Below are 72,089 nucleotides of genomic sequence, written 5' to 3' on the forward strand. Positions count from 1 at the left end.
TCGATATAGGTGTATTCATAGACGGGTTAAAGACGACTTTGTTATTATAGTTAATACGTATCAATATGATTTCGTTTTCCTAATTAAAGACGTCGGTGAGGACGGATATGGAAAGAGGATCAAAACTCATGATTCAATTCCTATTTTACGACAATGATTGTGGTGCAAACAAACTAAATAGGTCGCGGGTTAGGGTTTGGATATGGGTTTGGATTATTGGGTTAGAGAAATTATAATATAATTTTGTAGATTAGTCCTTGAAGTTTAAAGGTGGAAACAATAAGTGATTGAAGTATATTTTAGGGCTAAAATTGTATATATATCAAAGTAGTTTTAATTATTAAATAAATATTAAAACAATAATAATAATAATAATAATAATAATAATAATAATAATAATAATAATAATAATAATAATAATAATTCGTTAAACGCAATACTTTATTGCTAAAATTTTCCCGAACATAAGAGCGGGTCGGATAAAAATAATAATAAAGAAAACCGAGTTGTTACATAATATATATTTTTTTTAAAAAATCGGATACTAATTTTTAGTATATCCTTATTTTATAAGATTTTCATATAAAATATTTGATGAAATTAATTTTTAATTTAATTGGATATTATAACTCATATAAGGGTTATCTGGCTTTGGTGAGACTCATACCCATAAATTCGAGTCAAATGCTGAGAAACCTCCATTTACAAATAAACAATCTGATAGCATGAGAGAATTTAGGGGGGGGGGGGTTGTTTATATATATTTAAGATTACAATGTTAACAAATCCGTATGTTAAAATACATCTAAGAAATCATAGAAAAAGAATTATTTGGCCTCTCTACTCTTTTTACATTCTCACAGAGCCGGCTCTATCATATAAGCAACTGAAGCAAGGGCTTGAGGCCTCCAATTTGAATAGGCCTCCACATTTTGAAAATATATATATGCAGGTTTGTTATGAAGAGTAGGAAGAGAGAGTCGAACAAGCTGGTTGATGTCACACCCCAACTTACGGCGGAAATGCCGGGGCGCGAACTGATTGCCACAGCTCTCAAGGTACTATTATGCAATATTAAATGTGACAATATCTATTAAATTTAATTAAATAATCAAGTACATCAAACTTATAAATAAACAAGTACAACAAACATCCGACTTTAAATTCCCGTGTCTTCTTCTCTAACATGCATCCTAAGTTGCTTTAAACAATCTTGATAATCACGTCACACGATAACATGCATATGTGTTAAAAAAAAATAGGTTTTGTCAACACAAGGTTGAGTGAGTAAATCACACCAGATTTGAGACACTATATAATAATAAGTAAAAGTGCAAACTGTTCCTGTGAGATATACAGATAAGCCATAGCACATAACAGTCAAACAATTATAAAGAAAACTAACCATAAAGAAAGCAACCATAAAGAAATCAACCATAAAGAAATCAACCATAAAGAAAGGGCTCAACCAATCCATATAAATGGACATTGGTTACCAAGAAAGGACTAAACCGTTGCCATAAAAATGGACACCGGTTGCCGAAATAAGCAAGTAGCATTCAAACAAAGCAAGTAAGCAAATAGCAAGTTAGGCAAACTGATAAACACACAAGGATAAACAGTTGCGGTTGAGTACTATATAATTTAAAAATATCTACGAACGCATACGTCCCCAAAACAGTAAAAAAAATAAGTAAAAGAGGGGAGTGAAATACTCACCTTAGTAAGTAAGCAAGAGTGAAAGTATGTTATAAGAATGAAGATGTAAGAGACGTCACACTTGCCGAGACTAGCAAAGACAATCCTAACAAGTGTAATAACGAGAAATACGACGTATTAGAGAATAGACTAATAAAGAAACGAGTTATGGACGAGTTTTAAGGGTATAAACTAATTTATGTAAAATTTATTATTAAAAAGATTTCTTATAAATTAGTTTTGTATAAAATATAATTGTTTATAATTATTTGTACATATTCTATTAAATATTTATAAAAAATGGTTTATAAAATAGCTAACCAAATAATCATTTATAATAATAACGTATATTTATTTTAATTTAAAATTTTAAATAACCAAAACCTTTTCACATGTTTATTATGAAAACATTTATAACTTTTTAATAACTTTTACATATAGATACATACATACATATATATATATATGATTATAACAAAGAATCGGAAACATGATCGGTTATTATGTCGGTTTTTACAAAATAGAAATAAATCGTAAGTGTTTAGTATTAAAAATATAATTTAAATTATTAAATAGGTTAATATAATAATTTAAATGAATTAAATACCAAAAATAGGTAAAAATAGGCTGGGAGGGATTCAAACCTGCGCCCCCAGCCTGACTGACCATCAACGAAGTATGCTCTAGCCACCTGGACTAGAAAGCATCTTTGTTTAAGCCTAGAAACGATTATAACAAACTGTTAATTAATCAGACAACCTTATAAACCCTAGAATCAAATCACGTAATACCTTAAGGATTGATTCAATTAATGTTAGGGCTAATAACGAGCGTCTAATGGCGATTAAAACGGTGTAAACCATTACCTCAAACAACGAACAGTAGCAGGTTAATTGGGAAGTGATAGTGCCGGCGATGTCAATTGATGAACGAACACACAAACTGATAATTTAAACCAATTAGATATAGGGTTAAGGACTGCGATAGCTAGGTGATACTAACTGCATAATTAATTGAATTGTAATCATCGTTTATATGTAAAACGCGTTAGGGTTAGGGTCGGCTAGGTATAAACGACTTGCAGATCTTGATTTGATTTAGTTAACACAATTGTGACGTCGGTTTGGCCGACTAAGGAAGTAATATCACATAGGTTGATTTAATTTCCAAATTTATGCCGAGAATTGAGGCTCAAGACTCTAAACGGATCATGGATAAGGATCTGGGTATGATAAACGGGTTTGAGGAAACGGGTTATAGGATAGTAACATATTATAAAATATTTTATATAAAAATTTGTATAAAGAATAATATATTTTAATAAAATAACCCGGACATCCAAACGGGTCGGGTATTTACATAAATTGTAAATATGAGAAAGTCCGAGTTGTTACACTTCTTGAACAAAGGTGTGTCCCTGTTTCGATCGCGGTACTTTCCTTATTGAACAAAGGTGTGTCCCTGTTTAGATCGAGGTGAGTAAGTTTCCGATCGAAGGTGTGTTCGGGTTCCGATCGTGAACAAGTTGCAACATGTTTTCCGGGTTAGTGACTGAACCGATTGAAGTCGAAGGAAACGAGGGTCGGCTGCTTAAGTTTGTTTAAAGTAGAAAAACCGATTGAATAAAGGTTTGTCCAGGTTCCAAGTGCGGCTTAGGAGACCAAGAAACCTATCGTAGGAAGCAAGGTTCGATCGAAGGTGTGTCCAGGTTTCGACCAATTTGCATCTTGTCTTTTGGGTTGCATTTAGTTTATATGTCAGCTTAGTTTTTGGTGTTCATCAGGTTAAAGGTTTCAGTGATGACGTGCCATTACCGTATGTCGGGATGGTAAATCTCCGTGTGTCGAGCAGTGATGTTGTTCCATGATCGTGTGTCGTTATGGTTAAGTCTCTGTGTGTCGGGTAGTTTAGTGGGTTGGATCAATGATCCATTAGTCCCGAGTGGTAGCCTTTTCGGGCTCTCTAAACGAGATAACATTATATGTTCGGGGTCCGGTTTCGGGACTAGATCATGGCTTACGTAGCTGCATCAAATTGAGGTGTTTGGAAGCTGCATGGGAGGTATTACTGGGCTGAAACCCGTGGTCAAACGGTACCAAATAGTAATCGTTTTGGGCTGCCAGTTAGAGCCATAAATGGGATATCACGTTCGGTAAGATCGGGGCTAAATCGGTGTGTGCAAACTATGTGTTCATAGGAGAGTGTCGAAGATGATCAAGGCATGCAACAAGGTTGTTATTTGGAGGAGAGTTGAATATGTCTAGATCCTGTGTGGATTATGGAGTAAAGTAACCAGTCGAGACGCCACTTCGTGTGAAGGCGTGTGACAAGTCCGAAAAATCAAGTTCAAAGAGATGAGTGTTGCGGGTTGTTAAGGACTTGAGAGGAACAAGTATGAATCTAGGAGGAGTGTTGGAATTCAACACTTGAGTTAAATCCGGAAGACACGACTTGTTGCATTGAATTGTGGGTTGTTTTAAGTCGAGGTACGTTCTTCGTGTGTGTCACGGTTAGAAGAAGTTGGTGTTGAGAGGGAGTGTTAAACGTGTCGAACACCAAACCAGATTGAAGGCTTCTAGAATCTTGGAGAATATTTAATATAATAATTAGTTTATTATTATAAGATAAGTTAGTCGTATTTTATTTAATCCTATTTGTTTTGGATTAAAATTATGTATTTGAGTTAGTGTAGGATTGGAACCGTGGGTTTACATATACCCTAGGTTCATTGTCTTAGTAAATTATTAAGTTTTTCTCGTTTGTTGTTTTCTTAGTAAAAGTTGTAGAGAGTTCTAAAAATCTTGTGTTCGTGTTCTTGATTCACCCGCTATAAGTTTAACATATAATACAAGTGCAAAAATCAAGATCATATGTAGAGGTTAACTAATTTGATTTTTACACATGTATTACACATGCATCATGCTATTAAAGTTTATTATTATCGATATTTGACGGAATAGAAAATCGGCTTGATTACAACAAACTCGTAAAAGAGCCACAGTTTTTTAATTTATTTTAGGCTACTAAAAAGGTTGAGCCGGTCCTGCATTCTCGTATACCCAATCAACCCGTCGGACTTCTTCCCACATTTGATTATTGTATACCTAGATGAGCCAAGCAAATATTTAAATAAATTAGGATTTGGGTAGTAAGGGTTAAAAACATATGCCAAATGTGTGCATCTTTGCCCAAAGCATTATTACTATACAATAATTTGAAAGTTTGGTGCCGCTAGACTTTTATTGGTCCAAGTGGCACCACACCGTTGGCTGCATCTATTTTTATGTTTTTTATTATTATTTAAGTTATGATATTGTAAAGAACGTTACAGAAATCAACCAAATCGCGACGACTTGTTGCTATAACGTCCACAACCGACAACACTCAGGTTTTATTGACTTTTTTTACGTAATCGAAACCAATTTAATTTACATCGACTTACCGCTGCAACGTCTGGGACTGACAACGTTTGTATTTACCAATGCCCAGATTTTACCAACTCAACGTCGCAACACAGGAGCCGTAACGCTCCGGTTTTACCAACCGAATAAGGTCATTTTAAATATTTTTTTATATGCTAATTTGATGAATTTATTATTTTTAGGTTTTAACGATTGGGTTTACCAAAGTTGTTTATACTGTAATTAACAAACGGCAACCGATACTAACCGAATTCTCGTAGACTCGCCATCATGGCGCTAGGGTTTTACCAACGCCCTGGTTTTATTGACCGAACAAACATCGTTATAAATATTTTTATTTTGTATATGTTAATTTGACAAGTTTATTTTTTTTGTTATACGAGTGTTGTCACTGTTTATGTGTTAATACACACATTATTTTTTTTAATATATTGTCGGTATCTTAACGAACCTAACCCATACCAACCAAATCCGTATTTCAAAACACGACAGGACGGGACAGGTATATAAACATATTTCAATTGCCCCGACGCGACGCGCCTGATAAAAACTAGTTATTTATAAATAGATTTTCCATGTCTAAGGTGGTATCTTTTACATCTATGCCACACAAACAAACAAACAAAAAAGGAAATAAAAAACCATGATATTAGCATGTGTACGAAATTCTATGAGAAATTCTCTCTGTAAAATCTTGAGACGTTTATGAGAAAAACACAATAAACATGTTTTTTTATGGTATTTGTCCCTTCAAATAACAATGTACTTTTATTAAGGGTACGTTTTTTATTATGTGACTTAACGCAAACTATAAATTCCGACGCCGAGTTGTTAGAAGCTTGATTGCTTGAGAACTAAAAAATACTGACACAATAGGAAAGATTTCTGGCTCCGGCACGTATAAAGCCCCTTGGCTTATAATGTCTGCATCCAATATTGGGTGATATGGTGTGAATAGAGTGACCACCGCACATAATCAAGACACATATCATGGTCTCAGTTAGTAGGATAGTTCAATATAACCTTATCGGATGTTTGAGTTCTAGTGGTTGTATAGTTGGTAATTTTAGTGTTATCGACATATATTTTAATTTATTGGATTACTTTGATGATCGAGAAAATAACGTTAGAGATTTAACAAGTTAGGAGACGCAAGAGTGCAGACTCGATTTAATTCTAATGTTATTCGGCCTTTCTATTGGGTTTAAGTAATTACTTTACTTGGGTTTAAGTGTAATCTTAAGTGGGCTTTCAATAATTTATTTGGGCTCATATGAGAGTTGGTTTTAAAAAGTATTAATCGATGATTTTTCATTCCATGGTTCAGTTCTCTCTCTCGATAGCATATATGATATATGTACAGAACAACAAGATATGGTTACCATCTTCTGTTCCTCTTCCATATACATAAACCTTAAAATCCAATTTCATCAAGAGTAACCTTTGTCTTGTTAGTTTAAATCATCGCGTGTAGCCCACAAATAAATTTATCTTAAAGTGATTCACAATTCCATACATTGATCTAAGTTTCTATTTCTTCATCAACATCAACAGTTACATACAAGTTCCAGGTTAGTTAATTATTTAGCTTTGGGCTATAGACCACAATAATATACAACTATAGTGGTGGATAGAGGTGCACAAATCGGGTTCAACTGGAAAACCCGAACCGGTCCGAAACCGGTTTTTTCACACCGGGTTGTAAAATGGCACCGGTTCCAATCAAGAACCGGTTCGGTTCCCGACCCGAACCGATGCCCAGATATGCTAACTTTTAAGAACCGGGTAGGGTATGAACCGGAACCGGTTTTTACGTAAAAACCGGTTCCACCGGTTTTTTTTGAAATTTAAATATCATAGCCGTTAGGAACCGGTTCCAACGGCTATATAGCCGTTTTTGACCGTTGGAACCGGTTTTTTAACTATAAATAGGTTATTTTTTTACTCTAAATAGCAAGGTTTGTTTGTGTACTTGTTAAACCACTTCCAAAACTATAAAACACACTCCAAACCACAATTAACCTTAAACCGACAACAAATGGCAACTAATGATGACGTTGTTATGGTGATCGAAACAACAAGATGCCCCGATGTTTGGGTTCATTATGATTTGTGTCTCATGACCGACTCACATGAGTTGGCACGTTGCAAATATTGCTCGAAGTTTCTTAAAGCAGAGTCCAACTCGACATTACGAAAACATACGAATAAGTATTGTCGAGAGAAAAGAAGTTTGGAAGCTAAAAAAACGGAAGTGGGAGAGTCGTCCGGCTCTACAACCCAAAAATAAGTATTCCCGGATTAAAACGACGGACTTTGTTTTTTATGTTTTAGTTGTTATGTTTAGTATCGTTTATGTTTTAATAATGTTTGTAATAGTTATTTTTTAAATAAATAAAATGTTCGTCGTTATTAAAAAAGTAACAAAAATTATTCATGAGTAACAAAAGTAATTATAATAAAACAAATCAAAACTAAATATTAGTTGAACAAGTTACAAATAATTTTACCAAAACAAATAATTACAACTCTTCTTCGTCTTCATTCTCGTCTTCACCCTCGTCTTCGTTATCGAAAGAAACCCCGTCCTCCGCCTCCTCATCATGAATATGACGCTCTATTGGTATTTCGTCTTCAAAGTTCGCATTGTGTTGTACACGATCCACCGCATCCAAATGGTCCTTTAGGAAAATGCAAACCTCTAGAGACTCGGGAGTTAGTTTTGTTCTTCGCATAGATAACACCCTCCCACTAAGAGAAAAAACCGATTCGGAAGCAACCGTTGAGGCTTGTACGGCAAGCAAATCACGAGCCATGGCGGATAGAATGGGAAATTCGTTTTGGTTACCTTTCCACCAAGCCAACAAATCAATATTGCGAATTTCGTCGACCGTTGCGCCCTCAACATAGTTTGCTCCACTATATCGACCAAGTTCGCTACTTGGTGTGTTTCCTCTTTGCCTCTTAGATGCCGATTCACGAATCCCATTCATCAAGTTTATAAGTGGGTCATTGCACGGCCTACTAGTTGTTGTTTTTTCACAAAAGACGATCTCGTGCTTGGACCATACATTTGAAAATAATGGTCATAAAGGTCTTGAAGGTTTTTGTTGAACTTGTCATTCGCTTCCGTCGACAACTTCGGGTCAATCTCGTGCATACCTAAGTTGTCGAATATTTCCTCAATCGTTGTTTCAACCCCATTAACATTCCAATAGGGGTTTAATGCGGCGGCACAAGTAAAGACCGGCGGTATGTTTTCAAAATATTTTATGAATTTTTCTTTCATCACCGCAACAATATTTTCGAAGAGTTTGTTCTTCTCCGCAAAGCTTTTAAAAACACAAGACATATAGTACAATTCTTGCAAAACCCAACAACTAGTAGGGTAATAGACTCCCGATAATTTTGTTGTTGACTTTTTGAACACGTCAAGATACTCCAACAAATAACCGACTTGGACCCAAACACTTTCCGGAAACATATCGGCCTCGCGTTCTTCAACAAGATTGTTATGAAAAACTTGTAAAGTTTGGCGTTGGGCAAAAGCACACTTTAACATATGACAAGTTGAGTTCCAACGGGTTGGAACGTCCCAATTCGGCCCCAAATACTTTCTTTCAACCGACTTGCAATAGTTCTTATATTCAAGATGTCTTCTTTTACCACTTTTGAAGACATCTTGTAACATAAGTCTAAAGTATTTTAAATCATCACAAATGTTTTCATTGTCAAGACCTATTTGAACAACCAAGTTGATGATATGTGCAACACATCGGACATGAAAAAAATCCCCGAAACAAGGTGGTGAATATTTAATGATAAATTTTTCAGCCGCCTTAGTATTGTTTGAAGCGTTATCAAACGAAATCGAAAATATTTTATTTCTCAAGTTGTAAGTCGTTATAACTTCATCAAGTAATTCAAATAATTTTTCGGCGGTATGTGGGAACGGGAAGTTTTCAAAAGCGATGGTGCGTTTCATCAATTGCCATGTCACCGGATCAACCCAATGAGCGGTGACACATATGTATGATTCGGGCAACCCGTGTGGTGCCGACCAAACATTGGTAGTTAAACTAACCATGGCTTCTAAAGAATGAAAAGACTCAATTAACTCTTTTTTAGCACACTCCCACAACCTGATACAATGACGTCTTAAGGTAGTACGACTTACATGTGTGTATCTCGGTCGTAGAGTTTCGCGAATCAACGACGTCAACTCCGGGTCATCAAAGTGGTTAAACGGCAAACCTCGTTGAATAACGAACTTTGCCATTCTATCTTGAACTTGAGTCGTGTTGTAACGAAATAGTGTACCATCTTTACCCAAGTCAATTTGATCGGTCGCGCCAATCCCTTTCAACGCCTTGCAATATGGCTTCTCGATGTGCTTTCTCAAAGTAGAGCTGGAATCGTGCTTTAATATTGAACCACATAGTTTGCAACGAGCCTTTTGATAACCTTCGTCATCCACAATCAAATCCTAATTCTTCCATATGTCTTGGTTGCGGTTATGGTTGACTACCGTAACAACCCTTGGGTCCTCCGTAACAGGAACAGGGGCAACAAAAACACTCTTCTTAGCCTTCTTGTTAGTTTTTTTGATGGGTGCCATAATAATACTTAGTTGGATGGTCGGGTAACGGAACGGGTTTGCTAAAAGAGTAGTATTTTAGTTTGTTTTTGAGTTTGGTGGTGAAATTAGTGGTGGAAAACAAGTTATATATAGGTTTGGGCATCAAAAACCGGTTCCAACGGCTATATTACCATTGGAACCGGTTCCAACGGATCTATTGTCTCTCGAAAACCGGTACCAAAGGCTATATTACCGTTGGAACCGGTTCCAACGGCTAATTGGTGGCTAAAAAACCGGTTCCAACGGCTATATTACCGTTGGAACCGGTTCCAACGGCTACTTTGACCTTTGTTTGACTCTTCAAAAAAAACCCGCCGGAACCGGTTTTTCCGGGTACGAACCGAACCGGTTACAATTAAGAACCGGGTAGGAACCGGGTTGGAACTGATACTAACATACAAATATGAGAACCGGGTACGATTTTCGGGTACAAAAATACCCAAACCGGGTATTGTACCAACCGGGTTGGAACTGGAACCGGTTCCGGTTCGGTTCCACCAGTTAGGTTCCGGAACCGGTTTTTTTGTGCACGTCTAGTGGTGGACTCACGGCCTAAGATGACCTTATAAAACAAACAAACTAAACCCAAGCCCATAATACAAACAAAAGACGGGCAACCTTAATTGCATTTTATATTATAACTGTAACACCCCGGCCCGGTTAGAACTGACGTGTTACTTGATACGGTAATTACTGACATTAAAAGCATTTTCATTAAAGTCTTAACCCTAATTGAAAACCGCACAACGGTTCAAAAACATACAAATTAAAAGTACTTGACCATAACGAAAATAAATTAAAGTTGTTTAACCCAAAGGAATTTTATTAAGTTTCTCGATTTCCAACTTCTAGCCTTTTACTTTTACTCTCTTATCACACATTTCCCTGATACCCTTGAGTACCTGAAACAAATACAAGAAACACAAAAAAAGAAACACGTCTGAGCCAAAAATTTCCCAGCAACGAAGAAAACAATAACAATAACAAAAAAACGATTAAGAACGATACGACAAAACGAATAATCAGGAAAGAAGCAAATACAATCTGTTAACAATTTCAATTTAACGATAACAATGACACTGTACGCTGAACAATCAGTTATGAATCGGTACAATAACAATCTATTATGGAAATACCCATGTGAGCCAGTATCAATAACAATCACAGTAACAATACAATATGTACATTAGCTGCAGACTAATGCACAAATAATTAAGTGAGATAGGAATGTGGGCACACACACCTAACCATCTCACTCTAGCAACAATTACCTAGGATCGATCCATAGCCTCTCAGTAATCAGTACGTGCTCTCATCGCACAATAAAATAGAGACGCTGTGGACTAATCGCTCTGCCACAGATAGAGCACGTCAAAGGTGCCTCGATTGACGCCCTATGTCCCCATAGGCGGATAAATGCTCGGGTATTGAGGTCAAATAAAAGGCAATAACAATGGTCAATATCAATATATTGTCTCAATAACAATCAATCAATGTACAATGGTCATTTAGGAACATGCGATAATGAGTGCAATAAAATATATAATATCGCATGCATGACAATTTCACTTATCAATTGAACAATAACAATATGCAATAAATAAAGAATGAAACTATTTAATAACGGTGACACGATACTATGAATCAACTCAATAATTATAACGCGATACTCAAGAATCCATATACTATGAGAACAAAGACACGGTATGACGCTACAAGTGTAAGACCACGAAGTCCGTACACTATAAGATTAATGAAAACCATATTTATACTATAATTTAAATACCACAGAATCCGTACCTTATAAGTGAATGACGATAACAGTAAGAAGACTTAAACTTGATTAAACGTCAAGAGATCCTACAATAATTTATCATAAGTGTATTATTCACTCATTCGGTATGCTTTATATTGAAACTCTTGTGATGCCCATTATTTAATAAAAGAGGTAGATGTGGCTAAATATTTACTGTTTCTTTATTATCATTAGTGTTAAGTTTAAAGAATATTTGGTATTAGTGCACTTTATATATTTTTCCATGAAACCAATTAACAATTAGTTTACCTATTGCTGGCTATGGTTGTGTCCGGCAACGGCAGTTGAGGTTGGCGGCGGTTTCTCCGGTTGGTCTTGAAGATGAACAGGGGGGTTTTGAACAATAGAGAAGATGCAATCTTTATTGTTTAGTACAATTGACTGGTTGTTAATTTGCATGGGATTTGAAATCCCGAAATTTCGGCTTGACGCGTCATATTTGCTCATAAATTTTGGAAGGAACAATTCTTTATTGATTCTTTCTTTTCATTACTTGAATTAGCTTTTTTATCATTTTCTTTGTCGGTTACACAAGGGTTTATTTATTTATTTATTTATTTATTTCCATATTTTGATTTCCTTTATGTTACAACAAGTTCCTATTATTTTATTGTGTTACGACATAACAATATTATGTATTAGTATTAGTGTAATGGTTATATTTTCACTATTTAGACTTCGAATTTAATATCACATGACTAACTTTATAAACATTGAAGGTCCGATATAACCATTAGTTACACTACTTTATCGTATTTATTATATTAGGGTTTTCATATTTTCGGATGTTACCATAACAATATCTAATAATAGTCTAATACCATTTGCTTTCATTGTTTTGTCATTCTTTGTTTGTGTTATATGAATATCTATTGTTGTTACCAGTTGAGGCTCGTGTTGTGTACAGTTTTTGGTGATTAAGTTTGGGTTTATGTGTAGTAAAAATTAAGGTCAATCCATGTTCGTTTTGTAACGGGTCATTTAGTAGTACTACACCTAAATGGGTCCGCTTGGGTTCTTAATTCACTTGATGCGTTTATATTTACATGATATGTCGACCTGTTAAAGTTAAACCATGAACGTACATTTGGATGTTAAATGAAGCCAAATTAATTCTCGTTGTCTTAGCATCATACGGGGATCAAACCGTTAAGGTATAGCTAATCATTTGACCTAGAATTTTTTGTTAAAACCGAATGAACCGAACCATTTATGCCTCTAACAATCACGAAGTAATAGTTGGTGAATGGTGGGTTGTGTGATACACGAGTAGGGCGCATTTTAGCAGAAAGAGTTGATATTGATTGTAGTGTGGCTAGTCACCAAAGCACTTACGTTGACCTCCACTTTATGCTGGAGACCAGAATGTTTGCATGGCGTAATTACCATAATACCCTTCTAGGTAGGATATTTTGGCTATACTATATTTATTACTAGTTGTAATGATTAGGAGAAAGACGAAAATGACCTCATGATGAATGTAAATTAATTAAGTAGGATGAGGATTAGAGAACGACCTATGAGTTTTGGATAGCGTGCTCTCTAGTCATCATAATATTATATTATGGAAGTTGTAATTAATTAATCACTAAGGTGAAGGTGAATGCCCGAGTAATGATCAATAGACATTTCTACCTTCAAAAAACTTGTTCATGTTATTTGAAATTGTTTCTTTATTATGTTTTAGGAAAGTTGTTTTTATTTTTATGTGTTGTTTTAAGATAGGTGAGCGATTATTGAACCGAAATTAATCGAAAAAACCATGAACGAATTAACCAAAAATCAGTTATCATGTTTATTAATTTTGTATCCTCAGAAAACCAAAACCAAAACTATCCAAAATATATAGGGAAGACCTCTAGCACTATTTACTTAATTAGACCGTTCAAGTAATAAACTACATTAAGTTTTCACATCTTACAAATAAATTACATTACATTTTCAAACATCACAAATTTTATGAATTGCTTGTACACCAGTACACGCTGATCTCCGCATTAGCATGTAGGATTTTGTATATGGGTTTAGGTTTTGTTTAAGAAGCATCGATGCCAAATGCAAAGATATGACTATATGAGGATTCCAATACCATATTTGCATTGTTTTAAATCCAGGAACACCATTTAAATAATTTAGTTACCACTGCATAAACTATAAACAAAGAGGGTATATGGTAGCTAAGATTAGTCTAAAGACGAAGGAATGCAATTGCATTTTGCATATATATGCAATGAAAGAAAGTTCCATTGATCAATATTATTGCTAATATGATTGAAGTTAGGTTGCAAATTTTGGTAGAACATCGTTGCTATTTATAGATATATTTATTGACGGTAAAATGGTCACCCGCCATTATAGACAAACTCTAAAAATTTGAGCATGAATCCTGTAAAAAATTTCTTTCTTTCTTTTATTAGCAATGGAATACTGACGCTTACGTCGCTAGTAAAGGTTCACCACCCCCTCAACCCCGAACAAAAATAAGGAAAAGAAAAGAAATTAGATTATATCCCGTATATTTTGGCAATTTATAAAAAAAAAGCGTCCATCAGTTACCAACTGATTGATGGAATACCAACAAACTGTTTAACAAACTACTTTCCAAGTTTTTAATTTTATTATTGGTATTATTACCGATGGGCCGTGTTTGTCGGGAACAAGCTATTCATTGTTTAGAAGTGTTAGCATGATTATCAAGTGGCTTTTTCTAAGGTGAAAACATAGATTGCTAAAACAATGACATATAGCAGAAATATATTTTTATAAACCCATTTGAAAGATTAAATGAAAACAGTAGCGGTGCACATGATACTCAAATATGGTTTGTGTGATTTCATTGAGCTATTCGTCATGGAAAACCTCCGCCCGTACTCAAATATGGTTTGTGTGATTTCTATAAGAAATGCTAAGAACACCTAAAACCATTGCCACATTATTATCACATTTTCCACCCAAAAACACCTATTCGCCCCACCACTTGCAAAAAGTCATGTTTTTTTGTTGTTCTTGTGAAAAAACATCAATTAAAAATGAAAGCCAAAAACTACACTCACAAAAGATAAAAATGATTGATGTGAACAAACACCTAAAAACATCCAAAAAAAATCTATTATTGTGGATGGTCTAAAGAAATACTCGAGTCAAGAGACTCTCATATGTGCGGGGTTTGGGGTTGTGGAACTAATTTGGGGCTAATGTACTCAACCTATCCATGCATTTCAATCAGAGTCTATTTTCATGATTCGAACATGAGACCTCTAGGGTCATATGGCTATAATTTTACCGTTGCTCTAGAGAAAGTTCACCTCTTTATATGTGATACTTTCATAGTTGATAAATGGTAATTCACATAACTTTACATGTCTTAAGGTGGTTGTTGGATCATGGCATACAGAGATCAGGGAGAGTATTAGAAATCAAGTATAAAATATGTTTTCATTACAAATATGATTTAAGACTATGAATTAGTTAACATTGCATTATTAACTAAATAAATTAAAGGGATATCGGCCACATCAACCAATTAACTGCTTTGCTCATGTCACTTCACTCTTGTACCTCCTCTAACACCCACATCACATTTCTCCTATAAAACATCATCAAAAATTCATTTCATTTTCATCACTACTTCAATCTCTTTCTCTCCCATAAAATATTCATATTATAACCCTTCAAAATGTTGCCAAGAAGTAGAACCATGCCATCAAGAATCCGTCATGGAGTTGTAAGCTCAACTTATTTACACACACATGCACATATATTCAAGTACGTTCTTTTTTATGCACAATTAATTAACATTTATTTACCTTGGTAGGTTGAAGAAAGACAAGATATTATGCACTATTCACAAGTTGATGCTCAAACTAACGCGGATAACCCAGCCCGAGCCATCAACATCGAGGCCACGTATTCAAAGAGCTTCGATGATGATGGTCGCTTAAAGCGTACCGGTAAATAATCTAGTATGCTATTTTACAACTAACCACTTATCATGTCTAATCATTTTTTGAAGGCTTATTGACTATGATCTTTTGTGAATTAAGGTACATTTTGGACAGCGTCGTCACATATAATCACTGCGGTGATCGGGTCAGGAGTCCTATCATTGGCATGGGCTGTTGGGCAGCTCGGCTGGGTCGCTGGACCGACTATTATGATTCTATTTGCTTTGGTCATTCTCTACACCTCTAATTTGCTAGCGGAATGTTATAGGAGCGGTGACCCTGTCACCGGACCAAGGTGCTATACTTACATGGAAGCCGTCAAGGCTCATCTAGGTATAAATCATGACACCTTAGGCAAATCACACATCAAATTGTTATGTCCATACCAGAGACATTGGGTCATAAAGAATGCCCTGTCCCAGTATCGCCAAGATGTTTTGGCGCAATAGTTGTGGATGAGCAGAGAAGTCCACAGTTAAACATTCTTGACTGAAAGCAATCTAGTATGGGTGACCTCTTGGGTAGTTTTCACTCAAACAACCAAAAACATAATTGTAAAACTCTTGTGGGCAAAATAGACAGTATCGGTGGCGCATAAGGATACAAATCACTATAACATTACAATAATATTACATCTCTCCCTTGAATTCAAAAAACATAAGCATCGAAACCTAACTAATCTATCATAGTTATGTTTCTTGTTTTCTTCTTTAGGGGGGCATAAGGTGAAAATATGTGGCATTATACAATACACAAACTTATTTGGTGTTGCAATTGGCTACACAATAGCAGCCTCAGTTAGCATGATGTAAGCCATTATTTACTTATCTTTATGACCATTATTCTTTTAAAAAGTGTTGATAATGTAACAAACCTAACTTGACATGATATAACTAAGCATCACTGTTATTATTTTCAGGGCTATAAAAAGATCAAACTGTTTTCACAAAAGCCATGGGAAGGACCCGTGTCACATGTCAAGTAACGGGTACATGATAACATTCGGGATCATTGAGATTCTTTTTTCCCAGATCCCGGATTTTGACCAAGTGTGGTGGCTCTCCATCGTTGCGGCTATCATGTCGTTCACTTACTCGTTCATCGGTCTTGCTCTTGGGATCGCAGAAACCGCAGGTGTGCATAGATAGATATAGAACCACACATACATGTCTTTTACTTTAACATCTTACACATCGGAACCAGACATTTTTCTTTATTACAACATAGTTATCCACTTTTATTGTGACTTTATTTTGTCCCCTCCAATATACACATACCACATAAAGTATCTTTTTAATAGATAAAAAGTTAGGCTATAACCATGATATTTTTCATGATCAATGATTGATTTCCAAAAAAAATGTAATTAAATGCACATATACGTATGAGACACGTATCAAAGACACTAAATTGCTCGGTGGATTTTCATTTATGTCTGAATATTATTTAATAAACAAACGACCATCAATTACAAATTTTATTTAATAAACACATTTTCCGTTCATTTATTATGTTCATAAACTTTCGTATATATTTGTTTGTTCGTTTGTATATTTGACCAATTTATTTCTTCCATTTAAACTCATTAGTCCACCACCTTATCAATATTTTTATATAAATATATGAGCCCATACTTTTAGTTTATTTTATAAATTTATCACCTTATCATTCGTATTAAAACTCAGAGCCGTTGTTGATTTAATAATAACACTAATATCATATTTACTCGTGTACGTCCGTTTACTCATGTTTTTTTTTGCTCGTTTCATGAATGTTCGTTTAGAATGTTAACAAACAAACATGAACATGCTCATTTTTCTTATCCAACGAGCACGAATAAGAATATGTTGTTCATTTAATTATTCATGTATGGTCGCTTGTTAACTTAAGATTAAATGAAAAAAACGAACATACCACGTATGTGTTCATTTGATTCGTTTACAAGCCTATTAGACAGTATGTTGGACCCGACAAGGACACGGACACGATAACAAAAATGTACCATAATTGTTTAGACTCATAAATACCTGTAATTAACTGCTACTACTATATCGCAATATAATTTGATACAAATTTTGTAGAAAATAAGGTTATCAAAGGGAGCTTAACAGGGATAGAGATAGGAACAATAACTCATGCTGGCACAGTTACTTCCACCCAAAAGTTATGGAGGAGCTTTCAAGCATTAGGAGCAATTGCTTTTGCATATTCATATTCCATCATACTTATTGAAATTCAGGTACTCAAACTATTTAACTAAACTTACAAAATACCATATTTTAAAAAAGTTAATTTTATAGTTCTAATATTTTTGAAATATATTAGGATACGATTAAAACACCTCCAGCTGAATATAAGACGATGAAAAAAGCGACTTACTTGAGCATATTTGTGACGACGGTGTTTTATTTGCTTTGCGGGTGTATGGGTTATGCTGCTTTTGGAGATGAGGCTCCAGGGAATCTACTTACCGGGTTCGGGTTTTATGACCCCTATTGGCTACTTGATATAGCCAATCTCGCTATTGTTGTGCATCTTGTTGGCGCTTATCAGGTTGTTATATATTTATGCCATAAATCATGAATGGTCATTTATTGTTCCAATAATTTACATATATTCATTGTTTGGGTTACAACCCAAGACTCTTACTAAGAATTAAAAGTCTTTACCAAGTGAACTAGCCACTCGTTACTTGACCTTCAAGTCATTATTGTCCTTTTCAATACCTATCTTTTTTCATACCTATTTAATGTTGCATCTCTTTTTCCTCCTTTTTACTAAAATGATTATTTTCTTGTAATTAAATTTAACTACAAACAAACAATTGTTAATCTTGTCAGTGATTTGCGACCGAAATCATAATGGTCACAACGACAACGACCTCACTCGTATCGGTCGTAAAGAAATGACAAAATTTATGATTGTTTATTTGGTTGTAAAATAGTCATAAAAGGTAATTTAAATTTGAAAATTAGTACCCGGTCTAAGGCCAAATTTTGCCAATTTGTGTATAACATATTGATCTTGAACATTTAAAATTTGTTAACTTCTACATTTTACTTTATGTTTGACTTGTGTTCGTACAATTTTTTTTCCTTTCTAAAAATGCCATTTTCTAAATCTTTATTTAGCGGTTGCACCTAATTTACAACTGAAAATAGTCATAGATCGGTTGCAAACCGGGCTGTTGCTCACTAGTTTGAGACCAAAAAATTGATCCCTAAAATCAGTCACAAGGTTTTGTGTGACCATTATTTTCTGTCATAAGTAGTCAGTTTTATAGTGGCAAAATGTTACAAGCCAAACAGAAGAACTCAACCCAAAAGACTAGTCTGATAGGTGAGGGAACACATTTGGCTTATAAACCCCACATCAGTTGCCCATACAACCGATGTGGGACAAGTCCCATACCTTGCAATGGTTTCAGTCCGTAACACAAAATAATTTTTTAAAATAAACAATATGTCTTTGTTGTTACCAATTAATGACTCGTGACTCATTTAGGTCTATTGCCAACCATTATTCGCATTCGTCGAGAAATGGAGTGCACAAAAATGGTCCAAGAGTGATTTCGTGACAGCCGAATACGACCTCCCAATCCCATTTTACGGGGTATTCCAGGTTAACTTCTTTCGTGTCGTGTGGAGGACCGTATTTGTGATCATTACCACAATAATATCCATGTTATTACCTTTCTTCAACGACGTGGTTGGGTTGCTTGGAGCCTTAGGGTTCTGGCCACTCACCGTTTACTTCCCTATTGAAATGTATATGTCACAAAAGAAGATAAAGAAATGGGGAAGCCAATGGATCGGGTTTCAGATACTAAGCTTCGGGTGCCTTTTGGTCTCGGTGGCTGCAGCGGTTGGATCGATTGCGGGCGTGGTTCTTGATCTAAAGACTTACAAGCCCTTCAAAACCAGTTATTGAACATCTTTGTTAAGCCATGGGTGTTTACTGTTTAGTATGATGCAGTTATATGTATTTGCTAAAAGTTGTGAAATAAATTTTGTATTCTGTTATATTGGAACATGTTATAAAAGTATAGACTACAAATTTGCAAAAAAATGTGTTTAGGAATATTCCAATCATACCTTGCTTTACTAGAGGTTGGTCCCAATAAGATTCCTATTTTATAAAAAGTTAAAGATTAAATCTCTTAATTAACATATTCAGTGATAACATATTCAAGTTGTGGACTAGTGGTTGACCTATAAGATCAGGATGAGGTCAGCAACAATCCATAATCCATACAGGTAAAAAATAAATGACAAAGACAACGTAAGACACCAACTGATAGACACAACCAAAACCCCTTTGGTATTATTGTAGGAACCATCAGAACTTGCTGATTATTATTAAAGCTGTTATAATAATTAGGATTTATTTTAAGATCAAACACGCGTCCACTAATTACTACACTTGTTTCATGCACCTACGTATCCGGGGTTCAAGGGAGCAACGACCCTTTGTGGGGGTTCGGGAGCAAAACCCCTTTACAGAATTGTCAATGGAAGTCACCAACGATAGGTACTTTGCATGATTAAACAACAGTCCCATGAAAACCAAATTATTATGAGAGACCAAATTTTGAAAACAAAGGGGTGTTAAAATTCTTATTGGAGACCATTCACCCTTGCTATTCAAAACAGAAAAAAAAAATTAAATATTCTTTTACCGTATGAAGAAACATTGTATGTGTATTCACTATTACACTATATTTGTTCTCTCATTTATGGTTTTCGACTAAGTCCTATGATAAAACTATATGAAGATGATTACCGCCTCTAAAATCCTAGACTAAGATAAGAGCTAGAATTAAATATAAGTTTAATTTGGATGGATATGGTAAAAGTGAGCAAACCTAAGGGACCAAAAAGACGGTTTACTTTATTTAATTAATATGGTATTTTTGTCATTTCATACTAACTTAACATACTAAAATTAACAGAGTTGGTGATACTGACAAGAAAATGAAACCACAACGATGAAAAAGACTAAAAAATACTTGTTGGACATAAATGAAAAAAGAGCAAACCATAGGGATGAAAATAGCAATTCTCTCCCAAGTTTTATCGTAACTGGCATTGAAGGAGAAGTGAAGATTTGGCGGCCGCGAGGTTTCAAGTTCGAATTCGATCTCAACTAGGTTTTACCACAGTGGATCTTTAGATATTGGGTTTTCATCGGATGGACTTGAGCTACCCAACGTTGTCTGGAATTGCTGACGTATGAGGTCACCTTTTGTCCTTGGGTTTTTCCGGATAGCCGGGCTTTATTTGTTGGTCGTTCAAAAAAAGAAAGGGTACTACGCCTTTCATGTACCCTAAGTATCTAAGACTCCAGTAATTCTGCATTGTCACCTCATAATTCCCTAAAATATCATATTTGGCGGTACGATTCCTTCATCTTGATCATGTTAAACTTGCATTTATCATATTAAATTATATTTTTGATTTTATATTGATATCGTTCTTGAGTTCCTCATTGCTATGTGGTAACTTATGAATCAAGCTTCTCATTGCAAATGGTTTGAATGCCATTTGATTTTCTAAAGGTAGTGGTATTGATAAGGACTTAGGGAGCAACTAGGGATGCAATTGTGCAATGAGGGTAAGAGGCCTTGGTGTTACCGAATATTCATATGTTGGGAATGTAAACATTTGTGGGTGTTAAGCCTTTGTTATGTAAACATTTGTTGTTGTTGACTTCGATGTTGACTCAACCTTGAACTACCTCCTTTTATGCTTGAACCGTCTTATTTCAAACTAGTATCGGCTTCTTGAGATTTTTCGCTTACACCAACCTTGAATTTTATTTGAATTTATAGATAAATATCGTATTTGAGTGTGTAGAATATTGACAGAAGTTTTTGAATTTTGATAAGACCATGAGTAGTCATAAAGCCCGTGCCCCAGGCATTATGCGTCACATGGCGCCCAGTAAGAGTTATGGCTTTTTACAAAAACAGGGTGTAGTCATAAAGCCCGTGTCCCAGGCATAATGCGCCACGTGACGCCCAATCACTATTAATTTTATTTGTTTTGTTAATAATAATTCATTTAAATAATTAAATATAAAATTAAAAAACCACATTAAAATTTAAAAAAAATACATTAAATTAAAAAAACATAAATAATAATAATAATAATACATGTTGTATTTTTCAAAAACTTTCGCCTGCCGAATAGCCTTTAGGAATTGGACTCTCGGATCGTCTTCGGATAACTCCTTTGTTAGAACATCGATGTCGTTGTCCAATTCATTCCTTTTAAGTGCTTCAACGGCATCCAAATTTACTTGAAGAAGTTGGGCTCAAAGTTCTTGTATACCTTTGAGTCGAATGTTCATTTCCTTAAAATGACTTTCTATTTCGGCTTTCGAACCCGTTGCCGACGACGATGCGGCCCCTTCCCCGTTTCCCTTTCCCTTGCTTCTTCTCCCCCCCCTTCGGTGGAGGCATCTCGGTAATATCTGCATAAGAATTCCCGGCTTCATTGTCGCTTCGTTTGAAGTTTTGAGCGTCGGAACAGGGCGTTTCTGGATCAACCGAAGACGATGTTTTAGACTTTTTTTACGCGGACCACCTTCGGCGTTGGCCTCCATAACCGGGGCTCATTTTGGGTGAAACCTCAAGTATACTTTCCAAATGCCAAAGTAATTGTAGCTCCCCTTGGCCTTATGTTGAAACTCTGTCAACGCCTTTTCCATGATTTCCGCGTCCGAGACAATGCTACTCCACGTTCGAACTATCCAAGAGTAAACCGTATGGAAACCAGTGCATTTTTTGTTTATGTTGTTCCATTTCGACGGTAAGGAATCTTTTTCTTGAAGCGAGTCCCCACTAACTTCTTGGAACAACTCTTTAATTTTGTTCTAAAATACGTCCGTTTTTTGATAGTTCGCTAAAATAAATAAAAACATTACAAGTTCAATGTTTGTTCTAAAAAATTTAAAAATATATTAATTTTTTAAAAACTTACCGCACAGGGGATCTTCCGATACATCGCACCAAGCACGAGCACATAGTACGCACTCGTCGATACTCCACGTTATGGTATTTTTTTAGCCCGAGCTTCGCCGACGGGCTTCTTTGTGTGTTTTCTCTGACGTCCGCGTTGGTTCGAACCGCCGACGGTCTCCGGTACGGGTTGTGGCTTCGGGTTTATTTGTGTCTCTGGCACGAACTCGTATTCGGATTGGGAACCCGAACCAGCAAAAATGTTCGTGGTTGGGTTTTGGAAACGGGGCGCCGTATTTGGTAAAGGGGCTCCGGAACCTAGATATGCCATGTACGCGGCCATTTGAACTTCGAACGGATACAAGGATTGTTGGACGAGGACGGTTGGCATCGGGGCGGTGGATGGGTTCGGTTATGGATTTTGGTTGCTTGCGTTGCCTTGACATGCAAATTGACCGAAACCGAGAACATTTGGTTGTTAAACGGAAACATTTTGGTAGTATTGTAGTATAAATAATTGTGTAAAAATATATTTGGTAGAGAAGTGGTAGAAAGGAATATGTAAAAAGAATGAGGTTTAGGTTTGTTTTTATAGTATAGTTTTAGTTATTATTTTAAAAAGGTTTTTTTTTTAAATCCAACGGCTCCCCCAACGGTAACCAACCCCCCCCCCCCCCAACGGATATATTTTTGAATTTCGAGCCAATTCAACGCGTTATACACAAAACGTTTAAAATTAAAAAAACCCCAAAACGTGGGGGGGGGGGGGGGGGGAGGGTTGTGCCCCTGGCGTTATCAACCAAAACGCCATCCATAAATGGCCACTACGGATGGTCTAAAGCAACTTAGAAAAAACTTTTTTAAATGGAACGACCATAATGCCGTTTGTCAACTGGTACTCCTTCACGGGTATACTATCTGATTTTTCAGTCCGTTTAAGTGATTTTTCAGTTCGTTTAAGCACGTAACAGCTCGTTTAAGCTATTTTCCAGTTCGTTTCAGCATCTAACAGCTCGTTTAAGCGATTTTTCAGTTCGTTTTGGTACCTAACAGCTCGTTAAGCGATTTTTCAGTTCGTTTCAGCACCTAACAGCTCGTTTAAAACGATTTTTCAGCTTGTTTCAGCACCTAACAGCTCGTTTAAGCGGTTTTTCAGTTGTTTCAGCATCTAACAGCTCGTTTAAACGATTTTTTCAGTCTGTTTCAGCACCTAATAGCTCGTTTAAGCGATTTTTCAGTTCGTTTCAGCACCTAACAGCTCGTTTAAGCGATTTTTCCGTTCGTTTCATCACCTAACAGCTCGCTTAAGCGATTTTCAGCTCGTTTAAGCACTTAACAGCTTGTTTCAGCATGTTTTTGTTCCGTTTTCGTCGACTTTTCATTTTCGGTTACTCTGCCAGTTTGTTTTTTTTTTAACGAGGACAACGGATGAAACGCTTTAATTTTTTTACTATTTTTGTTTTTGTTTTATATTTTAAGTTATGATTTTTTTATTATTTTTTTAAAAATTTATTTTATGGTTTTTATTAAGATCAAAACCCCTTAAAAATTAAAAAAAAAACAATAAAAAATAATTACGTCATCATTTTTAATATCAAGGTTTTCGTATACTTATGTATATTAGTCATGAACTTTTTTCTTATCAAGGTTTTCGTATACATTGTGTAACTTTTAAAATAATTACGTCATCATTTTTAATATCTCAACTTAATTTTGTAGGGACTGAATTGTTTAATCCCAGTTCACAAGTCGTATAATGTTTTATGTTTTTGTGTCAATATACCTGTATAGACGTCTCATTATGTGTTTGTTGTTTTAGGTTTCCACTAGGTTCGGCCGTTCGGGTACTTTTGTCATAACCATGTGCAATTTGAACTTGATTCTAAGCACTTTGCATGACCGGGGGTTTTCAAAAGTAATATCATGTCAAATATTTCATTCGAGTTCTAAGCACTTTTAAAATCATGATATACTTAACGTGTTAGTATGTCGCTGCAAACCATCAAACAGTCAAAATGCAAAGTTTCTTTAAAGATCTCTTAGACTGCAAAACTTGCACTTCTTTATTTATGCTACAAGTTAAAAGTAACAAATTCAACTTCTTTCAAACAGTTGGTTCAGACTTCAGAGCGCTCACGTGAAAGAACGATCAACGATCAATTGTAAGTTGATTCTCAACTCCTCCAATCGAAGAAAACATCTCTCTTATTCAAACGGGTTCGTTAACTGTGAGACCTTTAATGCATTGATTACCAAAGTTAAACTAAGAGTTATACAACTTGCGTGTTCATTAAAGACCTAAAACCTGAAATAGGTTGTCCTCTTCAAGAGTTATCCAAAGACACAAATTGTATCACTCACAAAAGAGTGACTTTATCAAATGTTTCAACATATATACTTTTAGTGAACCGGTTTCTATTTTCTCCATTAGTAAAATTGAAAAACACTTGTTGTTAATCTCTTATAATCTGACAATGTGATGTCATTAGCAGAAACACCTCTCGTTTTAGGATGAATTTTGATGCCATTGTAACAAACTCGTAAAAGAGCCACAGTTTTTTAATTTGTTTTAGGCTACTAAAAAGGTTGAGCCGGTCCTGCATTCTCGTATACCCAATCAACCCGTCGGACTTCTTCCCACATTTGATTATTGTATACCTAGATGAGCCAAGCAAATATTTAAATAAATTAGGATTTGGGTAGTAAGGGTTAAAAACATATGCCAAATGTGTGCATCTTTGCCCAAAGCATTATTACTATATAATAATTTGAAAGTTTGGTGCCGCTAGACTTTTATTGGTCCAAGTGGCACCACACCGTTGGCTGCATCTATTTTTATGTTTTTTATTATTATTTTAGTTCTGATATTGTAACGAACGTTACAGAAATCAACCAAATCGCGACGACTTGCTGCTATAACGTCCACAACCGACAACACTCAGGTTTTATTGACTTTTTTTACGTAATCGAAACCAATTTAATTTACATCGACTTACCGCTGCAACGTCTGGGACTGACAACGTTTGTATTTACCAATGCCCAGCTTTTACCAACTCAACGTCGCAACACAGGAGCCGTAACGCTCCGGTTTTACCAACCGAATAAGGTCATTTTAAATATTTTTTTATATGCTAATTTGATGAATTTATTATTTTTAGGTTTTAACGATTGGGTTTTACCAAAGTTGTTTATACTGTAATTAACAAACGGCAACCGATACTAACCGAATTCTCGTAGACTCGCCATCATGGCGCTAGGGTTTTACCAACGCCCTGGTTTTATTGACCGAACAAACATCGTTATAAATATTTTTATTTTGTATATGTTAATTTGACAAGTTTATTTTTTTTGTTATACGAGTGTTGTCACTGTTTATGTGTTAATACACACATTATTTTTTGTAATATATTGTCGGTATCTTAACGAACCTAACCCATACCAACCAAATCCGTATTTCAAAACGCGACAGGACGGGACAGGTATATAAACATATTTCAATTGCCCCGACGCAACGCGCCTGATAAAAACTAGTTATTTATAAATAGATTTTCCATGTCTAAGGTGGTATCTTTTACATCTATGCCACACAAACAAACAAACAAAAAAGGAAATAAAAAACCATGATGTTAGCATGTGTACGAAATTCTATGAGAAATTCTCTCTGTAAAATCTTGAGACGTTTATGAGAAAAACACAATAAACATGTTTTTTTATGGTATTTGTCCCTTCAAATAACAATGTACTTTTAAAACGACGTGGGAGAGTCGTCCGGCTTTACAACCCAAAAATAAGTATTCCCGGATTAAAACGACGGACTTTGTTTTTTATGTTTTAGTTGTTATGTTTAGTATCGTTTATGTTTTAATAATGTTTGTAATATTTATTTTTTAAATAAATAAAATGTTCGTCGTTATTAAAAAAGTAACAAAAATTATTCATGAGTAACAAAAGTAATTATAATAAAACAAATCAAAACTAAATATTAGTTGAACAAGTTACAAATAATTTTACCAAAACAAATAATTACAACTCTTCTACGTCTTCATTCTCGTCTTCACCCTCGTCTTCGTTATCGGAAGAAACCCCGTCCTCCGCCTCCTCATCATGAATATGACGCTCTATTGGTATTTCGTCTTCAAAGTTCGCCTTGTGTTGTACACGATCCACCACATCCAAATGGTCCTTTAGGAAAATGCAAACCTCTAGAGACTCGGGAGTTAGTTTTGTTCTTCGCATAGATAACACCCTCCCACTAAGAGAAAAAACCGATTCGGAAGCAACCGTTGAGGCTTGTACGGCAAGCAAATCACGAGCCATGGCGGATAGAATGGGAAATTCGTTTTGTTTACCTTTCCACCAAGCCAACAAATCAATATTGCGAATTTCGTCGACCGTTGCGCCCTCAACATAGTTTGCTCCACTATATCAACCAAGTTCGCTACTTGGTGTGTTTCATCTTTGCCTCTTAGATGCCGATTCACGAATCCCATTCATCAAGTTTATAAGTGGGTCATTGCACGGCCTACTAGTTGTTGTTTTTTTCACAAAAGACGATCTCGTGCTTGGACCATACATTTGAAAATAATGGTCATAAAGGTCTTGAAGGTTTTTGTTGAACTTGTCCTTCGCTTCCGTCGACAACTTCGGGTCAATCTCGTGCATACCTAAGTTGTCGAATATTTCCTCAATCGTTGTTTCAACCCCATTAACATTCCAATAGGGGTTTAATGCGGCGGCACAAGTAAAGACCGGCGGTATGTTTTCAAAATATTTTATGAACTTTTCTTTCATCGTCGCAACAATATTTTCGAAGAGTTTGTTCTTCTCCGCAAAGCTTTTAAAAACACAAGACGTATAGTACAATTCTTGCAAAACCCAACAACTAGTAGGGTAATAGACTCCCGATAATTTTGTTGTTGACTTTTTGAACACGTCAAGATACTCCAACAAATAACCGACTTGGACCCAAACACTTTCCGGAAACATATCGGCCTCTCGTTCTTCAACAAGATTGTTATGAAAAGCTTGTAAAGTTTGGCGTTGGGCAAAAGCACACTTTAACATATGACAAGTTGAGTTCCAACGGGTTGGAACGTCCCAATTCGGCCCCAAATACTTTCTTTCAACCGACTTGCAATAGTTCTTATATTCAAGATGTCTTCTTTTACCACTTTTGAAGACATCTTGTAACATAAGTCTAAAGTATTTTAAATCATCACAAATGTTTTCATTGTCAAGACCTATTTGAACAACCAAGTTGATGATATGTGCAACACATCGGACATGAAAAAAAATCCCCGAAACAAGGTGGTGAATATTTAATGATAAATTTTTCAGCCGCCTTAGTATTGTTTGAAGCGTTATCAAACGAAATCGAAAATATTTTATTTCTCAAGTTGTAAGTCAAAGGAATTTTATTAAGTTTCTCGATTTCCAACTTCTAGCCTTTTACTTTTACTCTCTTATCACACATTTCCCTGATACCCTTGAGTACCTGAAACAAATACAAGAAACACAAAAAAAGAAACACGTCTGAGCCAAAAATTTCCCAGCAACGAAGAAAACAATAACAATAACAAAAAAACGATTAAGAACGATACGACAAAACGAATAATCAGGAAAGAAGCAAATACAATCTGTTAACAATTTCAATTTAACGATAACAATGACACTGTACGCTGAACAATCAGTTATGAATCGGTACAATAACAATCTATTATGGAAATACCCATGTGAGCCAGTATCAATAACAATCACAGTAACAATACAATATGTACATTAGCTGCAGACTAATGCACCAATAATTAAGTGAGATAGGAATGTGGGCACACACACCTAACCATCTCACTCCAGCAACAATTACCTAGGATCGATCCATACGCTTCTCAGTAATCAGTACGTGCTCTCATCGCACAATAAAATAGAGACGCTGTGGACTAATCGCTCTGCCACAGATAGAGCATGTCAAAGGTGCCTCGATTGACGCCCTATGTCCCCATAGGCGGATAAATGCTCGGGTATTGAGGTCAAATAAAAGGCAATAACAATGGTCAATATCAATATATTGTCTCAAAAACAATCAGTCAATGTACAATGGTCATTTAGGAACATGCGATAATGAGTGCAATAAAATATATAATATCGCATGCATGACAATTTCACTTATCAATTGAACAATAACAATATGCAATAAATAAAGAATGAAACTATTTAATAACGGTGACACGATACTATGAATCAACTCAATAATTATAACGCGATACTCAAGAATCCATATACTATGAGAACAAAGACACGGTATGACGCTACAAGTGTAAGACCACGAAGTCCGTACACTATAAGATTAATGAAAACCATATTTATACTATAATTTAAATACCACAGAATCCGTACCTTATAAGTGAATGACGATAACAGTAAGAAGACTTAAACTTGATTAAACGTCAAGAGATCCTACAATAATTTATCATAAGTGTATTATTCACTCATTCGGTATGCTTTATATTGAAACTCTTGTGATGCCCATTATTTAATAAAAGAGGTAGATGTGGCTAAATATTTACTGTTTCTTTATTATCATTAGTGTTAAGTTTAAAGAATATTTGGTATTAGTGCACTTTATATATTTTTCCATGAAACCAATTAACAATTAGTTTACCTATTGCTGGCTATGGTTGTGTCCGGCAACGGCAGTTGAGGTTGGCGGCGGTTTCTCCGGTTGGTCTTGAAGATGAACAGGGGGGTTTTGAACAATAGAGAAGATGCAATCTTTATTGTTTAGTACAATTGACTGGTTGTTAATTTGCATGGGATTTGAAATCCCGAAATTTCGGCTTGACGCGTCATATTTGCTCATAAATTTTGGAAGGAACAATTCTTTATTGATTCTTTCTTTTCATTACTTGAATTAGCTTTTTTATCATTTTCTTTGTCGGTTACACAAGGGTTTATTTATTTATTTATTTATTTATTTCCATATTTTGATTTCCTTTATGTTACAACAAGTTCCTATTATTTTATTGTGTTACGACATAACAATATTATGTATTAGTATTAGTGTAATGGTTATATTTTCACTATTTAGACTTCGAATTTAATATCACATGACTAACTTTATAAACATTGAAGGTCCGATATAACCATTAGTTACACTACTTTATCGTATTTATTATATTAGGGTTTTCATATTTTCGGATGTTACCATAACAATATCTAATAATAGTCTAATACCATTTGCTTTCATTGTTTTGTCATTCTTTGTTTGTGTTATATGAATATCTATTGTTGTTACCAGTTGAGGCTCGTGTTGTGTACAGTTTTTGGTGATTAAGTTTGGGTTTATGTGTAGTAAAAATTAAGGTCAATCCATGTTCGTTTTGTAACGGGTCATTTAGTAGTACTACACCTAAATGGGTCCGCTTGGGTTCTTAATTCACTTGATGCGTTTATATTTACATGATATGTCGACCTGTTAAAGTTAAACCATGAACGTACATTTGGATGTTAAATGAAGCCAAATTAATTCTCGTTGTCTTAGCATCATACGGGGATCAAACCGTTAAGGTATAGCTAATCATTTGACCTAGAATTTTTTGTTAAAACCGAATGAACCGAACCATTTATGCCTCTAACAATCACGAAGTAATAGTTGGTGAATGGTGGGTTGTGTGATACACGAGTAGGGCGCATTTTAGCAGAAAGAGTTGATATTGATTGTAGTGTGGCTAGTCACCAAAGCACTTACGTTGACCTCCACTTTATGCTGGAGACCAGAATGTTTGCATGGCGTAATTACCATAATACCCTTCTAGGTAGGATATTTTGGCTATACTATATTTATTACTAGTTGTAATGATTAGGAGAAAGACGAAAATGACCTCATGATGAATGTAAATTAATTAAGTAGGATGAGGGTTAGAGAACGACCTATGAGTTTTGGATAGCGTGCTCTCTAGTCATCATAATATTATATTATGGAAGTTGTAATTAATTAATCACTAAGGTGAAGGTGAATGCCCGAGTAATGATCAATAGACATTTCTACCTTCAAAAAACTTGTTCATGTTATTTGAAATTGTTTCTTTATTATGTTTTAGGAAAGTTGTTTTTATTTTTATGTGTTGTTTTACGATAGGTGAGCGATTATTGAACCGAAATTAATCGAAAAAACCATGAACGAATTAACCAAAAATCAGTTATCATGTTTATTAATTTTGTATCCTCAGAAAACCAAAACCAAAACTATCCAAACCGAACCATTCATATTTTCATATATTTTTAGCCTGCATATTTTATGTATTTATGGCCTCACTTCCAGTTCATGCATTACTAAGCAAAAATTATAACCAAGTTTGGGTTTGGTCATTTACCAAAGCTAATCGAAAACTGACAAATTAACCGAATAAAATTAATTAACAAAAAAACGGTTGGTTAACAAAATATATGAAATGATGACTTCGTTTTCAATTTAGGCTAATAACCAAACCATGAACACCCCCATTTCTCACATAATTCTCCTTTCCCCCCTTTGTAAGTGTTTCGAATAAGGTAAGAGTTGGATAACGAATATGTTATAAGAATGTAAAATAAAACAATAATATATATACATTTGATTAAGAATAACAATAGTGACATGAAATTCTTCATAGGACGTGAACAAGTGTATGCTTGTAGGGTTTACCTACCCATTTCTCGTCACTTTGAACCCTTTTGTTCACCGTTGATGCTTACGACTTGCCTGATGTCAAGGAAACATCGGGTTTTTGTATTATGTTGACATCATGTAAGACATTTGACAATCTCTCATGATGTTTGGGTTGTTAGTCTACAAGCTTAGCAAAATTATAAGGAACATGTCCTTTCGGGTTGGTTCTCAACACTGGATCTGGAAAACTACATTATAAGGTGCGAACCTCGACAAATGACAACTAATAATCACTTTCTTAAAAACGAAATGATTTTGTTTTAAACTTTATAACGGGGATGTACAACACAATCGTTTAGCGTTTTCTCATAAAATTAGCTTACAAACTATAGTTGATTAGTTATAGTGATAAAATAAATGAAGCAAGTAGGCCTAATTTATGACAGATTAGTAAAATAAAGATAACAAACTCAATTACCCTAAGTGATTAGTAAACTCATGAACTAGGAAAAATGAAAGAAAATAAGTTTACAAGGCTCACTTAACTTTAAACATTATTGTGAGAATTAGTTGTGCATACGAGTAATTGCTGACGCTTGGGATTCTTGAGGTCTCATGTTTGATACCCGACTCAATGGATTTTCCATAGTGATAGAGTTTTCTTTCTGATAATGTTTTTAGTTGAGTCAAATCTAAAGTGTCAAAATCAGTATAAACAATTAAAATCTCATCTCAATACGGTTTACTCAAATATTAGTGGGAGTTCCACTGTTAGTTAATGTAAACTTTTCTCTCAAATGTTACAATAAAGAGGATGCGATCATTTTTACTGCACCATATATTATAACTTATATTTTGTCACTTTTTACATTATATTATATTTTATTAATATGCAAAAAAAAGACTTTTTGTCCTATAGGGGTAGCAGTCAGCAGAAAATGAAACAAAAATAATAGAAAAACCAAATAAATTAAGAAGCCATTGGTTCGTTTTTAAATTTGTTTCATAAACGTTTATTATGGTTCAGTTTCTGCTGTGTGTATGAATAACCCTATTAATCAATTCACTTTTTGTAGTAGTGTTGTACTAAAGTATTAGTTGCTCTTTATTCTCGCTTGCAAATTAAAACAAAAGATATAATCCGACTTACCAGTTGAAATTTACTTGGATCCATGTTATAAAAAATCTTCATAAGAAAAAGTCTCGACAAATCTATCCAGAATTCCAGATAGAATTGTCTTAGCGAGAGAACCAACATCCAAATTCAAAGCGGACAATTAAATGATTAACTCAACTAAGTTTTTCAATTATCAATTGAATTAACTGAATAAATGAAACCAATTGGTTATGAAAATGTGAAAGTAAATTAAAGCCAAACATTGGTTATGAAATATGTCTTTAACCCATAGCCGAAACGAGCTGACTCATACTTAAACATAGGGATCATTTTAATATAATATAGAGGATTTATACATATGTTTCCTTTTTCTTAATGATATTTTAACCATCATTCGATGCCGTACACAAACATAAACAAGTGGCCGGGGTAGTAATGGCACTATAACGTCTAATATCCCCGCAGATAGAATTTCAATTAATAAATGATTAATGATTTCAAGTGGAGAATGTGAAAGTGAACAAGAAGTAATTTTTTTGTATATAGTTAACATTCTTTTTAATTCTTTAATTACAACTCATCTATTAACAATTACTGTAGAAATATCTACCACATAATCAATTATCTACGAGTTATATATAACTAAACGGTTGTCCGTGCGATGCAGCGAGAACACAGACCGTTGATAATGGTATGGTTTCAATTTTTAACGGTTCTGTTTCGGTTTACGATGATAAAAAACAACTACTAATTGTTTATTTAAAAACCATCAAAACCGGATCGTAAACACGCTAAGTAAATGTTAATATTTTTAACTAAAAAAAACTAAAGCGATATCATACTCAAATTAAAGAGAATAAAATTCTCGTTTTTATGATGCCAGTTTTTAAAAAAATATCAGCTTATGAAAAAATTATGACCGTTTAAAATTCGTGGATGAAAGTCGGGTTAAATGTGAAATTAAAATTTATATATGGTTAAAAGTTAAAGGATTAAGGTTGTAACTATTACTTAAATTTACAAAAGTAAATCAAAGTTGAGGGAACAATTTTGTAACTGTGTTTAAATAATTGAACTTTACGTACTTCATATTTTCTAATTGACTACTTTGCCATTTTACAACATGCTATGTAAGTTGTACAATTTGCTAACTAAGTTGTAAATTACTTAAAACCTAAATGTCTTAATTTACACATAGTTATGTATTATATATAGTATAAATTACATACACATGTGTACAACAAAATAAACAGAAAAATGGTTCAAGATTAACAGAAATCAAACCCTAACTATCTATAAATAAAAATCAAAGCCATAACATCACCAAAATCAACTCATAGTGGTGGTATTGTCCTAGTGTGGTGATATATTATGGTGGTGAAGGTGGTGGAGTTGCGTCGAAGGTGGTGGAGGTGCGGTGGTGGTGTAGCTGTGTTCGTAAAAGCTAAGGGCCAAATGCCAGCAGTGACAGAGAAGGGAGGAAAATAGCATCGCACCATTATTTTTAAATTTTGTCTAAACGGACTAATCATTCGGTTGTTCCTTTTCATATATATTGTTAGCAGTCTATTGGTAAATGTGTTGGTGTTAGGTTAGGTTACATGCATGAAGAAAAATTATACTATTACATGTCATGCAGGATTAAGTTTTCACCCGCCATTATAGACAAACTCTAAAAAGTTTAGGTTGCAAATTTTGGTAGAACATCGTTGCTATTTATAGATATATTTATTGACGGTAAAATGGTCACCCGCCATTATAGACAAACTCTAAAAAGTTTGAGCATGAATCCTATAAAAAATTTCTTTCTTTCTTTTATTAGCAATGGAATACTGACGCTTACGTCGCTAGTAAAGGTTCACCACCCCCTCAACCCCGAACAAAAATAAGGAAAAGATAAGAAATTAGATTATATCCCGTATATTTTGGCAATTTATAAAAAAAAAAGCGTCCATCAGTTACCAACTGATTGATGGAATACCAACAAACTGTTTAACAAACTACTTTCCAAGTTTTTAATTTTATTATTGGTATTATTACCGATGGGCCGTGTTTGTCGGGAACAAGCTATTCATTGTTTAGAAGTGTTAGCATGATTATCAAGTGGCTTTTTCTAAGGTGAAAACATAGATTGCTAAAACAATGACATATAGCAGAAATATATTTTTATAAACCCATTTGAAAGATTAAATGAAAACAGTAGCGGTGCACATGATACTCAAATATGGTTTGTGTGATTTCATTGAGCTATTCGTCATGGAAAACCTCCGCCCGTACTCAAATATGGTTGATTATGATAGTTGATGTTGGATGCATTAGCATACACTAGTAGTTGTACGATAATAACTATATTCTTAGACAAAGGATGATGTTGAGCAAATGTGGTTATCATCTTCTTGTTGAAAGTGTATAGGTAATGCGGATTCAGAACTATAGCTAATGCTTACTTTGTGTGGTTTGTATTCAAGTAAACGAATAGATTTTTTTAGTGTTACTTTCTTAATTATCTAAGAGACTCTCAAAAACATTTAAAAAACAGGTATAGTCAGCTAGCACATTATAAAAATATCATTATTTAAAAACACCAAAAACTCATCCTATAAGAAATGCCAAGAACACCTAAAACCATTGCCACATCATTATCACATTTTCCACCCAAAAACACCTATTCGCCCCACCACTTGCAAAAAGTCATGTTTTTTTGTTGTTCTTGTGAAAAAACATCAATTAAAAATGAAAACCAAAAACTACACTCACAAAAGATAAAAATGATTGATGTGAACAAACACCTAAAAACATCCAAAAAAAATCTATTATTGTGGATGGTCTAAAGAAATACTCGAGTCAAGAGACTCTCATATGTGCGGGGTTTGGGGTTGGGGAACTAATTTGGGGCTAATGTACTCAACCTATCCATGCATTTCAATCGGAGTCTATTTTCATGATTCGAACATGAGACCTCTAGGGTCATATGGCTATAATTTTACCGTTGCTCTAGAGAAAGTTCACCTCTTTATATGTGATACTTTCATAGTTGATAAATGGTAATTCACATAACTTTACATGTCTTAAGGTGGTTGTTGGATCATGGCATACAGAGATCAGGGAGAGTATTAGAAATCAAGTATAAAATATGCTTTCATTACAAATATGATTTAAGACTATGAATTAGTTAACATTGCATTATTAACTAAATAAATTAAAGGGATATCGGCCACATCAACCAATTACCTGCTTTGCTCATGTCACTTCACTCTTGTACCTCCTTTAACACCCACATCACATTTCTCCTATAAAACATCATCAAAAATTCATTTCATTTTCATCACTACTTCAATCTCTTTCTCTCCCATAAAATATTCATATTATAACCCTTCAAAATGTTGCCAAGAAGTAGAACCATGCCATCAAGAATCCGTCATGGAGTTGTAAGCTCAACTTATTTACACACACATGCACATATATTCAAGTACGTTCTTTTTTATGCACAATTAATTAACATTTATTTACCTTGGTAGGTTGAAGAAAGACAAGATATTATGCACTATTCACAAGTTGATGCTCAAACTAACGCGGATAACCCAGCCCGAGCCATCAACATCGAGGCCACGTATTCAAAGAGCTTCGATGATGATGGTCGCTTAAAGCGTACCGGTAAATAATCTAGTATGCTATTTTACAACTAACCACTTATCATGTCTAATCATTTTTTGAAGGCTTATTGACTGATCTTTTGTGAATTAAGGTACATTTTGGACAGCGTCGTCACATATAATCACTGCGGTGATCGGGTCAGGAGTCCTATCATTGGCATGGGCTGTTGGGCAGCTCGGCTGGGTCGCTGGACCGACTATTATGATTCTATTTGCTTTGGTCATTCTCTACACCTCTAATTTGCTAGCGGAATGTTATAGGAGCGGTGACCCTGTCACCGGACCAAGGAGCTATACTTACATGGAAGCCGTCAAGGCTCATCTAGGTATAAATCATGACACCTTAGGCAAATCACACATCAAATTGTTATGTCCATACCAGAGACATTGGGTCATAAAGAATGCCCTGTCCCAGTATCGCCAAGATGTTTTGGCGCAATAGTTGTGGATGAGCAGAGAAGTCCACAGTTAAACATTCTTGACTGAAAGCAATCTAGTATGGGTGACCTCTTGGGTAGTTTTCACTCAAACAACCAAAAACATAATTGTAAAACTCTTGTGGGCAAAATAGACAGTATCGGTGGCGCATAAGGATACAAATCACTATAACATTACAATAATATTACATCTCTCCCTTGAATTCAAAAAACATAAGCATCGAAACCTAACTAATCTATCATAGTTATGTTTCTTGTTTTCTTCTTTAGGGGGGCATAAGGTGAAAATATGTGGCATTATACAATACATAAACTTATTTGGTGTTGCAATTGGCTACACAATAGCAGCCTCAGTTAGCATGATGTAAGCCATTATTTACTTATCTTTATGACCTTCATTATTCTTTTAAAAAGTGTTGATAATGTAACAAACCTAACTTGACATGATATAACTAAGCATCACTGTTATTATTTTCAGGGCTATAAAAAGATCAAACTGTTTTCACAAAAGCCATGGGAAGGACCCGTGTCACATGTCAAGTAACGGGTACATGATAACATTCGGGATCATTGAGATTCTTTTTTCCCAGATCCCGGATTTTGACCAAGTGTGGTGGCTCTCCATCGTTGCGGCTATCATGTCGTTCACTTACTCGTTCATCGGTCTTGCTCTTGGGATCGCAGAAACCGCAGGTGTGCATAGATAGATATAGAACCACACATACCACGTATGTGTTCATTTGATTCGTTTACAAGCCTATTAGACAGTATGTTGGACCCGACAAGGACACGGACACGATAACAAAAATGTACCATAATTGTTTAGACTCATAAATACCTGTAATTAACTACTACTACTATATCGCAATATAATTTGATACAAATTTTGTAGAAAATAAGGTTATCAAAGGGAGCTTAACAGGGATAGAGATAGGAACAATAACTCATGCTGGCACAGTTACTTCCACCCAAAAGTTATGGAGGAGCTTTCAAGCATTAGGAGCAATTGCTTTTGCATATTCATATTCCATCATACTTATTGAAATTCAGGTACTCAAACTATTTAACTAAACTTACAAAATACCATATTTTAACAAAGTTAATTTTATAGTTCTAATATTTTTGAAATATATTAGGATACGATTAAAACACCTCCAGCTGAATATAAGACGATGAAAAAAGCGACTTACTTGAGCATATTTGTGACGACGGTGTTTTATTTGCTTTGCGGGTGTATGGGTTATGCTGCTTTTGGAGATGAGGCTCCAGGGAATCTACTTACCGGGTTCGGGTTTTATGACCCCTATTGGCTACTTGATATAGCCAATCTCGCTATTGTTGTGCATCTTGTTGGCGCTTATCAGGTTGTTATATATTTATGCCATAAATCATGAATGGTCATTTATTGTTCCAATAATTTACATATATTCATTGTTTGGGTTACAACCCAAGACTCTTACTAAGAATTAAAAGTCTTTACCAAGTGAACTAGCCACTCGTTACTTGACCTTCAAGTCATTATTGTCCTTTTCAATACCTATCTTTTTTCATACCTATTTAATGTTGCATCTCTTTTTCCTTGCTTTTTACTAAAATGATTATTTTCTTGTAATTAAATTTAACTACAAACAAACAATTGTTAATTTTGTCACTGATTTGCGACCGAAATCATAATGGTCACAACGACAACGACCTCACTCGTATCGGTCGTAAAGAAATGACAAAATTTATGATTGTTTATTTGGTTGTAAAATAGTCATAAAAGGTAATTTAAATTTGAAAATTAGTACCCGGTCTAAGGCCAAATTTTGCCAATTTGTGTATAACATATTGATCTTGAACATTTAAAATTTGTTAACTTCTACATTTTACTTTATGTTTGACTTGTGTTCGTACAATTTTTTTTCCTTTCTAAAAATGCCATTTTCTAAATCTTTATTTAGCGGTTGCACCTAATTTACAACTGAAAACAGTCATAGATCGGTTGCAAACTGGGCTGTTGCTCACTAGTTTGAGACCGAAAAATTGATCCCTAAAATCAGTCACAAGGTTTTGTGTGACCATTATTTTCTGTCATAAGTGGTCAGTTTTATAGTGGCAAAATGTTACAAGCCAAACAGAAAAACTCAACCCAAAAGACTAGTCTGATAGGTAAGGGAACCCATTTGGCTTATAAACCCCACATCAGTTGCCCATACAACCGATGTGGGACAAGTCCCATACCTTGCAATGGTTTCAGTCCGTAACACAAAATAATTTTTTAAAATAAACAGTATGTCTTTGTTGTTACCAATTAATGACTCGTGACTCATTTAGGTCTATTGCCAACCATTATTCGCATTCGTCGAGAAATGGAGTGCACAAAAATGGTCCAAGAGTGATTTCGTGACAGCCGAATACGACCTCCCAATCCCATTTTACAGGGTATTCCAGGTTAACTTCTTTCGTGTCGTGTGGAGGACCGTATTTGTGATCATTACCACAATAATATCCATGTTATTACCTTTCTTCAACGACGTGGTTGGGTTGCTTGGAGCCTTAGGGTTCTGGCCACTCACCGTTTACTTCCCTATTGAAATGTATATGTCACAAAAGAAGATAAAGAAATGGGGAAGCCAATGGATCGGGTTTCAGATACTAAGCTTCGGGTGCCTTTTGGTCTCGGTGGCTGCAGCGGTTGGATCGATTGCGGGCGTGGTTCTTGATCTAAAGACTTACAAGCCCTTCAAAACCAGTTATTGAACATCTTTGTTAAGCCATGGGTGTTTACTGTTTAGTATGATGCAGTTATATGTATTTGCTAAAAGTTGTGAAATAAATTTTGTATTCTGTTATATTGGAACATGTTATAAAAGTATAGACTACAAATTTGCAAAAAAATGTGTTTAGGAATATTCCAATCATACCTTGCTTTACTAGAGGTTGGTCCCAATAAGATTCCTATTTTATAAAAAGTTAAAGATTAAATCTCTTAATTAACATATTCAGTGATAACATATTCAAGTTGTGGACTAGTGGTTGACCTATAAGATCAGGATGAGGTCAGCAACAATCCATAATCCATACAGGTAAAAAATAAATGACAAAGACAACGTAAGACACCAACTGATAGACACAACCAAAACCCCTTTGGTATTATTGTAGGAACCATCAGAACTTGCTGATTATTATTAAAGCTGTTATAATAATTAGGATTTATTTTAAGATCAAACACGCGTCCACTAATTACTACACTTGTTTCATGCACCTACGTATCCGGGGTTCAAGGGAGCAACGACCCTTTGTGGGGGTTCGGGAGCAAAACCCCTTTACAGAATTGTCAATGGAAGTCACCAACGATAGGTACTTTGCATGATTAAACAACAGTCCCATGAAAACCAAATTATTATGAGAGACCAAATTTTGAAAACAAAGGGGTGTTAAAATTCTTATTGGAGACCATTCACCCTTGCTATTCAAAACAGAAAAAAAAAATTAAATATTCTTTTACCGTATGAAGAAACATTGTATGTGTATTCACTATTACACTATATTTGTTCTCTCATTTATGGTTTTCGACTAAGTCCTATGATAAAACTATATGAAGATGATTACCGCCTCTAAAATCCTAGACTAAGATAAGAGCTAGAATTAAATATAAGTTTAATTTGGATGGATATGGTAAAAGTGAGCAAACCTAAGGGACCAAAAAGACGGTTTACTTTATTTAATTAATATGGTATTTTTGTCATTTCATACTAACTTAACATACTAAAATTAACAGAGTTGGTGATACTGACAAGAAAATGAAACCACAACGATGAAAAAGACTAAAAAATACTTGTTGGACATAAATGAAAAAAGAGCAAACCATAGGGATGAAAATAGCAATTCTCTCCCAAGTTTTATCGTAACTGGCATTGAAGGAGAAGTGAAGATTTGGCGGCCGCGAGGTTTCAAGTTCGAATTCGATCTCAACTAGGTTTTACCACAGTGGATCTTTAGATATTGGGTTTTCATCGGATGGACTTGAGCTACCCAACGTTGTCTGGAATTGCTGACGTATGAGGTCACCTTTTGTCCTTGGGTTTTTCCGGATAGCCGGGCTTTATTTGTTGGTCGTTCAAAAAAAGAAAGGGTACTACGCCTTTCATGTACCCTAAGTATCTAAGACTCCAGTAATTTTGCATTGTCACCTCATAATTCCCTAAAATATCATATTTGGCGGTACGATTCCTTCATCTTGATCATGTTAAACTTGCATTTATCATATTAAATTATATTTTTGATTTTATATTGATATCGTTCTTGAGTTCCTCATTGCTATGTGGTAACTTATGAATCAAGCTTCTCATTGCAAATGGTTTGAATGCCATTTGATTTTCTAAAGGTAGTGGTATTGATAAGGACTTAGGGAGCAACTAGGGATGCAATTGTGCAATGAGGGTAAGAGGCCTTGGTGTTACCGAATATTCATATGTTGGGAATGTAAACATTTGTGGGTGTTAAGCCTTTGTTATGTAAACATTTGTTGTTGTTGACTTCGATGTTGACTCAACCTTGAACTACCTCCTTTTATGCTTGAACCGTCTTATTTCAAACTAGTATCGGCTTCTTGAGATTTTTCGCTTACACCAACCTTGAATTTTATTTGAATTTATAGATAAATATCGTATTTGAGTGTGTAGAATATTGACAGAAGTTTTTGAATTTTGATAAGACCATGAGTAGTCATAAAGCCCGTGCCCCAGGCATTATGCGTCACATGGCGCCCAGTAAGAGTTATGGCTTTTTACAAAAACATGGTGTAGTCATAAAGCCCGTGTCCCAGGCATAATGCGCCACGTGACGCCCAATCACTATTAATTTTATTTGTTTTGTTAATAATAATTCATTTAAATAATTAAATATAAAATTAAAAAACCACATTAAAATTAAAAAAAAATACATTAAATTAAAAAAACATAAATAATAATAATAATAATAATAATACATGTTGTATTTTTCAAAAACTTTCGCCTGCCGAATAGCCTTTAGGAATTGGACTCTCGGGTCGTCTTCGGATAACTCCTTTGTTAGAACATCGATGTCGTTGTCCAATTCATTCCTTTTAAGTGCTTCAACGGCGTCCAAATTTACTTGAAGAAGTTGGGCTCAAAGTTCTTGTATACCTTTGAGTCGAATGTTCATTTCCTTAAAATGACTTTCTATTTCGGCTTTCGAACCCGTTGCCGACGACGATGCGGCCCCTTCCCCGTTTCCCTTTCCCTTGCTTCTTCTCCCCCCCTTCGGTCGAGGCATCTCGGTAATATCTGCATAAGAATTCCCGGCTTCATTGTCGCTTCGTTTGAAGTTTTAAGCGTCGGAACAGGGCGTTTCTGGATCAACCGAAAACGATGTTTTAGACTTTTTTTACACGGACCACCTTCGGCGTCGGCCTCCATAACCGGGGCCCATTTTGGGTGAAACCTCAAGTATACTTTCCAAATGCCAAAGTAATTGGAGCTCCCCTTGGCCTTATGTTGAAACTCTGTCAACGCCTTTTCCATGATTTCCGCGTCCGAGACAACGCTACTCCACGTTCGAACTATCCAAGAGTAAACCGTATGGAAACCAGTGCATTTTTTGTTTATGTTGTTCCATTTCGACGGTAAGGAATCTTTTTCTTGAAGCGAGTCCCCACTAAGTTCTTGGAACAACTCTTTAATTTTGTTCTAAAATACGTCCGTTTTTTGATAGTTCGCTAAAATAAATAAAAACATTACAAGTTCAATGTTTGTTCTAAAAAATATAAAAATATATTTATTTTTTAAAAACTTACCGCACAGGGGATCTTCCGATACATCGCACCAAGCACGAGCACATAGTACGCACTCGTCGATACTCCACGTTATGGTATTTTTTTAGCCCGAGCTTCGCCGACGGGCTTCTTTGTGTGTTTTCTCGGACGTCCGCGTTGGTTCGAACCGCCGACGGTCTCCGGTACGGGTTGTGGCTTCGGGTTTATTTGTGTCTCTGGCACGAACTCGTATTCGGATTGGGAACCCGAACCAGCAAAAATGTTCGTGGTTGGGTTTTGGAAACGGGGCGCCGTATTTGGTAAAGGGGCTCCGGAACCTAGATATGCCATGTACGCGGCCATTTGAACTTCGAACGGATACAAGGATTGTTGGACGAGGACGGTTGGCATCGGGGCGGTGGATGGGTTCGGTTATGGATTTTGGTTGCTTGCGTTGCCTTGACATGCAAATTGACCGAAACCGAGAACATTTGGTTGTTAAACGGAAACATTTTGGTAGTATTGTAGTATAAATAATTGTGTAAAAATATATTTGGTAGAGAAGTGGTAGAAAGGAATATGTAAAAAGAATGAGGTTTAGGTTTGTTTTTATAGTATAGTTTTAGTTATTATTTTAAAAAGGTTTTTTTTTTTAAATCCAACGGCTCCCCCAACGGTAACCAACCCCCCCCCCCCCCCCAACGGATATATTTTTGAATTTCGAGCCAATTCAACGCGTTATACACAAAACGTTTAAAATTAAAAAAACCCCAAAACGTGGGGGGGGGGGGGTTGTGCCCCTGGCGTTATCAACCAAAACGCCATCCATAAATGGCCACTACGGATGGTCTAAAGCAACTTAGAAAAAACTTTTTTAAATGGAACGACCATAATGCCGTTTGTCAACTAGTACTCCTTCACGGGTATACTATCTGATTTTTCAGTCCGTTTAAGTGATTTTTCAGTTCGTTTAAGCACGTAACAGCTCGTTTAAGCTATTTTCCAGTTCGTTTCAGCATCTAACAGCTCGTTTAAGCGATTTTTCAGTTCGTTTTGGTACCTAACAGCTCGTTAAGCGATTTTTCAGTTCGTTTCAGCACCTAACAGCTCGTTTAAACGATTTTTCAGTTTGTTTCAGCACCTAACAGCTCGTTTAAGCGGTTTTTCAGTTGTTTCAGCATCTAACAGCTCGTTTAAACGATTTTTCAGTCTGTTTCAGCACATAATAGCTCGTTTAAGCAATTTTTCAGTTCGTTTCAGCACCTAACAGCTCGTTTAAGCGATTTTTACGTTCGTTTCATCACCTAACAGCTCGCTTAAGCGATTTTCAGCTCGTTTAAGCACTTAACAGCTTGTTTCAGCATGTTTTTGTTCCGTTTTCGTCGACTTTTCATTTTCGGTTACTTTGCCAGTTTGTTTTTTTTAACGAGGACAACGGATGAAACGCTTTAATTTTTTTACTATTTTTGTTTTTGTTTTATATTTTAAGTTATGATTTTTTTATTATTTTTTTAAAAATTTATTTTATGGTTTTTATTAAGATCAAAACCCCTTAAAAATTAAAAAAAAAACAATAAAAAATAATTACGTCATCATTTTTAATATCAAGGTTTTCGTATACTTATGTATATTAGTCATGAACTTTTTTCTTATCAAGGTTTTCGTATACATTGTGTAACTTTTAAAATAATTACGTCATCATTTTTAATATCTCAACTTAATTTTGTAGGGACTGAATTGTTTAATCCCAGTTCACAAGTCGTATAATGTTTTATGTTTTTGTGTCAATATACCTGTATAGACGTCTCATTATGTGTTTGTTGTTTTAGGTTTCCACTAGGTTCGGCCGTTCGGGTACTCTTGTCATAACCATGTGCAATTTGAACTTGATTCTAAGCACTTTGCATGACCGGGGGTTTTCAAAAGTAATATCATATCAAATATTTCATTCGAGTTCTAAGCACTTTTAAAATCATGATATACTTAACGTGTTAGTATGTCGCTGCAAACCATCAAACAGTCAAAATGCAAAGTTTCTTTAAAGATCTCTTAGACTGCAAAACTTGCACTTCTTTATTTATGCTACAAGTTAAAAGTAACAAATTCAACTTCTTTCAAACAGTTGGTTCAGACTTCAGAGCGCTCACGTGAAAGAGCGATCAACGATCAATTGTAAGTTGAATCTCAACTCCTCCAATCGAAGAAAACATCTCTCTTATTCAAACGGGTTCGTTAACTGTGAGACCTTTAATGCATTGATTACCAAAGTTAATCTAAGAGTTATACAACTTGCGTGTTCATTAAAGACCTAAAACCTGAAATAGGTTGTCCTCTTCAAGAGTTATCCAAAGACACAAATTGTATCACTCACAAAAGAGTGACTTTGTTCTGCAAGCATCAAATGTTTCACCATATATTCTTTTAGTGAACCGGTTTCTATTTTCTCCATTAGTAAAATTGAAAAACACTTGTAGTTAATCTCTTATAATCTGACAATGTGATGTCATTAGCAGAAACACCTCTCGTTTTAGGATGAATTTTGATGCCATTGTAATGCTAAGCGTTCCAGAAGTATGATAGTATGATAGTCTAAGCGAATTTTACATTATTGTCAACCTTGTATAGGTGTACACCAAACTTATTACTAATGACAATTAAGTTAATGAACATAACACTAAGAAAGGCTATTGATATCATGATGGAATCCCTATGCTTTAAGACAGCATATTCAAGTTTCTTTTTTTAACTATTAAGAATCTAGCTTTCTAAAACTAAACCACTTTCTTGCATATGCTACACTTTGCAAAAATTACATCTTTATAAGTCTTTACATAAAAAATCATTTCCTCATACTTTCAGCAATGCAAATTATGCTTCAAAGCTCACAAGTGAGTCTAGAATCAGGAAATACTAATCAAATTCAATAAAATGCAGTCATTGGTTGAATATGTTTCTACAATCCAGTAACTAAACGAAAAATTCATAACAAATCCTACTACATTAACACATCAACGACTGAACAAACAAGAAATTAAATAATATGCAGTATTGCTTAAATCCAAAAACAAATTGAACTAATTTTCAATAAACAAACAAAAACATACTCAATGTATTTGATACAAATCTACAAAACTGCCTGCCAGCAGCATCACTAACAAACAGCAATTTAGGCGTCCTTTCCATAACCAAATACCCGAAAGTGTACACAAAGCAAGCAACAACAGTGAAACTTCAGATCACAATAATTTGTTTTGTCAATTTAGATTAAATCCTTCCTATAGATGTGACTCGCTTTTAACAACATAACATATTTCACACGTCACTGCAAATCATCAAAGAGCGAAAAATATCAGGTACCTCATTTGCACTCATCTATTATTGTTACAATTTAAAGGTCGCAAGAACCAACTACAGTTGGTTCAGGATGCACATACGATAGAATCACTGAGCATTCTGGAAGTTTATGCGCACCATGAATCTATGGTTAAGCTCCTCTTTAAATCATTCAGGTTTTAGGCCATTAATGAACACAAAACTGCATAATTTTATTCAAGAATGCATCAAAGTCCCCACTCCATTACCTCCATTTGTTAAATTATACACTATTAACACTAACTTATTACCAAACAGACCCCAAAATTATTACTAAACAGGCCCTAAACTTATTACTAATGACAGATAAGCTAATGACACATACCACTTTGGAAGGATTCTTGATATCATGATGAAATCCCTCTGCTTTAACTTTAAGATAACACATCCAAGTTCTTTTAACCATAGCAATCTTGCAAAAATTACAAAAATAGATGCTTTATTTTGCATGAATGAGACATTTTTTTATGAACAACAGAAATACATAACATGCAAAATCATTTCTTCTTCGCTTTTTGCAAGATATGGTTCAAAGTTAGCAAGTGAGTCTAGAATCCAATAACTAAACACAACAATCATAACAAATTCTACTTCATTAACATATCAAAGACCAAAAATCAAGAAACAAATAATCAAATTCAATAATGTGCAGTCACGATTAAATCCAGAAAACAAGTAATAAAACCGAACTTCAACAAACCTACACAATTAATTGATCCAACCCTTCTTCAAAACTGCCTGTCAGCAGCATCGCCAACAAACGGCAATTTCAGCGTCCTCCCCATAACCAAATACCCGAATGTGTACACAAAACAAACAACAAACACAAAAGAACTCTTGATATCATGATGCAATCCCTCGCCTTTAAGTCAACTTATTCAAGTTTCTTTTTAACAATCAAGAGCCTAGCTTTGTAAAACTTTCTTGCATAAAATCACCAAAAAAGATGCTACATTTTGCATAAATAACACATCTTTATGAACAACGGGAAATCTTCACATACAAAAGCATTTCCTCTTTCAAAACACAATGCATATTTTTGATGCTTTTTGCAACATAATTAGTCAGCAATGCAAATTGTGATTCTAGAATCCAGTAACTAAACAACACAGAATAAAAAATCATAACAAAATTCTCCTACATTAGCATCTCAAAGACCAAGAAACAACTAATCAAATTCAATAATAATAATAATAATATGCAGTCATGATGAAATCTAGAAAACAAGTAAACCTACAGAATGAATTTATTGATCCAACTCTTGTTCAAAACTGCCGGTCCGCAGCATCACCAACAAAGGGCAACTTCGGCGTCCTGCCCATGACCGCATACCCAAACGTATAGACAAAACAAGCCAGCACAGCCACAAATATGACGCTATGACTCCACATCACAATCTTGCCTCCAATCCCATGTGGGCCCGGATTAAAAATCCTCTGGACCAGCATGGGCAACACCAGCAAGACGTCAAGCACGACGGCCTGCATCGCATTGAAGCGGGCGTACCGACTCACATTGGAGTTGCGAACGACACCGATGTACAGGATTAAGAAGGCGAGGTAGCTGGAATAAGGGACGGAGCGGTAGAATGAGAGTAATGGGAGAAAAGGGTTGAGGATTAAGCCGAGGGTGTTTGGGTACTGGGCGAAGAGGAATCGGCCGTATTGGAGGCCGTTGAAGAAGGGGAAAAAGTATGCGGCGGCGGAGATGAGGCGGTCGGGGACTGGGGTGGTGTTGTAGGATGCGGAGATGGGTGGTGGTAGACGTCGTGATTGGACGGAATTTGGGTGGAGTGATGGTGGTGATGTGGATAAGGTGTTTAATTTGAGAGGGTGGGTGAAGAGGGTGGTTGACCGGAGGGTTTTTTGTGGTGGTGGGGTTAAGGAGAGCCGGAGAAGGAGGGGTGTAGTGGACATTTTTGACGGTGGTCGGAGGACGGTGGCGGTGGGTGGTGATTTGTTGAAGAGATATATGGTGCAACTGCGCTTGGTAGGGGTTTTAGAAATAATTAACTATTAAAATTATATTGTTTTGCCCTTTTATTTAGGACTAGTGTGAGGCCGTGTAAACTATGGACGTCTAAAATGTCTCCGGCTCGTTTAAAAATTGTTTGGTAAATGCTTGTTTGATTTTGGTTCGGTTTGTTTTGCTCGGGTTATTTTTTATTTATTAGTTTATATATAAATTTTATGTATATGTATATATATATAAAGTATATTTTTTTTTATAAGTTTATAAGATTTCTTTCTTTTGTCTTGACTTCAAAGTTTAAATTTAAATCATAGTCGTTCGTTTTATAGATGTTTTGTTGTTAACTTTGAGTTTTAGACATTTTAAAGTTGGAAGTTTATACATTTTAGAGTTAAAAGACTTGAATTAATTATATTTTGAAGTTTTAGAAATCTAAAATTGAAAACTTTATACGAAATCAAGTCGAACCAAGCCGCTCGGTTTCAAACCAAACCAAGTTCAAACATCAAAATATCGCTCGTTTATTTAAAATCAGTCTGCTCGATTCGGCTCGCTTTCAAACCAAACCAAGTATGAGCAAGCTTGCATTCGGTTCGACTCGGTTCGTGAACAACCCTATGTATTACACGGATAATTGATGAAAAGTTTAAACTTTAACCATTAAGTGAACCGCAGTCAACAAAATGATCATATATTGTTAATACAAGTACAATTTTAATTAAAATTACATAAGTTACATAACTAATATCACACAAATATGTTACAAATAAGTAAAACCTTCATTACACACTACATCTGTGATTGTATTGGTTGGTATCCTTTGTTTATCAAAAATTAATATTTTTATTTAATGTCTGCTTGTAACTCTTGATAAGTTACATATACGTCTGCTTATAACTCTTGATATAGCCATGTATAGTTGTCAAATTTTCTTCAAGTACATACTAAACCTAGATAAATGATAACATATCCATTAAACTAACATAAAAAAAATATTCATACACATAAAATATCATACATTTTAAACAATTAATATGATGTCATTTGAGATCATTAGCTCAAGTTTATTCAAAAACATGATTATCCCAAAACGCAGATTACCTGAACTTTGATGATATACTGATCGGGAAAACACTATATAATAATAACAACCAAGTTTCAAGTTTGTTATAATTAAGTCACTCATATTTTTTTTCAATCAGGTCGTACAACTTTCAGTTTATCTCAATTAGGTCACTTAAATTTCAATTTGTGTTCTTAAACGAGAGGGACAACTACTATATTATCGTAAGTGATATATTTACTAATAGAAAATGAAAAAATGTTGGTTCTATTGACATTTTAGTTATTTACGAACATATAACATGAATGTAAAAAAGATAGTATTAGAGCATTAAATGAAAGTTGAGTGACCTAATTGAGCTAAAATTGAAAGTTGAGTGACCTAATTGAGACACATTAAAAGTTGAGTGACCTAATTGAGACAAAATTCAAAGTTGAGTGACCTAATTGAGAGGAAATAAAATATGAGTGACTTAATTGGAACAAACTTGAAACTTGGTTACTATTCTACAGAGTTGTCCCAATAATGATCCTTTGAATCTTTAGAATTTGAAATTGATTGATCATGATAAATTTGTTATCATTAATATTCTGTGTATGATAAATTTTTAGTTGATTTTATATATTACAATTAAGAATTGTATAATCAAGCAACATGTAAAACCCAAAATTAAAATATAACAAAAAGAATTATTTCATTTCATAACAATGAAAAATGACAAAAACATACTAACCTTAAAGCCTTGTTCAAAATAGCAGTGATTATTCTCAGTTAACGGAATATTAGAGGATTTAAAGTTTTTATAAAGTGAAGGTAATGATTCTTATTTATTATAGTTGAAAGTATTGGATAAGGAATGCTTAAATTTTGAATACTAATCTCATATTATTAGTTAATATTATAGAAATGTAACATCCCAAAATTTCGAATAATAATAATATTGTATATTGACTCGTTATGACGGAAAAAGCTTACTTGAAGTTAATAAATAAAATAGTAAAATGGTAAAAGGGAAAGATAAATAGGCTAATTAAATGGAATTAATCATGGACTAAAAAGGAAAGATGGGCCTTAGGTCCATGGGCTTAAGGGAGTATAAATACCCCCTTAAACCCTAAAATTTTCCATTTCCGTCCATCTTATCCATAATATTCCCTGCACCTTCAAAACACACACACATACACCGCCACTTACGGCCGTGAGAAGAGGAAGAAGAACCGAGATCAAATCAAGCCTTTTATTAATAGATCTTTGGTGTACAAGCTATATACAAGCTGCAAGTTCATAACCAAGTAAAACCGTGACCTAAAAACGCTTAAAGGTACATGCTTTAATCTTAAAGGTTACGTTTTTATGGACCCTTAATCGTGAAACTTAAACATAGGGTAGATCGGTCATAAAGTAGCAAAGTTGATGCTTAGATGGGCATAATGGACTGATGGATATATACGTTCATCAAGAAAACCCTAGATCTAACTTAAATAACGATCTATGGTTAAAGATCCAAGCTTCATGCTAGAAATTGACTAGATCTTGATAATGGAATGTTAACGGATGTAAAATGGTTAAGGAAACTGGAAATAGGAAGTTAAAAATGTGATTTTTAGACTGTTTAACCATTACTTGAGCCTGGACTGGGTGTATGGTTAGGAAAATCTGAGCTAAAAGCATCAGACAAGGGTTCTCGGTCAACACGAGAACCCGGTCAACCGGAGATCTCGGTCAACGAGAGTTCTCGGCCACGTAGTCTTCGGCCACTGAGTTCTCGGTGACAAGGGTTTCGGTCAACGCAAGCGTTCTCAGTCAACGCAAGCGTTCTCGGTCAAACATGGGTTCTCGGTGAGAACTGGGGTTCTCTGCCCAGATTTCTCGGCCACCTAGGTTCTATTTGGTTTGGGCCTAGACCCAGTTGGGCCCAGATGAACAGTTGGACTTACTTAATTAAGCCCATAAGATGCTAAGCCCAATTAGAGAATAAAATAATAATTTAAAACTCTAATGAAAAATGTGTTAAGACAGTTAACGGAAATAAAATTTTTCCAAATTGACGTGGCAGCTCGACCCCAGCCAGGGGCTCTGCCCCTTGGACCCCGCTAGGGGCTGCCGCCCCTAGAACCCCGCTGCCAGGGGCGCTGCCCCCGGACCCCCGTTCGTTGCGGGTTATATAAGATAGAAATACGATACGAGTAGTAATAGTGAATTGATACGTGTAATTGTTATACAGTTAGTCGTGCACAGCTCAAGAAAGGAATAACTATAAACAGTGAACGTAATCGCATTCAGGTGAGTTTCTAGCCCCATTCCTTGTTATGTTTTCGGGGCTGCGTGCATACTCGAAATGTTTGTTAATACACATATCCTAAGTGATAAGTGTATGCCTTATGTGATAATGTGAAATGTATGAATGATTGCTTGTTGGTTCGTGAATGATCTTCGGATATTGCACGTACCGTCAGGTTGTAATGCTATGTATAATGCCCAGACTCCTACGGGAGGCAGCAGTGGGGAATTTTCCGCAATGGGCGAAAGCCTGACGGAGCAATGCCGCGTGGAGGGAGAAGCGAGTTGGTATGCTAATTCCTCATCTGCAAATCAGCCCTTCCCGTGGGTTATTTTCTCAATGAATAAGTAATTCTAGGAATGAAATCTTTATATAATTCGAAAAAACAAAGCACAAGTTGTAAGAACGATATGTAGGCTTATATGTATGAATGTGGTAAGGTTAATAAAAGAATGAAAGGTATGGTTGTATGGTAACGAAGAGGGAACCGGGCCCTAATAATACTCGAGGCATGATGTATGGTTGTATGGTTACGAAGAGGGAACCATACCCTAATAATACTCGAGGTATGATGTATGGTTGTATGGTTTACAAAGAGGGAACCGGGCCTTAATAATAATCGAGGAAGGAGGGAATCGAACCCTACTAATATTCGAGAACTAGGGAACCGAACCCTACTAATATTCGAGGAAGGAGGGAACCGGGCCCTAATAATACTCGAGGAAGGAGGGAACAGGGCCCTAACAATACTCGAGGAAGTAGGGTGTAATGCTCTTTATAATGTAAGATATGAATGTAAGTAAGTCTGAAAGTATGAATGAAAGTATTAAAGTATAAATGAAAGTGTGTAAGGCTAAATGAATTGTATGTGGTACGATTAACTAGAACTCACTCAGCGTAGCTGACTTTTAGTATACAATGGAAAATCTTCACATATAAAATCACTTCCTCTTTCAAAACACAATGTACTTTACTATACTTTTTGCAACATAATTAGTCAGGAATGCAAATTATGACTCTTGAATCCAGTAAAAGAACAATGGTAACAAATTCTACTTCATTAACATATCTAACACCGAAAAGCCAAGAAACAACTAATCAAATTCAATAATAATAATATGCAGTCATGATCAAATCCAGAAAACAAGTAAACCTACAGAATGAATTTATTGTTCAAAACTGCCGGTCCGCAGCATCACCAACAAAGGGCAACTTGGGCGTCCGCCCCATGACCGCATACCCAAACGTATATACAAAACAAGCCAACACAACCACAAATATGACACTATGACTCCACATCACAATCTTGCTTCCAATCCCATGTGGGCCTGGATTAAAAATCCTCTGGACGAGCATGGGCAACACAAGCAAGACATCCTGCATCGCATTGAAGCGGGCGTACCGACTCACACTGGAGTTGCTAATGACACCGATGTATAGGATTAAGAAGGCGAGGTAGCTGGAGTATGGACGGAGCGGTAGAAAGAGAGTAATGGGAGAAAAGGGTTGAGGATTAAGCCGAGGGTGTTCGGGTACTGGGCGAAGAGGAATCGGCCGTATTGGAGGCCGTTGAAGAAGGGAAAAAAGTATGCGGCGGAGGAGATGAGGCGGTCGGTCACTGGGGTGGTGTTGTAGGAGGCGGAGATGGGTGGGGGTAGCCGACGTGATTGGAAGGAAATTGGGCGGAGTGATGGTGATGTGGATAAGGTGTTTGATTTGAGAGAGTGGGTGAAGAGGTGGTTGACCGGAGGGTTTTTTGTGGTGATGGTGGGGGGTTAAGGAGAGACGGAGGAGGGGTGTGGTGGACATTTTTGACGGTGGCCGGAGGACGGTGGCGGTGGGTGGTGATTTGTTGAGGAGATATATGATGCAACCGCGCTTGGTAGGGGTTTTTGAAATAATAAGGCTAAGGGTAATGGGGCTTGGTTGAGCTCAAGTGATTCAATTAAAACCCGACACGTAGGCTGACGTGGCACAGGATCAAGCCCCTCAACCAAGCCCCGGAGGGTGTAGTGGTCCAGGTGATCCGGGGCTTGATTGGATTTTTTTAACACAAAAACACAAAATAAAAATAAAAACCTATCTTCTTCCTCCTCCCTCTCCAAACCACCACCACCGTCCACCCCTTCTTTCTCTCTCTACACTCCAAAACCACCACCATACCTTCATAACACAAAAACTCTCTCCCTCTCTCACACACATTGAAGTTCTGGACAGATACCACCACCTACCTTCACAACCCAAAAACCACCACCATACCTTCTCATAAATTCCGGCCAGTCGATCGGAACCGACGACCACCAAACACGGCACCGCACCGCCACCATATACAACAACTTTCTATCTATATAACTATCTCTCTCTCTCTCTCTCTCTCTCTCTCTCTCTCTCCAACGGCTCTTTTTATCCACCCACCCCCCGCGGTCCGGCTCGCCCCTCCCTTCGCGCCCCCGCTCGCATGAGGGGTGGTAATGGTTTGCGCGAGCCACGTTTCAGCCACCTGGATCACCCCCCACTCCTCCGCGCCCCATTACACACATCCTAAGGAAAACATAACTATTAAAATTATATTGTTTTGCCCTTTTATTTAGGACTAGTGTGAGGCTGTGTAAACTATGGTTGTCAAAACTGTCTGTTGCTCGTTTAAAAATTGTTTGGTAAATGCTCGTTTTATTTTGGTTCAGTTTGTTTTGCTCAGGTTATTTTTTATTTATTAGTTTATATATAAATTTTATGTATATATATATATATATAAAGTATATTATTTTTTATAAGTTTATAAGATTTCTTTCTTTTGTCTTGACTTCAAAGTTCAAATTTAAATCATAGTCGCTCGTTTTATAGATGTTTTGTTGTTAACTTTGAGTTTTAGATATTTTAAAGTTGAAAGTTTAGACATTTTAGAGTTAAAAGTCTAGAATTAATTATATTTTGAAGTTTTAGAAATCTAAAATTGAAAACTTTGTACGAACCAAGCCGCTCGGTTTCAAACCAAACCAAGTTCAAACATCAAAATATCGCTCGTTTCTTTAAATTCAATATGCTCGGTTCGGCTTGCTTTCAAACCAAACCAAGTATGAGGAAGCTTGCATTCGGTTCGGCTCGGTTCGTGAAGAGCCCTGTGTATTACATGGATAATGGATGAAAAGTTTAAACTTTAACCATTAAGTGAAATACAGTCAACAAAATGATCATATATTTTTAATACAATTACAATTTACATTAAAATTACATGAGTTACATAACTAATATCACACAAATATGTTACAGATAAGTAAAACCTTCATTACACACTACATTTTTGAATTGTGATTGTATTGGTCGGTATCCTTTGTTTATCAAAAATTAAAATTTTTACTTCATGTCTGCTTGTAACTCTTGATAAGTTAACATATACGTCTGCTTATAACTCTTGATATAGCCATGTATAGTTGACAAATGTTCTTCAAGTACATACTAACCCAAGATAAATGATAACATATCCATGAAACTGACAAAAAAAATATTCATACATATAAATATCATACATTTTAATCAATTAATATGATGTCATTTGAGATCATCAGCTCATGTTTATTTAAAAAACATGATTAAACTCTATATAATAGTAACCAAGTTTCACGATTGTTCTAATTTAAGTCACACATATTTTTTTTTGTCTCAATCAGGTCACTCAATTTTCAGTTTGTCTCAATTAGGTCACTTAAATTTCAATTTGTGTTCTAAAACAAGAGGGACAACTACTATATTATCGTAAGTGATATATTTACTAATAAAAAATGAAAAAAAAATGTTGGTTTATTGACATTTTAGTTATATATGAACATATAATATGAAGGTAAAAAAAGATAGTATTAGAACATTTAATGAAAGTTGAGTGACCTAATTGAGCTAAAATTGAAAGTTAAGTGACCTAATTGAGACACATTGAAAGTTAAGTGACCTAATTGTGACAAAATTTAATGTTGAGTGACCTAATTGAGACGAAATTAATTATGAGTGACATAAGTGGAACAAACTTAAAACTTGGTTACTATTCTACAGAGTTATCCCAATGATGACGAATTCTTCACAGTTATATATATATATCAAGTTATTAATTTGTTTATTAAAATGTTTATAATTAAATAGGTAAATTGAATAATTTTCCCTCAAGTGCAACACACATGACCTATCTTAACGAGAAAAACTAACTGAGTTAGGCCAAAAGGACAAACGGTGTAACATTTCGAAACGTAAAGTACAAATTATGTTACTTTTAAAGATAAAGGATAACTACTGAAATTCAGTACAAACATAAAAGACAATTTCTGTAATTTTGTCGATAAGAACAATATCATACTAATCTATTAGGGTGTGTGTAATGGGCTACAAAAATAGGCGATATGGGGCGACAAGAGTGAGGAATATCCCCCCCCCCCCGGCTACAAAAGGTCGAAATGCGTGTGTGTGTGTGTGGGGGGGGGGGGGTGCAACTGCATGTCGTCGGTTTGTTTTTCAAAATATTATTATTTTATGTAATTGTGTGTGATATATATATATATATATATATATATATATATATATATATATATATATATATATATATATATATAGGGCTACCACACCGCTACACCACTAAAACAAAAAACACCTATTTGCTGATTATGCGCCAAATGCCACAAATCGCCCCATTTTGTAGCCCCTCCACTACATATAGCCTTAAGGCAACAAAATGTGTACACATGGCATTCAACTAGGTTGTCCACATAGGATACCACCTAGATGCCATGTAGATAATTTCCTTATTAATCACTAAGTATTACCTAAAATACCTGGCTGCCCATTTAAGCTTTAATTCTTGCAAGTTTTGGGTGCCCACTAACCCAACAACCCGGAACTTTAAGTACTATAGTATCTTATGTCCTTTATCAGCCACAATCATTCTCATTCTCTACCACCATTCAAAACCCTAATCGCCTCTTCAGTTCTCCTTCAGTCATAAATTTATTCTTCTATCTATCTAAGGTATTCTTTTGATCGATGTTTTTTTAATGTATAATTGAAATCGTAAGTTATCAAAACCCTTACTGTTTGAAAGTTAATTTGTAATCTTTATTTTCCATTATAAACGCAATTTGTCACTGTAATCCCTAATCCAATTGATTCTCTACTATTTTCATATGTTTACTTATTAGTTTTGTGTAACATCCCGAAATTTCCAAAATGATATTAATTATATTACTTAATAATAGAGGGAAGGTTTACTCGGGTTATCGGGAAATAAATAAATAGAGTAGGAGTTGGTATGGGTCGGGCTAGTGTTGGGTAATGGATATGGGTTATGGACTTGGGTTATGAAAGAAGGAAGGAGAGTCCATGGGCTTAAGCCCATGATCCCTAAATATAAATACCATTAACCACCATTTAATCCTCATTCTCACATATTCCATACACACACACCCAAAACACACACGACCCGAACCAAGATCCGAAGGCGAAAACCCGAGCTTGTTGGTGCTGGAACGTTGTGACGGACCAAAACAACATCAAGGCTTAACCGTGTTCATAGTTCGACTCGTTCAAGGTACGTTTATAGTTAGAAATCGTTCGTGTAGGTTCGGGTTGATTTGAGAAATGATAGATCTGAGTTTGTATGGTAAAAACGAATCCAACAAAGCTAATCTTACTGAAAATGGTTATGATTTGATGGGTTAATCGATTGATAAAAAGAACCCGTAACCTATATGCCTAAATCGCACCCTTTAAACATCGATGTTAGGTCGATTTGATGGTTGGGGTTTGTAGGCGCTGGTCAGACGATCCCGTGGGTACCTAAATCGAGTTATTTGGTTAAGAAACGAAGGTGATTATGGGATTTAAGAACGAACAGTAGCTGCAGACGACAACTTCGCCTGCAAGCTAAGTTCGCCTGATGAACTTCGCCTGCAAGCTAAGTTCGCCTGATGAACTTAGCTTGCAGGCGAAGTTCATCAGGCGAACTTAGCTTGCAGGCGAAGTTCATTAGGCGAACTTAGCTTGCAGGCGAAGTTGTCGTCTGCAGCTACTGTTCGTTCTTAAATCCCATAATCACCTTCGTTTCTTAACCAAATAACTCGATTTAGGTACCCACGGGATTGTCTGACCAGCGCCTACAAACCCCAACCATCAAATCGACCTAACATCGATGTTTAAAGGGTGCGATTTAGGCATATAGGTTACGGGTTCTTTTTATCAATCGATTAACCCATCAAATCATAACCATTTTCAGTAAGATTAGCTTTGTTGGATTCGTTTTTACCATACAAACTCAGATCTATCATTTCTCAAATCAACCGGAACCTACACGAACGATTTCTAACTATAAACGTACCTTGAACGAGTCGAACTACGAACACGGTTAAGTCTTGATGTTGTTTTGGTCCGTCACAACGTTCCAGCACCAACAAGCTCGGGTTTTCGCCTTCGGATCTTGGTTCGGGTCGTGTGTGTTTTGGGTGTGTGTATGGAATATGTGAGAATGAGGATTAAATGGTGGTTAATGGTATTTATATTTAGGGATCATGGGCTTAAGCCCATGGACTCTCCTTCCTTCTTTCATAACCCAAGTCCATAACCCATATCCATTACCCAACACTAGCCGGACCCATACCAACTCCTACCCTATTTATTTATTTCCCAATAACCCGAGTAAACATTCCCTCTATTATTAAGTAATATAATTAATATCATTTTGGAAATTTCGGGATGTTACATTTTGTTATCTTTGTTATTCACTTATTCTTGATCAATCATATGAACCTCATAGTTTGATAATCACAAAATGATAACTTCAATATCATCCTTACCTATTTATAATATCGTGATTGGTTAGTTAAGGTAGACATGTACTTACCCACATTTTGGTGTTAAGGATGTTCATGTTGAATTTGAAGTTGATGGTGAAGATGATGATGTTCAACAACGATTTGTAAGTATTCACTAAACTATATATTGTAAATAATGTTTGTAGTATATATATTTTTCTAATAAAAATGATAAAAAAAAATGAAGCAACATATGACATGCACTAAACTATTATTTGGTAAGTTGTTAAAGTTTAAAACCAATGGAAATGATATTGTTCAATTTGAATTCAAAATCGTGTCATCTTCGTATTATTTGGAAACAACCTTTTTTTTTAACAAAATTTCCACACTTTAAGATTTTTAAATACAATTTTAACATGCTTATGAATTTTCAACAACTTTTCAAAAACCTAAACATAATAATAATAATATACGGGATTTAAAATTCAAATTTCATAATTCAAAAATATATATTAATTAATAAAAATTAAAAAAATATATTAATTACGTTTAACTTTAAACATAATTTAATTTTAAGTAAATTTGAACTTTATTATATATTTTTTTAAAACCTTTAGTTATTTTCATATTCAAAATAATTTTTTAGTATTTCCAAAGTTGTATGAAATTTCATTTATTATTAACTAGTTTTCCAATTTCACAAAATATTAATGTCACTAGTTTCCTAAACTAAGGTCTAAATTAATTAAGTTAAAGTAAAGGTAAAATAAAGGTAAAAATATGCTAGCCGTAAAATTATATATCTTAGTATTTAGTAAAAAAAAATAAAGATAAAATAAAATATAGACAATGATTAAATTAAAACTTGGATCGTTCTTAGAAACGTACCGTATCCCCGGCAACGGCGCCAAAAACTTGATGCGTGCGTGCGTGTGGTATAAAATATAAAAGGATGGGATGATTTGCTTTTGCGCAAAATCGTGTTTTAAATTTATAAAAATGATTTCTACAAAGACTATATACACACAAAATAGGCAAGTGTACCTATCGTATATGTAGAATAGTATTGGTAAGAACCAAGTATCGATCCGTGGACACAAAGGTTTCTAATAATAAATCGTTGTTTTGCTTTAATCGGAGGTTTTAATAATTTTTGGGGTTAATTTTGAACTTTTTATAAAATGTAAATAATTATATGTAATATATATAGGTGACCAAGACAAGAAATTCTAAACGAGTTGTTCAATTATGCGAAGGTTACCATCTAAGATCAAGAATCCACTCCATTTTAACATCGATAATTAATATTTGAACATGTGATAAACTTGCCATAGCAATATATGATAGATAGTTCCTTAAACCTTAAGTGACCATCATTGGCACTAAGGAGATAGCATGCGCATTTTAAAGTCCACCCTTTCCTAATGTCATACCATCTCAATGATGTCAATCTAAGTTGGCAAGTAGTTTCGTAAAGTAGAAAGATTAGGATTGACTTCGATTTCTCAAATACCAATTCTAACAACTTCAGGTGGTTGTAGTTCATCACACAACCTCCCTTTGGTTGATTTATGTAGGTTATAATTACACATTCCGTTAACATATGATTTCTTTAACTAATTTGATATCCTAAGCAAAGCCATTTTCAGATTACCAAGGTTTAGAAAAATACATCATAACTTATATCTCATCATTTCTAAGTACAATATAAGGATCCATGATTCGATAATGTTTCAAAGTATTTCTATCTTTCAAGAACATGAATCGATCATGAACGATTGCCAATGGAATTGACAACCACCAACTTTGAATTAGTGATTTAAGATGGTGAAACATTTCTCATCAAAAGATAATTGTAATATAACCATGTACTTTATTAGACTACATCACATGTCTTGATTAATTATCAAGTAAAACAAAACTTCTTCATATATTTTAGATGGTAAAAGGAGTTTAGCTCATAATGAGCATGATGATAAACATTAAGATGATTGATAATAACAAATACATGATTAAACTTGGAACAATCTAACCAAATGTAGATGAATCTTTCTTCTTAATGATGGTAATGATGGTTGATGATGATGGTTGATGGTGATGATCTCCAATCCTTCAAACTCTTCATTAGATCTTCAAAGTGAGTGTTAGTGTGTGTTTTTATAAGTGAAAACCAGAGAGAACTCTTTTCAAGGCACACCAAATGAGTGCAACATGAGCCACTATTTATAGGCAATCTGGATAGTGAGGCACGGCCCCGTGCATTTTTATGACATGTGCCAGATTTGTTTTGTCTTTTCTGTGAGGTGGCAACGGCCCCATGGTTTGTAGGCATGGCCCCGTGGTTTTTAGTGACGTGTACTTAATTATTCTTTGTCTTTTCTGTGTTCTTGTCCATGGCCCCGTGCTTGATGAGCACGGCCCCCTGCTTTTGTTTCCAGATTTTGTCTTTTCTTGTGTTGGAAGCATGTGGGCGTGTTTCTTGAGGCATGGGGGCGTGTTTCTTTGTTTTATTGTGTTTTCTTCTGTTTTTCTTCGTCTTTTTGCTTGTTTCTTCGTTTGGGGCTTGGTCATACCTGAAATTATGTTTTATTATGATAAGTAGCCTTTTATGCTATGCTATTTGATGGAAATTGCAGTTTTTAGAGATTATTTGATGCCAAAAAGATGTATATTTCTATGTACATCAAACATCCCCACACTTGAACATTGCTTGTCCTCAAGCAATCTTCTTATAAATATCCTCTAAAAACAGCAAGCGCAGATTATAACTATCCCTTAAGTGAGCTCCAAGAAGATGAAACAAAATAACCAATCTTTATGTTAGTGATAAATAAGAGGGACCTTTTGTTTTTATGAGCTTCTGCTTATGCAAAACGTCACGTTCTCACAATGTTTACTCACACTCGGTTTTATATCTGATCATACCTGTGATGTATGTATGTGAACACTCTTAGTCAAAATGCAACCTGTGATAAATAAGCTTGTAACAAGTTCAAATCTCCACCTTTTAAAGGGTTGCATAGATCAGAAGGTACAAGGGTTTGGTTTTGTGTAAGTAGGGATCTGGTATTTTGTGGCGGTTTAAGGGTTAATGAGGATGGTAAATACAACTTCCACTGATTTTCGGGAGTCTTGAGATGTCTTCAATAGTTAGCTCCTTTTCTCTGATTTTTTTTTATTTTTTTATACCTAATGACTCTTTTAAGGTCAGATCGTCAAGACCAGTTTTATCGAGGATGTGGATCAATTCTTCCTCAATCCTATTCTGAATATAGCTTCCAACTCTAATGGATCGTTCGGCTTTGAGCCTAATAGCCCCCACCCTCATTAGTTCGGTATATTCATGCTGAGACTGAGTTTGACTTTTTCTACATCTTCCTTCGTGGGACCAATTTCCGCAACCTAAGCATCGTTCATATCATTTTGCTCTTCTCTTCATTGCGTTTTTGGAAATTCCACAGAATGGTGGCCTTTGTTCGTCTTGGCGCCACTTTTTCCTCACCTCATTGCTAAAGAGAAAGATTCTCTCCCTAAGTTCTGGAGGCAACCTAGGTTTTGTGAAGTGTATGCAGCAAAGGAAATTGAAATCGAAAGAATGCATTTCCAGTTCTTTAAGGGTCTGCCGGTAAAAGACCAGTGTTGTATTTTACCGGTGAAAATGGATAAAGTGATCGGGTTTAAGGTTTCTGGGTTTTGTAATTTGGCAAATGGTTTTAAATATTACCTTCTTCCTTATACAACGCTTCGTGCGGTCTTGAAATGAATAATTGTGACAAGTTCTAAATCACATGGAACACATGACTCACTCAAAGCTTCCGAAAAATTTATTATATGGCATGAGGTTTATCTCACAGTAACGGAGGAATTGGGTATTAACACCATATTTTGCGTAAATTTATTCTCAATATTACAAAACTTCTTTTTACTTTTTCACTTTGTTGTAATGATTGGTTATTTGCAAAATGTTTTCTTGGTTTTCTCTTTAGGTTTAGAATAATCTTTGTTTGCTGCAAAAATATTTGTTGTTTTAGAGAATTTTTATAATTAATTGGACAATCAATTGGTCAAGTAATTCCACTCCCCACACTTGAATCTCACATTGTCCTCAATGTGACAAGATTCATGAAAATACAAAAATTCTAATTGAGTATTATGGGTAAAAATGGAGAGTTACTTCCCTACGGGTTAACGAAATTTCGACAGAGCGTCCCCTGTTTTTCATCCGTTTTCCTGTTTTTGTACCTGTATAATATAAAACTGCAAACATCCACAAACAACCAAGCATAAACTGCTGAAAATTGGGTATGGAACCATCCATCCCTTGCCCTATCGGGCTAAATTAGTACCTAGCATAATGTCTTTGGCACCCGCGGCCATAAAAATATCCAAACCAACATAAAAACAAACAAATAAGTACGACGGAAAGTAAATTGTTTAAAACACACATAATAAGTTCATAAAATACTACCAACCCATGCCCCTCGCCCGACCTACCAGTGCCGCCAATCATCAGTTACCCGTGTCCGGGTCAAATGGTCCCCACTGTCTGTCCATGCGATATCCCAAACGATCAATCTCTCGGCTCGTCTCTACATATTCGGCTGCTCGCTGTGCATCTGAGGCAGCCATCTGCTCTGTAATCCTGTTAAATGAGGCGGTAGTGTTAGCTGAGAATTGATCAATAAGTCCATATATACCCTCGAAAGAGTATCGGCTGTCGTGTGACGAACTGGGGCCGGCCTCTGATGAAGATGGGCCTCCTCTCTGATGGTAAGTTCGGCGGCGGCTCTGTCTGGGTGGTGATTGTCGTCTCTCATGCACATCCTGTATCATCATCTCTACCGGGTCTTCCGGGTCCCAAACTTGGTTGTTCTTATCACAAAACCTCCACACATTCGGGCTGATTTGCTGGATCATTTGCATGCTTTCACAGTAGTCAAGGTTGAGAGCTATCGGGTCTGGGCTTCGAGTTCCTTTTGTATCTGCACCATAGGCCTCATAAAGGTTGCGGATCCACGGACCACCGAAGATCGGGGTATTTCCTCGGGCACTTGCATTTGTCATGAAGAGTTTGCAAAATAGCATTGTGATATTGCATGCTAGGTCGTTTTTCATGCAGTATAATGCCCAAAGATCCCTCAGGTTTACAACCCCTTCGCTCTGTCCTCGAGCTGTGACAGTGTGACTGAGCAAACAGTGGATGTACCTCATGAGCGGGTCACGCAGTGCTGTGCTTTTTGAAACGCTCGGTCTATACTCTGTTGTCCCATAACTCAACTGTTCCCAAGCTTCATCCATTAAGTCACCTGCTTCAGCTTCATCATCATCACCTTCATCTGTAAATGTTGTTTTAGCCTCGAACCAGATGTCTGAGTCGGTTTCCTCGGTCGTGTAAATTCCTAAATCAACTCCTAGTTGGCTCACAGAAGTTTTATGCCATATACCCCCACATCGAAAATCGATTGCCTCATTATCCCACATGTCAAACTTTTTCTTTTTCATATTGAACGAGGCCAGGAATTCCTTTGTAAGTTCCATCACCGCTTCCACTGTTTGGCCCAAAACCCGTCTCCAAGGTCCCCTCACAATGTTTTGATAACGGTCCCATTGGTTCACGTTCCTCAAAGTGTTTTCACAAGCATAGAAATTGGCTTTTGGATACCTGTTGTTGAGATAGGTTAATCTTGTGTTTGCTTGTCGGTCCTTTGCTTTGCGGTTTCCGAAGACTAGGAATGCATGAACTTCTTCTCCATACTCTGTCATCTGCAATTTACATCCAAATTAGTCAAATTTCGTGAAAAATTTTCAATTTGCTGAAACAGAGAGCAAAGCACGGTGGCGTGCTTTCAGAAGCACGGCCCCGTGCTAGTGCCTCTGGTTCAGTTTCCTTTGATGTTTGACTTTTGGTTGACCACGACCTTTGATGTGAAACATGAAAGGTAGAGTGAATTCCTTTCAACTAAGCCCGTAGATCTAGTTTGTAAGCCACTTCCCCCACACGATCTATGATTTTAAATGGTCCAATGTACCTTGGACTCAACTTTCCTCTTTTTCTGAAACGAATATTTCCCTTCCGAGGCGAGACCTTGAGCATCACATGGTCACCAATGTTAAACTCAATTGGTCGTCGCCACTTATCAGCATAGGACTTGTGACGATCTTGAGCGGCTTTCATTCTTTCCTTGACCTGATCAAACATTGAAGAGCTTTCTTGCACAACTTCCAAACTTCCAACCTCTTTTTGACCAATCTCTCCCCAACATACAGGAGTTCAACAACGTCTACCATACAACATCTCAAATGGCGACATACCAATACTCGAATGGTAGCTGTTGTTATAAGAGAATTCTGCAAGATGTAGATGATCATCCCAACTTCCTCCAAAATCCAAGACACAAGCATGTAGCATATACTTAAGATGTAGAGTCATTCCGGTCAACGGTGCGACTATCTTGGAGAAGCCTTCAATGAATCTCCTATAATCGCCGGCCAACCCTAAGAAGTTGCGTATATCAGTCGGGTTTTGCGGAGTCTTCCAATTCTTATCGCCTCGATCTTTCTTGGGTCCACAGTAATCCCTTCTAGATTGATCCCGTGATGTAGATACTGTACTTCACGCAACCAGAATGCGCACTTCAAAAATTTAGCATACAACTTCTCTTTCTTCAAGATCTCAAATACTTCTTTTAAATTCTCAGCATGGTCAGACTCGCTCTTTGAAAAAATCAATATATCGTCAATGAAAACGATAACTGACTTGTCCAACATTGGCCGACATACCCTATTCATCATGTCCATAAATGTTGCTGGAGCATTTGTTAGGGATGTCTGCCTCTTTCACCTTCAGCTGATGATTGCCTGATCTAAGATCTATTCGTAAGAACCAACTTGAACCTTGCAGTTGGTCAAACGAATCATCAATATGTGGCGGCGGATATCTGTTCTTCACCGTAAGCTTATTCAACTCACGATAGTCTATACACATTCTCATACTTCCATCCTACTTCTTGACAAACAAGACCGTTGCGCCCCGCGGGGAAACACTCGGCCTTACAAAACCTTTACCGAGGAGTTCTTGTAGTTGGGACATCAACTCTTTCATATCAGACGACGCCAGGCGGTAAGGTACTTTCGCGACGGGCTATGCTCATGGTATTAAGTCTATCTGAAATTCTATCTGTCGCTCCGGTGGCAAACCTGGAACATGTAGGCCACAACAGGATAGTTGCGCACAACAGGAACATCTTCCACCTCTTTCGTCTCGACCGTAGCTTTAACAACATACGCCAGGTAGGCACCGCACCCTCGCCTTAACAATCCTTCAGCTTTTATCATCGAAATGACATTAAGCCCTGAACTTTCTTTATCACCATAAACCGTTACCGTACTACTATCCAAGGATTTTAATCTTATTAACCTACTCTTACACACTATATGAGCATCAAACTCAGATAGCCAGTCCATTCCCAAAACCACATCGAACCCTCATAGGGTCTAACTTTATCTTACAGCCCTTAACCATTCTCATTATCCTAATCGAGGTCTCACAAGCGATTTCTACCTTAAAAGTTTCAGGCACACGAAAACATTTCATTTTAGCTTGCTTACTATATGTCGTAGCTACAAAACTCTTATTTGGTCCTGAATCAAACAACACAGAAGCAGAAATTCCGTTTACTAGAAACATACCTGTCACCACATCAGGGATTTGCTTAGCCTGCTCTTGAGTCAGCATGTAGGCCATGGTCCTTGGCCTCGTCTGATCAGCATCCCTCTTTCCACTTCCTCCAGCTTCATCCTCAGTGCACTCTCTTGCTATATGGCCCGGCTTACCACACTTATAACATGCGGGCTTTGCGTCACATTCATTGGCATAGTGCCCCGCCTTTCCACACTTGTAGCAAGCATTCGAACCAAGCTTGCACTCACAAGCATGACTCTTACCACACTTATAGCAAATGTCTGAACCCTTACTCCATCTGCACTCGCCACCATGTAACTTACCACATGTCTTACACGACTTCTTATCCCACACTCTGTGCTTCTTATCTCGGGGGTTCCACAGCTGAGTACGGGGTCACTTGGCTGGAGCAACCCACTTCCTTTCCTTCTTCTCTTCTACCACCACCTCATCTACAGCCAGATCATCGTAAACCATCTCTGCGAGCTCAACAACATAGTCGAAAGTAGGAGGTTTACTTGTCTTGACCAAAGTGCGGACATTCTGCGGCAGTCCTCTTATGTAACACTTGATCCTTTTGGCTTCAGTATTCACCATGTCAGGCACCAACCTAGACATGCGGTTGAATTCAATAGTGTACTCGCGGTGTGTCATCTTTCCCGCCTTTAAGTTCAGAAACTTCATCTCAACCGTTTCAACTTCAGCATCAGCATAGAATCGCTTCATCACCAGCTCCTTTAGGTCATCCCATCTCATTGTCTTAATCTCCTCTCAAGTCTTCCTCTGCTCCATAGTCTTCCACCAGTACATAGCCTCTTCACCAAAAGATTGAGTAGTGTAACCTACTGCTTGGTCAGGACGACACTCGCTAATTCAGATAACCTTGTCCATGGTGATTATCCACTGGATAGTAGCGATTGCGTCTACTAGACCAATCAACTTTGGTAAGTCGCCACCCTTGAATGACTTGTAGTTTCACCCTCCACGTCCTCTCTTTCTCTCATCAACCTTCACAGATCGAACTTCACTCGAGTCACCTTCCTCATCATTAGCTTTCTAACCATCATCCCCCCGCCCTCTCAGCGGTCCTCGCATGGCTTGCAACAAACTTTCCAGGATGTAATTCCTTCACTGCAGCTACAGCCTGAGCAATGGCTGCTTGAACAACAGGGTCAAGTTGATACCTCTCATTGTTGCTCGGAATCTGTCCAGCTGCACTTCCTTCTTCCCTTTTGTTAGTAACTGACTCTACAGAAGGTTCCCGGGTAATTCGTGGCCTTCCACGACGTCCCGTACGACCTCCTTGACCGACAACCTTTCTTGCTCCAGCAATTCTATAAGGAAACACAAACGTCATCACTCAACGATCTATTTAGCACAAGGATAATAAGGCTAACAGGTAATAAAGTGGCCAGCTGCGATTAGCTGATCACGTTACTCTCCATGTCCTATACACTTCCTCTTGTGAGTCTATTTGTGCTGATTCTACTTCTAAACAGTTAGGTAATCAGACAGTTCATATAATCATACACTCCTATCCCTGGAAATTAAGCTAGATTCCTTACACATTCTTACATTACACAGGAAATCAATCATATACTTTACCTTTACTTAGCTTTCTTGAGCGACACATGACTTTCTTGAACAGACATCTTCTTTCTTTTCTCACTTAAGTCTCATTCTCTGTTCGAGTAGAAGCATGTAGGATGCTTATTTCTCTCAAACTTATGCTCTGATACCAACTTGTAAGTACCTGGTCCCGGTGCCCTACTTTGGTGTTGGATTTACTCATAAACACAGTTCTAAATATTATAGTTAATTAAAAGTTTCGCGTAATAAATAAAACTTTAATCATTCATTACAGAACTTTAAACTTGTCTTTGAAAACATAACATAACGTATCTTATTATAACATCATAACAATTCTTCATTGGATACCAGTCCCTTCAAATCATGCCTTGCGTCTCTCTTAAACCAGCTGCTGCAACCTATCACCTGTGTGCATACTAAAAGTCATCTATGCTGAGTGAGTTCTAGTTAACGCAGGTAACATACAATACATTCACACACTTATATATATATATACATATCCGTAGATACATATTACTTACTCGTACGTATCCGTAGATACATGTTTCTTACTTAACTTGCTTATCTTTCTTTCGTACATATGTAATTATATAACTTCCTCTTTTTTTTCTTTCTTTCGTTCATACTTTACATTTATTCATACTTTACATACTTATACTTTTTAAAGAGCATTACGCTCTACTTCCTCGAGTATTATTAGGGCTCGGTCCCTTTTTCTGCCTCGGATATTATTAGGGTCTGGTCCCTTTTCTGCCTCGAGTATTATTAGGGCTCAGTCCTTTCTGCCTCGGATATTAGTAGGGTCCGGTCCCTTCTTCTGTACCTTATCATTCTTTTATATTTATTTATAACTTTCATACATAACATACATATATCATCCATACATCATATATAAACAATCATATATTCAAACTTTCACCTGGCAGTACATGCAATATCCAAAGATCGTTCACGTACCGTCAAATATTCATTCATAAATTTCACATAAATCATATAAGGCATACATTTACCACTTAAGGTAAGTGTATTAACTAACCACATAGAGTATGCACACAACCTCAAAAACATAACAAGGAAATGAGGCTAGAAACTCACCTGTAAATGTTTCCTCTATGAATTTACTATTATGCCATTCTTGAGATGTGCACGGCTAACTGTGTATTAATCATAGTATCAATTAACTACTTAAGTTATACCATACTTCTAGGTTATCGTAACCCTTGGCTACGGGGGTCCGGGGGCAGCGCCCCTGGCAGCGGGGTTCTAGGGATGGCTGCCCCTAGCGGGGTCCAAGGGGCAGAGCCCTTGACTGGGGTTAAGCTGAAAACCTCATCAGAAAACTGAAGTTTAATTATTTAATCAACTCAAATATTCCTTTTAAACGTTAACTTTCTTTATTAATTAATTACTTATCTTTAGTTTATATATCATGTCCATGTCAATCGTTTACGTACATATACGTTATTTATTTTATAAAATCATTTTCACCCGTTTAAATCTTAGGGCATGTAAGTTCTTGCGGGCATATAAGCCTCCTTAGGCGTATAAGTATACAACGTGTAAGCATCTCCGGAGTGTATGTCTATAACGTATAAGCGATATATACGCCGCCATATACATATGCGCTACATACATATACGGATATACATATGCGCTACATACATACACGCCACGTACTTACATACACACTGCCATACATACACGTTGTTATATATACACACTGCTATGCATAAACGCTCCTATACATATACGCTTCTATACATATACGATTCTATACATATACGCCACCATACATATACGATTCTATACATATACTCCACCATACATATACGGTTCTATACATATACTCCACCATACATATACGATTCTATACATATACGCCACCATACATATACGGTTCTATACATATGCGCCACCATACATATACGGTTCTATACATATACGCCACCATACATATACCGTTCTATATATATACGCCACTATACATATACGGTTCTATACATATACGCCACCATAAGCACTGTTCAGCGTTCGTATACACGTTTTTGTGGTTTTTCTTCGATTCCGGAGCCGTCAGCCGCCGTTAACCACCATAGTTGATCGGGGTTTGATCGTTTATAGTCTAGGTAGCTTCGGAGTGTCCAGATCTGAGCTAAGGTTGCCCTTAAGCTCGTTTTTGGTTGATTAAACGGCCGGACAAACTAGATCTAGATCCAAACGACTCATACGACATCCCGGGGCTGCGGTGTCGGGTTTGAATATATTGGTACAACTGAGATGAATCATTTCTTACATTCGGTTGATCTCGGATCGTTGAATATAGTAGAGTAGAGAGTGCTTGGCTTAAGTGTGTGTTTTTGATGGTGTAGGCTATGGTGTAGAGATGGATGGAAATTGAAAGGATTTGGGTTTAAGGGGTATTTATACTCCCTTAAGCCTATGGACCTAAGGCCCATGTTTTCTTTTTAGTCCATATTAATTTTATCTTATAAGCCTACTTATTCTTCCATCTTTATTATTTTATTATTTCTCTACAAACTCAAGTAAACCTTTCCATCATAAATAAATAATATATTAAAGATTATTTTTAGAAATTTCAGGATGTTACAACCATACATACTTTTCTTTATATATATAAATATATATATATTTATATACTTTTGCATATATTATTAATCTTTTCGATAGCATTCATATATCATCCATACATCATTTATAAAACAATCACGTATCATACACTTACCATTTAAGGTAAGTGTATTAATTAATCACATCGAGTATGAACACAGTCCCGAAAACATAACAAGGAAATGGGGCTAGAAACTCACCTGAGCTTGGTTCCTTCAGAGTTAATGGTAACTCATTTCCTTAGCTGGGCATGGCTAACTGTATAACAATTACATGTATCAGTTAACTATCCCTACTCATATCATATTTCTAGTTTAATATAACCCTCAACGAATGAGGTCCGGGGGTAGTGCCCCAGGCAGCAGCCCCTAGCAGGGTCAAAGGGCCAGAGCCCTTGGTTTGGGTTGTGCTGCCAGGTTAGCTTTGAAAAATTTTGTTTTCATTAACAGTCCATTACTAAAATTTCATCAAAATCAATTTTTATTAAATATTTAAATGATAATTTACTCTTGGTAAGCATCATTCGCTATATCATTCGTTATGACGAATGGTTCCATTCATTATAACTAATGGTTTGATCTGAGTCTTATCATGACGAATGAATGGCTAACGAATGAATAATATCATTCATGACTCCTATAAGACGAATAAGAGGCTCAATCGTTACAAGAGCACACTAGTGTATCTTATAACAAAAGGTTTAATTCGCTGTATCATCATGACGAATGGATGAATAACGAGTGAGTAAGATCATTCGTGACTTCTGTGACGAATGAGAAGTTCATTCGTCGCAAGAGCATACGAGTGTGGCTTATTCTTTATGACAGTTCAACGAATGGCCAGCGATTTGCTTAACATAACGAATGAACATCAGTATTTATCCAATCTTTGACTCAAAATGTCAAAGTCAAAATCATCAAGAACATAAATGGTCAACACGCACCAGATTTGCAATTAACCCCTGAATCACGATGAAACAACACAAATTTGGTATCAATAGGCTCGTAAACCCACCGCCTAGCTACCCCAATCAGCCAAACATCTAAACATCGTGTTCTAAGGGTGCGTTTAATCGCTATATACATGCGGGTCAATATTCGATTAATTAACCTATCGGATGTTAACAAATTTCAAAGAGAATCATTATGTTTGATTCGTATTTACCATTTATATAGATCAAGGAATACTGAACGAGCCGAGCATAAACGAACAAGTTTTCATTATAAAATGTACCTTAGGTGAATCGGTTTCACGAACCCGATCTAATCTTGATGTATGTCTTGCTCGTCACGATGCTCTAACACCGACGAGCTCGGGTCTTTTCCTTCGGATCTTGGTCCGAGATATCTGTAACACCCTGGCTAAAGCGGAATATGCTCGAGTGTGACATACAGATTGCTCCAAACACATGTGACACTATTAAGTGACAATATTATCATTAATCAATTTAAACATCAAGTACACAAGTTTGTAACAAGATATACAAAGAAAATACAAGAAAGATTAACAACTTGTCCATTTATTAATATAACATAAGTTCTAGTGTCTTCTCCGTTTCATCCTCTAATAATTATACATGTAACATATATAAAAAATAAAGTCAACTAAATGAATAGTTGGTGAGTTCGCACAGTTTAAATATTACATAAAAACAAATAAGGTTTCTTTACACTCGAATCAAATGTCCTGAGTGTAAAGAATAAATGAAGGTGTTTTCCAGTTGGGATTGTGCACCAACGTATGATCATACTTATCGAAGAAATCCATGCACGTAATATTTGAGCAAGTAACAAGTAAACACACAAGTCCATGATGCGAATTGTAGTTTGTAATAAGAAACAATATGTAAATGGGTTTGAATACGATATATATGTCACCCCCAAAATATGTAAAAGCGTTAAGAAAGGGGTGTGAGAAACTAACCTATAAGTTGAAGACAAACTTGAAATAAAACCGATAGTGCCTAAATGAAACCGAAGCAATTGAACTTCGCGAACTAGAATTAAAGGCACAAAATCAATATTAACTAACGACTTATAAAAAGTAGATAAATCAGGTTGTCGGGATTTAGAAGTGTTGAATGTACATTTTATTATGGAGTTGGATATTATATTATTATTTTATACATTAACGAATTATTAATTTAATATTAGTTTAAATTATGAGATTGATATCAAATTTGAATATTATAACGTTTATGGAATTTTTGATGTTAACGGTATATTTTACTTTGAATAACGAATATGTAAACGAATTTTAAAGTTTCGCGAACGAAAATATGTATACATATATATAAGTTAAACTAGTTTTAAACGAACTTGACGAGTTTGAGATTTATAATGTTTATGAATTATGGATCTTAACGTAATTTTAGTCTGAAAATAATTACGGTAGTGTGTTATAAAGTTTAAAGAAATAATAATTATATATAAAATATTAATCGGGTTTCTAACGAAAAACTTAACGGAAACGAAAGTCGGGTTTTTAGATGAAAAACGATAAATATAGTTTAAAACTAATTTTATTTAACTTAAATAATTTTATTTGATTTATTATAATTTTTAATAATTTATTTGATTTTTATAACAAAAAAAGCGAGTTTAAAAATATACCCAAAAAAATATGT

The 72,089-nt window shown here is 35.8% G+C and overlaps 3 protein-coding genes and 1 pseudogene across 4 annotated transcripts; 2 read left to right on the forward strand and 2 right to left on the reverse strand.

Annotated features, from left to right (window-relative positions):
* The first annotated feature begins 15,189 nt into the window (after positions 1 to 15,189).
* Positions 15,190 to 19,599, forward strand: LOC143611752 (amino acid permease 4-like). The gene is made up of 8 exons (XM_077085909.1): positions 15,190 to 15,299; positions 15,390 to 15,525; positions 15,619 to 15,852; positions 16,234 to 16,327; positions 16,439 to 16,653; positions 17,601 to 17,758; positions 17,845 to 18,072; positions 19,024 to 19,599. The coding sequence occupies exons 1-8, from the start codon at positions 15,252 to 15,254 to the stop codon at positions 19,447 to 19,449; spliced, it is 1,539 nt and encodes a 512-aa protein (XP_076942024.1). The 5' UTR covers positions 15,190 to 15,251; the 3' UTR covers positions 19,450 to 19,599.
* A 15,910-nt stretch (positions 19,600 to 35,509) lies between these two features.
* On the forward strand, positions 35,510 to 39,223 carry LOC143611751 (amino acid permease 4-like). The gene is made up of 8 exons (XM_077085908.1): positions 35,510 to 35,669; positions 35,760 to 35,895; positions 35,987 to 36,220; positions 36,602 to 36,695; positions 36,810 to 37,024; positions 37,224 to 37,381; positions 37,468 to 37,695; positions 38,648 to 39,223. Exons 1-8 carry the CDS (start codon positions 35,622 to 35,624, stop codon positions 39,071 to 39,073), a joined length of 1,539 nt encoding a protein of 512 aa, XP_076942023.1. The 5' UTR covers positions 35,510 to 35,621; the 3' UTR covers positions 39,074 to 39,223.
* Positions 39,224 to 46,596: 7,373 nt separating this feature from the next.
* On the reverse strand, positions 46,597 to 52,605 carry LOC143611755 (protein TIC 20-II, chloroplastic-like). Of its 2 annotated transcripts, XM_077085911.1 has the most exons (2): positions 52,560 to 52,605; positions 46,597 to 47,339 (listed from the first exon to the last, which is right to left on the reverse strand). In XM_077085911.1, exons 1-2 carry the CDS (start codon positions 52,583 to 52,585, stop codon positions 46,727 to 46,729), a joined length of 639 nt encoding a protein of 212 aa, XP_076942026.1. In that variant the 5' UTR covers positions 52,586 to 52,605; the 3' UTR covers positions 46,597 to 46,726. The 2 variants fall into 2 exon arrangements, with proteins under 2 accessions (XP_076942026.1, XP_076942025.1); XM_077085910.1 differs by lacking the exon at positions 52,560 to 52,605 and having other exon boundaries at positions 46,597 to 47,428.
* On the reverse strand, positions 51,759 to 52,482 carry LOC143611757 (protein TIC 20-II, chloroplastic-like; annotated as a pseudogene).
* Positions 52,606 to 72,089: the final 19,484 nt, after the last annotated feature.

This window comes from Bidens hawaiensis, unplaced genomic scaffold (assembly GCF_021521415.1).
Source record: "Bidens hawaiensis isolate Kalapana, Puna unplaced genomic scaffold, B.hawaiensis_p1.1 tig00032090_1, whole genome shotgun sequence".
Classification (NCBI taxonomy): domain Eukaryota; kingdom Viridiplantae; phylum Streptophyta; class Magnoliopsida; order Asterales; family Asteraceae; genus Bidens; species Bidens hawaiensis.

Coding starts and splice junctions, on each gene's coding strand:
- LOC143611755 (XM_077085910.1), bottom strand. CDS start 47,377: ATGTCCACTACACCCCTCCTTCTCCGGCTCTCCTTAACCCCACCACCA.
- LOC143611752 (XM_077085909.1), top strand. CDS start 15,252: ATGTTGCCAAGAAGTAGAACCATGCCATCAAGAATCCGTCATGGAGTT. Junction 15,300..15,389: donor CAAGAATCCGTCATGGAGTT/GTAAGCTCAACT, acceptor TTACCTTGGTAG/GTTGAAGAAAGACAAGATAT. Junction 16,654..17,600: donor TGGGATCGCAGAAACCGCAG/GTGTGCATAGAT, acceptor CAAATTTTGTAG/AAAATAAGGTTATCAAAGGG.
- LOC143611751 (XM_077085908.1), top strand. CDS start 35,622: ATGTTGCCAAGAAGTAGAACCATGCCATCAAGAATCCGTCATGGAGTT. Junction 35,896..35,986: donor TGGTCGCTTAAAGCGTACCG/GTAAATAATCTA, acceptor TTGTGAATTAAG/GTACATTTTGGACAGCGTCG. Junction 37,025..37,223: donor TGGGATCGCAGAAACCGCAG/GTGTGCATAGAT, acceptor CAAATTTTGTAG/AAAATAAGGTTATCAAAGGG.